Below are 71,628 nucleotides of genomic sequence, written 5' to 3'. Positions count from 1 at the left end.
TAAAGAGGACAGCACGTTCTGTCTCAAAGAGGTTGGCGGTAAACTTTTCTTAAAGAGGGACCATCAGTACTTCTATCAGGTGCAGACACAAATTCATCTGACACAAGCAAGCTACTGTGAATTTGCTGTCTGGGGACCGGGGAAAGGAGGGAATGGGGAAATGCACATTGAGAGGATTCTGCCTGATACTGACTTTTTTGAGTCCATGTGTGAAAAGGTTATCAAATTTGTGAAGAAATGTGTCATCCCAGAGCTTGTAGCAAAGGTGTTCACAGCTCCTATTATAACATCACATGACAAAAAAACATCTGAAGGCAAGGGCTGTTACTGTGGGGCCCCTGTACTGCACAATGAAGACAGACTTGAATGTAAGTCAGGAATCTGTAAAAGACAACTCATTCATAGAAGTTGCTTAAAGTTTGAGACCACACATTTAAAAATATCAAGTTGGAAATGCAGTGACTGTATGCGTGAAATAGCTAAAGAGAAGAGGGATAACAAAAAACAGAACAATCTGAACAAAGTGTAAGTGTTTTATTCAACACAGGTGTGTATAGAAAATATATAGATAGATGTATATAGACAGATAGATATATAGTACAGTTTTGTATATAGATGTATATACACACAGTACAGTTTTGTATATAGATGTATATAGTTACATATATACATACACACAGTACCGTTTTGTATATAGATGTATAGTTACATATATACATACACACTGTAAAGTTTTGTATATAGATGTATATTATTAGTTACATATGTACATACACACACAGTACAGTTTTGTGCATAGATGTATATAGTTACATATATACATACACACACAGTACCGTTTTGTATATAGATGTATATAGTTACATATATGCATACACACACACACACACACACACACACACACACACACACACACAGTAGTTTTGTATATAGATGTATATAGTTAGTTACATATATACACACACAGTACAGTTTTGTATATAGATGTATATAGTTATTTACAGGGTTGCCACTCTTTTGTAATGTTACATTTCAAGGATTTTTCAATCACTTTACAAAAACAAATTATTTATTATGACAATTGGACCAATAATTCTTAGACATTTTTTTGTAAAAAGGTAATAAAACACTAAAATATTAAAAGTATGAATTCTATTTTGTCACTCTCCTAATTTCATTGATGGAAATAACAGTGACTTCACTGTTATTAAAGTTTCTTCTCATGTTCAACGCAAAGGAATAATTGAAGGAGCCAAATTTGTCAGTGCACAGCACACACTGACTAATTTATCTAGAGGTGTAAGACCTTCAGGATGCTCAGCTTCACACATTTGAATCCCAATTGTACTTTGAAGTATGGTGTACTGATTCCTTGCCTCACCGATAACTCTTTCCTCATGTATCCAACTGATGCAAGTCCTCGCGTGGACTCTAATTCCACTGGACCCAACTGTTTTTTGCCTCTAGTGAAAGCTGGGATCTTAAGCTCAGCATTGTACAGACCAACTGAATCTGCCACATCAAACCCTCTATCAGCTAGTATGACATCACCTGGGTTGAGGTGATCCAAAAATCCACTTCTTTCAGTCAAGTGTTTGTCTGATGTTCTCCCACTCCATCATTTTGATATAAAAGAAACTGTTGCTTGTGGTGTAATGCCAATTAGATATTTCATGGTATGGTGATGTTTGTATTTTGAGTATCTATGAGATCGAAAAATATGAATGGGAGTCAATGGAGAGAAAATAATTATCTTCTGGTCCCAGTCTTTATATGCCCTGGATTACACATATGTTGTTTGTGGATTTAAATGATAATTTTTCATGCAAAGAGTTCGACCGTTTATTGTACAATTGTTCAGATAAAGGCTGTAGAGAAAACACAACGAGAAAGAATACATATCACCTGATGTCGCGTATGTGACGTCACGTCATCAGACTCAATCATCCTCACAGCGATTCAGTGCCAATCAATTAGATCAAGATGCCGGTGTGTTTTGTTCCTGAATGTAGGGCCCGACCGATTATCGGCCGCACCGATATATCGGGCCGATATTTAACATTTTGGGGATATCGGTATCGGCCATACTTTCCATAAATTCCCACCGATAAGTTCATATAATTTTCACAACCAATTTTGCAGCCGTTTCGTTCTGAACGCCCCTTCCGCTCTTGCCACTTGGAATCCATGAGCCTTGCCAAGTTGTCCCGCCCGTCACAGCATCTGATTTGTTTGGCACACGGAATACAACCAATCAACACGCAAGGCTGCAAGCGGGGCGGGGTGCCGTCACGCTCCCTGTGACTCGTGAGCGGTTTCTAGACGGCCAAGTGGGGCTAAGGACGGTGCTGCGAATACAACTTAAAGCAGAGAAAACACATTTCCTTCGAGGTAAGCATATACGAAGCAATATCCCCTGCAATATGTCACAAACACACCAACGTTGCAGAAGCACGGCACCACAAGGTGTTTATTAATTTGTGAAACCGATCCATTTAATCTGTGTAATAACGACACAAACCTTAGCTCACGCAAGGACAACCAGAATGACAGCGAATACTCCTCACTGAAAAGGTTGTCCATAGAGCAGTCTCAACATGGTGTATAGTCCTACTACAGTTATTGTTAAAACCCCACATGGAAACGTGAACGTGTCTGTAGTTCTACACGAAAGGTGGACTGAAAGCCATGGTCAATGAAGACCAAATAAAACGTGTTTGTGTTTGTTGCCGAGACGAACCATTTAGAGCCTGCTAGCTACTTGATAGCCTGTTAGCTACTTTATAGCCTGCCGGAGTAAGAGCCAGCATAGAGGGTCGAGTATCTGAAGCCAAAGCCTTATATACATTCCCATCTACGGCTCTGGTGAGAGCCTTGTTTCCTAACAAGTTACCCAGCACGGTAGAACCAACGGTGATTGGTCGCAATGTCCCTCAAATTAAGTTAAATAGAATTAGGTTTTGGCCAGTCGCTGCGTTTCAAACTGGTGTAACATCTTGTTACACCAGTTTAACAGATGTTACCAGTGTAACATCTGGTAGCTAATTTTGGCTTGCGCTAACTAACTTGGTGTTAGGTAAACAACTTCATGAACACTACGCTACGCGACTCAGGCCCTAAAGGCACATTGTACATTCAGTCTATTAGTTTCTTTATTGTGCGTTCCCAGGCCCTTTGACCATTTAATCACGCCTGGTGTGATCTCAAAGTGCTGGCATTTGATGTGCGCTAGGTACAATGATCCAAATACTTCTTTGTAATTCGCCTTTATTTGTGACGTGAAAACATACCTAAATGCTTTCGTTTCACCTCGCCACCCAGAGGCAGACAAGCAGCCCAGCACAGCCACTAGACGTAAAATAAACTCTTGAATCAGGAGGTGGTTATACGTGCTGTAGTTTGCTTTTTTTATTTTTTACTTTAAGTAAACTACTAGTGCCGTATATTTACAGAAATATACAGGCTTATCTATATGATTTTGACTATTTTTATATAGAGACATACTATAAATTATTTACAATTTATATGTACAATTATTATTTGTTTGTTTTTTTACAATGTCTGAAAATAGATTTAGTTTGTATCAAATATTTATTTTCTAAATATGTCTGTATTAGATTGCAACTGCTTATGCTACCCAATTTAACTTGTGTCACATTATTTTCCTCCAATGCAGATGGATGTGCCAACAGGAAAGACACGAGCCAAAAGTGCAGTGTGGGACTACTACAGCCAGTCAGGTGGTGTAGGTAAAGCAGTTTGCAATGCATGCAAAGACTCGGTCAGCACTGGCGCTACAGTGGCTAAACGGCCAATACATCTAATCTATGGTCCCATCTCAGAAGTCACCATAGAGAATTATATGAAGCGGCAAAGAAGGAGCAGCGCGAAATGGAATCTCAGAAAGCACCATCACACCAGCCTACAGTGGCAGACCCGTTTCAGCGACAAAAACAGTGGGCGAATTCACATGAGAAGTCTAAGCAAATAGATAAACTTATTGCAGAAATGATAATTACTGACAACCAGCCATTTTCCGTTGTCTCTGATGTTGGTTTTCAGCGCCTTGTGGCTGCTCTTAATCCAAGATATGCACTTAAAAGCGAGAAGTTTTACCGCACTGAAAAGATACCTGCAATCCATGGTTGTGCAAAAGATAAAAAACCCTTATCCAACCAGAGAATGCTGGGTTCCCATTGGCGTTTACCACAGACTGCTGGTCTGGAACAACAGAGTCCCTAATGAGCCTGACATGCCACTTCATTACCAATGAGTGGGAGAGGAAGCAAGTTGTTTTGAACACGACGGTCATGGAAGGATCCCATACAGGGCAGTACATCAAGGATGAATTCCTTGAAATGATTGAGGAATGGCACATTGACAAAGAGCGCATAGCCCTTGTCCTTCGTGACAGTGGTGCCAATATGATGAAAGGCATGAGGTGCCAGACCTCAGCTGCACTGCTCACCAGTTGCAGCTTGTTGTAAATGATGGCCTGTCCTGTCAGAGAGCAGTGATTGACACAATTGCTACAGTGAAGCATTGTGTCACACATTTTCATCATTCTGTCCTGGCCAAGGACCGTTTGAAAACAATTCAGCAAGAACTTGGCCTTCCAGTCCACCAGTTCATGCAAGCAGTTCCAACCAGGTGGAACTCAACACTGCACATGCTGCAGAGAGCACTGGAGCAGAAAAGAGCATTAACTCTCTACTCTTGGGAGTATGGGGCGTTTGCTGCTCCAAGTGCTCACCAGTGGGACCTGGTAGCTAATCTTGTGGAGACCCTGATTCCCATTGAGGAGGTCACGCTGGAGGTGAGCAGCAGCAGTTCCTCTGCGTCCTCAATCATTCCATGTGTCAGTGTGTTGAAGATGCTGCTGGAGGATGAAGGACCCAGAACAACCGGGATCAAAACTCTTCGGCAAGGTATGAAGGAAAGCCTCATCAAGAGGTTTGCAAAGCTTGAAGAAACCAAGCATGTTGTTCTGGCCTGTCTGCTAGATCCACGTTACAAGAATAATGCCTTTTCCTCTTACCACACAATAGAGAAGGCGAAGCAGTGGCTCAATGATGAAGTAGAGAGTGCCTTGGCGGAGGCACATGATGAAGAAACAGCACAGGAGGTTGATGTGGCGCAAGAGGCCGAAGCAGAAGAATACACTGCAGAACAACAGGCCCGAAAAAAACAGAGGAGAAATGAGGCACCATCTGGCAGCCGGATAGATGCCATCTTCAGCTCTTTGCTAGGACCACATGCGGGAGAGGTATCGGCCTCAGATGCTTGGCTTGATGAGGAGGTGAGGTTGTATCTCATGGAGCCAATCATTGACCGCCGAAAGGGGGATCCACTCCAGTGGTGGAAGCAGAATGAACAACGATTTAAGCTTCTGGCTAAACAAGCCAGGAAGTTTCTGTGCGCACCGCCCTCATCGGTTCCCAGTGAGAGAGTCTTCAGTGAGATCTCTCTGATCTACTCGAAGAACAGGAGAAGGCTCACTGGGCAACATGCCGAGCAGCTGTGCTTCCTGCACTATAATGTTCTTTTACTTAATTGGCAATATTAGGCCTGGGCATTAAACCAGCCTATGGTTCATTGCAAAGTAGTTCTACAGTGATGTTTTACTCATTTCTCATAGCAGGGAGTGATTTTATTTTTTATTGATGATTATTTATTTATTTATTTATTTTTTCCCAGTTTTATTCTATGTTAAGTTATTCTAAGTTAAGTTTGGCTTTATTTTACAAATGCTGCTGGCAGCTCCCTGTACTTAAAATGTTTACTATTAAAAACACTTATTGGAAGTTCGAGTCTGTGTGTGCCATTTTTAATTTATTTGAGAATTTTCTTCTTCTATTTATCGGTTGCACATATCGGTTATCGGCCTCCCATTTTCATAAATATCGGTATCGGTATCGGCCCTGAAAAAACCATATCGGTCGGGCCCTACCTGAATGTACTCATTCCAGCAGGCACGGCTGTTCTTTCTTTCGATTCCCGTCCGATGTGAAGACTCGGAATCGCTGGCTCAAACAGATCAGGTAAAGAGATATGTTTTTAACGATTTCTGGAATTGCGTGGATTTCTGCATGGTATGATGGTGCAGATCTTAATTGCTCAAGGTGACATGTTAGCACAAGAGAAAAATTGTCACGCTTAAATTATCTTAATTGAAAATCACCAAGCCAGTGATCCTGGTGACAATCAAATATACACAGGTCACAATGTTATGACCAATCAGTGCAGAAAACCACACAATTCCAAAGGGTGCACATTGTTTTATAGCCATACGTTTCATCCAACTGTGTAAGAGTAACTTGACCTCAGAGTAGTGATGAAGGTGGTGAGAAAAGGTTGTGAGCAACATGTTATGATAACATGCATTTCTTTCCTTTTTAATCCACTCTTGTAATCTTATATAATCTTTTAAATAAAATAAACTAAATCAAAATCAGACAGATCAGGGAGAGTCAAGAGTCGAAAGGGATCAGCAGCCAGCCTTGCATGAAATTATTCTGGATTGTTTGTTGCTTTGAGGGGTAAATTTGTCCAATAACACACACGTGTCTGTATGATTACTGTAACCGTTTGTGAATCAGTCTTCAAATAGTTAATCAATAAAAGGGATTTACTCTTTCCTTTAAATAAATCATGTTCCCCTTATCTCTTTTCGCATGAACAGCAAAAGCCCCCTACCAGGACTGACGGACACAGGAATTTTCAGGACATGTTTTATTAATTCTACTGCATCAGTTAGCAGTCAGTTAGTGTCAGCTTACACAGCAGTTTTTAAAACTTAACGGTGACCAACTGGGCACAATCCATGAGTCTCGCAGTCAGGTTTATGTTTTCTATTTTCTTCTATCCTCAGCACCTGTGTGTTGGATTTGTATACCATTTCAAATAAATTAAGTTGACCGTAATTATGAGCTTCAGCTGCGTTTCTTGAGTTAAACGTTTGTATTTAAAAAACAATTAGACAGACTTTAAAGGTCCCATGACATGCTATTTTATGTATTCTTTAATATAGGTATTAGTGGGCAACTAACACAGTATTCAAAGACGTTCCCGAAATTCAGCCGTGGTGCAGTTACAGCCACTCCGAGCCAGTCGCACATTGAGCTTCCCCCAAATGCGCTGTTTCGGTGGGCGTGTCAAGGAGGAGGGTGGGGGTGTGGCCCTGAGCAGCTTGCAGCCACTGTACCATTCGTCGCTCTGTTTACAGTGGATGTATCGCAATGGCGAGGCGCACCCAGCCTTTAGCCGTGTTCTGTAAATATTCTGGAACACACGGGAGTCCTGGAGCTCTATATCAAAATATTATCATGTAGCCTACATAGATATCTATATCATATAATATATATTATAACCGCCAAAAGATGTGTGAGCCGATATTATGAATCTCAAACGACCGCGTTGGGTTCTCCGACGTTCCTGGTTCTTCAACGTCCTCATCAATGTGAAGTAGACTGAACCACGACAAGGAGGAGAAAGGGATCGTTGCCGGGCAGCGCTTAGGCACCTCCGCCTCCGGCGGTGGTCCCTCAGCGGGTCTCAAGCTGGAGACATTCGCCGCCAACAATACCTTTCTCCTCCATGTCGTGGTTCATGTTCTTGAGGGAGTCAAAGCCAAAGTTCCTTCCCCCCAATTCATTCTCAACCTTGGCTGAGATAACCCCCAATACGAGTCTCGTTGTAGAAATACCAGAGACGAGAGTCCGACAGAACGGTTATCCAAATAACAAGGAGGTGTAGGCTACAACACTTGCGATACAGTCCTGGAGCTCTATATCTAAATAATATCAGATAATACATAGAAATCTATATCATTTAATACATATTATCATGGCCAAAAGCGGTGTGCACCTCCAGACGATATAATGAATCACAAACGACTTTTTCGGGTTCTCCGACGTCTCTGGTTCTTCCACTTTCACATCAACCTGAAGTCGACTGAACCGCGCGCTGCCTGCTGCCGGCTGCCCGCTGCCGGGCGATGGTACCTCGCGGCAACCGGCGGCATGACGCAGGTCATGTACTTCAGCCAGTCAAAGCCAAAGTTCCTTTCCCCCAATTCCTTCTCAACCATGGCTGAGATAACATAACCCCCAATACGAGTCTCGTTGTAGAAATACCAGAGACGAGAGTCCGACGTGTTATGCGCCATAACGCCAAAAGCAGAACGGTTATCCAAATAATAAGGAAGTGTACAACACTTGCGTTACAGTCCTGGAGCTCTATATCTAAATAATATCATACAATACATAGAAATCTATATCATTTAATGCATATTATCACGGCCAAAAGCTGTGTGCGCCTCCAGACGATATTATGAATCACAAACGACTTTGTCGGGTTCTGCGACGTCTCTGGTTCTTCCACTTTCACATCAACCTGAAGTCGACTGAACCGGGCGCTGCCTGCTGCCGGCTGCCCGCTGCCGGGCGATGGTGCCTCGCGGCAACCGGCGGCATGTCGCAGTTCATGTACTTCAGCCAGTCAAAGCCAAAGTTCCTTTCCCCCAATTCCTTCTCAACCATGGCTCAGATAACCCCCACAACAGTCTCGTTGTGGAAATACAACACACGTCAAAGAACCGACAAGAAACACTTGCGTTACAGTGTGTGTATTCACACAAACACACACACATGTGGCGCTCTCACACGGTCGAGTCTCATTGGCGGGCCAACGTCTCTGGGCGGGCCAGGCAGAGTAAGGGGAGGAGCTGAGATTCCTGATGACGTCAAGAATACAGACATTCCAAATCAGCGCACTTGAGCCTCCGTTTTTTCAAAGGCGAGCAGAACAGCTAGTGCTCGTTTTACACCAAACGCAAGTTTTAGCAATTGGGGGACCATAGGCAGGCTAGGGGAACTCATATTTATGTTAGAAAACCTCATAAAGTGAGATTTTCATGTCATGGGACCTTTAACAGAATGCAAGTTTACTTTATTCCCAATGTGAAAGATGAATCATTTACCTGCATTAGTGTTTATAACTTTGATTTTATTGAAAATCTTCAAGTTCAATATTCATTTCAGATAAATTGTATGGGCTATGATTTTATATTTTATCACCACACACTCAATTGTAAAAATCCTACTTATGTTTCAATGGCTTAAGTTTGATATAAAGCGTAATTGCTTTAGATTGAATTACTGTGTAGGACAAACGACTCGCAAAACAAAATGTCTTGTCCATGTCACACATGGTATGTCTCTTATGAGATGTTTGCTGATGTCCAAAGAAGAGTGAGAATTCCTTATGAAACATTAATAAAGGTCTCTGATTTAACTGCTGTACATGGCAACTAAAATCACTGAATAGGATTCATTACAGAGCCATCTTCAGACATACCACTTAAAATGACCATGTTGAAGCTCACGATGAGGGTCATGTCTTCACTGTCCTGGCACGAGTGTAAAGGGGAAATTAAAACAAAACACATACGCAAGAATCTACAATAGGACTGACACCACTTACTACAAATGATAACACACTGACCATGAAGGGTCCGTTTTTCCTCGGTTATCTTCTTTGTGTTGAAGGTCAGTGAGTGCCCAAATCAAAAGAGAAAAAAACAGTAAACCACTCACAAGTACACCATACCATTGCTAATGGTAATAATTAGTGTTTTTTTCCCATTTAGTTTTGCAGACGAGCAGACAGGGAGCCAGACAAAAATTTGAGCGTGTGTGGCTGCCATTTTCTGAATGGCAAAGAAAACGGCCCATGTCATTTCGAGTGGTCCAAGACAACCCCCAGCCATCCAACCCAACCAACTAAACAGTCCCTTGACCACACATACTGCACGGTGGGAGGACAAGATACTGCAGTGGATCCAAACGGAGGAGCAATGGAGGAGCCAGAGGACGTCGTGCCCCAAGAGTCCTGTCCGGTCAACAGAAAGGATGAAGGAGTCATCTACTCTCCTGCAAGACTCAGTGATGAAGTCATCCGGATGGAGACTGGCCTACCCGATAAGGCCATGTTCAGTAGGGTGGTGGGGCTGGTGCAGCGCTTGGAGGGCTCCATCGTCTATGCGGCTGGCTGGAGGGTTGAAGGAATGACGATGGAGTCCCAGGTGTTCATGGCGCTCATGAAGGTTCGCCAGAACTACACTCACCTGCACCTGACCCAGCTGTTCTCCTGCAGCACCGCAACAGTAGCAAATGTGGTGAAGACTTTCATTCATTTGCTACATAGGCTACTGTTCAAAACTATGAACAGGGAGAGCATGCCTGCATCCTTTCTGCCCTCTGCCAGCAACTGCAGGATTGTTATAGACTGCACAGACATTGAGGTTGCTGCTCCAAAGGAGATGGACAAGGTGTTAGATTTCAGCTTATTTCTAAACTGTTCGGACAGACTCTGCGTTGTGTATTTTCAGTCGTAGTAGTAATTCTTGAAGTCGAAAACAAAGCAGCTTGACAGGTTGGATTAGAGGGTTGAATAGATGGTTTATTCCAGGATGTACAGCGAGATACAGACTTAGGTTGAATAATCTATAGTGGACCCGGTGGTCGATGACTTGTTCCTCGGCTGTCGAAACCCTCTACTCCTCGAACCAAAGGGTTGGGGCGAGTATTATACAAAAAGGGGATACATGAATAACACGTGAACAGACGCACTCTCAGCCTTGATAAGGTATTTGGCCCTGGCTATGTCCCGGAGGACCAGGTCGGTTCAACCTTGTTGAGACATAACAATGGCAGAATGTTAAGGATAACACCTTGTATCAGTATGAGAGGCCCTGGCCTGTTCCTAGACTAGAAATGTGAACAACAGAGAGACACTAAAATACACCAACATTCTACATTCCTCCCTCTTGATCATACTAAACATAGTTTAAAGATCACCCACAAAAAGAGAATTCAGTGTATTTTCTGGTGACCTATTAATAATTAACTAAATCAATGAAAGAAAGCATAAAAGGTAATAGGACAAGTAAATTCAAATCATACACAAGTAAACCAGGTGTAGGCCACTATAATAAAGAAAATAACAAACTCATTAGGTTACTCATGATTAAAACATTTTTAAAGTATCAAGAAAGTCAACTGTCGAGACACCTCCCTCTGCTTGGCACAACAACATCACAGACAATACTGCATGACTCAGTTGGTTTTGAGTAGCAGTTGCAACAGAGTTATTTTCCATTTGATGGCCACCGCAGGTGTGATGGGGGATGAGGATGAAAGTTCGTAGTAGGGCGTCAGGACAAACACAGACACAGTTCAGTTCAAGGACTCCTCCCAAGGACTCAACAAGTGTCCGTGTCTCCTGGATCTCCCAGGTACGATGAAACATGAAACAAAGAAAAAGTGCAGTATCAGTCATGGGGGAGGCATTGTCACAGCCTCCAACATTAATAATAATCAAAATGATTTGATAAACAATGAAAAATGATCATACAAAAATAAATCGCTTGATTCGAAAATGGTTATATCAGTAATCAGTAATCAGTCATCATAGTTCTCAATAAACCTTGTGTGAATGAATGAATGATTGAACCTTTGTTCAAAAATAAAACAAAACAAACAAAATGTTCTAAAGCTGAGCAGTTGCGTCAAGAAGGAACCAACATGAACTTAGATAGGCAGTGACAAAAGTCCTAGCATCTTTCGAAGACTAACCTCTTGTGAAAATAAAGGAATGAAAATAACAAACACTCAAACACTCCCTACTCTTCACCCCATATCAGTCAGTTTGCGTGCCAAATCTAACGAGTGTCATTCCAAGTCGGTGAATCAACTAATTTGCAGTGGCTTGCATGTATCCACTTCGTCTTCTTAGCTACACGAACAGCGGATCGAGTAACTAATAGAATTTGGTATGGCCCCTCATATTTAGCCTCTAATGCTAATCGTTGTGGTTTGTGGATCATAACCCATTGTCCTGGCACTAACGAGTGTCCTCCTTCTGGGGGCTCTGCCCAAGCTTCCTTGACCTGGTTTGATGTCACCTGGAGAGCCTCGGAGAGTTGGATGCAGTAGTTCATCAGTGTGTCCGATGTCAGGTGGACGTCTGCAGTCCGCAAGTCAACAGAGCCTGGGAAACTGAAGCATCGGCCAAACACGACCTCGTAGGGGGACAGTCCCACGTCTTTGTTAAATGTAGCTCTCATGCTGCACAAGGCGATGGGCATCGCGTCTACCCATGGAGTCCCTTCTTGGTGCATCTTCGCCAATCGCTCCTTCAGTGTCCTGTTGGCTCGTTCCACCTGCCCTGACGATTGGGGGTGATACGGACAATGGAAGGACCATGTTATGTTCAGCATACGGCTGACCTCGGCGCAGACCGCTCCGGTGAAATGGGTTCCATTGTCTGAGCAGATCTGATCGGGCAGCCCGTAGTGTGGAATGAAATCTTTGACTAGCACTTTAGCTGTGTTTGCAGCTGTTGCACGTCGGACTGGGTATGCTTCGATCCATCGGGAGAATTTGTCAACGACCACAAGGACTTCTCGATATCCTTTACATGGAGGGAGTGTGATGTAGTCTACTTGTAAGCATCGGAAAGGACCCGGTGGTGCGGGGACTTTCAACATTGGCAGTTTTACTTTCCTGTCGTGGTTGTTCTTGAGGCATGTAGCACATCTCCTCACAATGTCTTTTGCCGCAGCATTGAATTTGGGTGACCACCAGACTTGCCCAAACCTGTGACGCATCTTTTCCACGGCCACATGCCCGAGTGAATGAATCTGCGTCGCCAGATATGGCAGTAGGCTCTGTGGTGCAACAGTTCTGTTCCCGTGTCTCCATAAGTTGTCGTCGTGGAGTTTTGCTGCATTCTCAATCCATGTCCATTTTTCTTCTCGACTCGCGGCGTCTTGCATCTCCATGATGCTTTTCAAGCTTTCCTTGTGTTCCTCCTGTGTTGTAGGTTGCTCCGTTTTCTTCAGTCTCATACAATTGCCATTGTCGTTTTCCGTTTCGTCTTTCTGTCTTGCGGCTGTTCTGGATACCGCATCTGCCAGGGCGTTGCCTCTTGCTTCGTGCGTCTCCAGTTTTGTGTGTGCTTTTACCTTCACTACCGCCAATTCTCTGGGAAGTAGCATAGCATCCAATAGTTCTGCAACCAGCTCGCCATTCTTGATTGGTGTGCCTTTGGCCGTTACGAAACCACGTTGTTTCCACAGAATGCCAAAATCCATTACAACACCCAATGCATATCGGGAGTCACAATAGACTGTGGCAGACTTCCCTTCTGCAATTTTGAGTGCTTGGGTCAATGCTTTGAGTTCGGCTTGCTGTGCTGACGTTCCAGGGTCCATTGATCCGGATTCCAATACGTCGTGCTCTGTTGTAACCGCGTATCCCGCTCCACGGATCCCATTTTCGACCAGGGAGGACCCATCGGTGAACAAGACAAGATCCGGGTTGTGGAGAGGGTCCTCCTTCACGAAGTGCCCCTCTTCCATCAGGGTTACCAAGTCCTCGCACACATGGTCCTCCACTTCATTCGTTGCATCCGTGGGGGCGATCATTGTGGAGATGTTTGAGACTGATGCTTTCTGGAGTGAAATGTTAGGAGATTCCAGCACGGCTTGCCAGTTCCCCCATCGGCTGTCTGAGACGCATGGTACTTTCCTACCGGCCAGCAGGGCGTTGACAGAGTGTGGGCAGCGGATGGAGAGTTGCTGATCCAGCACAAGATTGTTCACCAGCTGGATGGCGAGGTACACAGCTTGTACCGCTCTCAAACATGGACCAAAGCCCAAGGCTGTCGTATCCAATTTTGTAGAATAGTAGCCCACCGCTCTCAATAGTCCTCCGTGTTCCTGTGCCAGCACTGACGTCACAAACCCGTTGTACTCGTTGACGAAGAGTGTGAAGGGTCTGTGGACATTTGGAAGTCCTAGCGCTGGTGCTTCGCACAGATGTTGCTTCAACTCCTCAAAAGCTTTTCGTGCTTCGTCTTCCATCTTGATCTTATCCCTGGAGTCTGGTCGTCCTTTCAGCAAGTCGTTCAAGGGTTGGGCAATCTCAGTGTAGTTTTCCACCCAATTCCTGTTGTAGTTGCATACTCCCAAGAATGCTCGTAGTTCCTTGACTGTTCGGGGTTCTGGCGTTTTCCTTATTGCTGCAGTGCGGTCGTGGGTGATTTCCCGTTTGCCTTGTGAGATTTTCTGTCCAAGGTAAGTTACCTCTGGTTGAGACATTTGTGCCTTGTCGTAGCTCCATTTGTGACCTTTCACATGGAGATAGTCAATCATTGCCCTTAAGTCTTTGTCGTGCTCTTCCTCGGTCTCCGAGGCAATTAGGATGTCGTCCAAGTACGTGATGACTGCTGATGTCATTTTGGGGGCTTCTGGCAGGGTCAGGTGTCGTCGCAAGGCCTGGTGATAGATGGTGGGGGCCGAGGCAAGTCCCTGAGCCAGTCTAGCCCAGGTATACTGACATCCATCGTAGGTGAAAGCCAGCCAATCTTGACACTCAGTGGCCAACGGTACTGACCAGTAAGCGTTTACTGCATCAAGCACTGTGAAGACCTTGTGCGCTGGTGTGATGTCTTGCAGGAATTGATCGCCGGAGGCAACCACAGGGCTCAGATGTGTGATGCATTGGTTCGCCAGTCGATAATCCACTGTCAGTCTCCATGAACCATTTGGTTTCTTCACAGGCCACACCGGCGCGTTAGAGGGTGATTGAGTCTTGTAGATGATTCCCTGGTCATTCAAGTCTTTTATGATTGGTCTCAGTCCATCCACGGCAGCTCTGTTGAGTGGATATTGCTTGACACATGGAGGAATTTTCCCTGTTAACTTCACTGGTTCCATGACCAACAAGCCACAGTCGGTCTTTCCCTTCGCCCAGACGGGGTGGTCCTGGAGGTCCTCCCTCTTGAGGCTCCTTATATTCATTGTCACCTCTCCATCTTTGAAGTCGAGGCTAGCATCCATGCATAGTAGCACATCCATCCCTAGAAGGGCTTCCTGGATCTCTTCTCCTGTCCACAGCTGAATTGTTATCTCGGTCGGTCCAACAGCAAAGTTGATGGGATTTGTTTGTGAAAGCTGGAGGCAGTGTCCTCCGGCGCTGCGGGCCATCTTCTTTGTTTTTGACATGGGGAGGTGGAGGGATTTCAAAAGTCGTAGTGGGATAGTAGTGAATTCGGCACCCGTGTCAATCAAGAAATCAATTTCAAATTGGTGTTCAAGTAAAGCAGTTACGTAGAAGCTGTTTTTGTCTTGTCGGATGGCCGCGGCGATGGCACGAAGAGAGGGGGTTTCTAGTCATTTATTGTTGGTTTCCGTCATTGAATCGTATATGCGGCTGAGTTCTTCACCACTCTGCGACTGTAATTTCTTCCATAGTTCCTTCATTTTGTCTGAGCGGTTTTCGTTCCCTGGTTTCTCGTTGGAGCGGTCACGGTACATCTTTCGAGGGGCTTTACATTCTCTTATCCAGTGTCCAATTTGTCCACAGTTGTGGCATGGTCGAGGTTCTTTCTGTCTTTCTGACTGGGGGAATCGTCCTCTGTCCCTGTTGGACTGGGGGAATCTTTCTCGTTCCCTTGCCATTCCCTTCTTCTCGTCCACCAGGAATCGAATCCTGACTTCTTCATCTCGATCCACCTTTTCTCCGAATTCCTTGATCTCTGCCATTGTGCTGCTTCGGTTGTCCCAGCCGGGAAACCTTGTCTTTACTCCCCTTCGGATCTCCGGCAGTACCTGCTGGAGGTACATGGTCTTCAGAGGCAAGTCCTGTGACTGGTCGATGGTGTCCATATCATATTCAGTTTGGCCTGAGTGCAGCAAATAACATTCGAAGAAGCGCTCGTTGAACTGGTCCAGACTCTCGTCTTCCTTCTGCAAACAACGTGTGATTGTTGTCCAGTTGACCTGTGCCTTGGAGTGCTTTTGGATCCACGCCTTTATGGCCTCCCATCCCTTCTCTGGTCTCATTCCGTCTTCTCCAAGGGCATCTTCCACCTCGTATCGAATCTGGGTGCGCTCAGTGCTGCTCAGGTGTTTGAACAATATGGCAAGCCCATCGTAGGGGTGGAGTTCGTACAGAAGCATCAGTTGTTTCAGTTTCATCCATGGCTGTAGGCCTGCTTTCTTTGGGTGGTCGATCTCCGCACTCCATTTTTCGATGTTTTTCGGGCTGGAGGGTTCATAGAGGATTGTGCGTCCCTCAGCGCTTTCTATCTTCTTCAAGGGCCTGAGGTTAACTATTTCGTCTTTCTCATCAACCTTGTTCAGACAGGCAATGCTCACTGCCCTCTTGTGGGCAGACTTGCGAAGACGCTCTCCCTCTTTGTCTTCTTCTTCACTCTCCTCTTCCTTGGATGTGGTCTTGATGTGTGGTGTGATTGCGCCTCCCATCACGCTGCAGTGCGGTTGTATGTTGTCATCAAATCCTCCAATGCGTGATTCATTCTTAGTCACTGCTCCAGGCCTCACCTGGGAGAATTGTTGTATTGGGGGGTTCGGATGCAGACTTTGTTGTGGGATGGAGGAATGTGGTGTGATTGGGGAGAATTGGGGAAATTGTTGTGAAACACACAGAGTGTGTTGTACAGGGGGAGCATAGTCAGGTGGGGCAGATGGATTTCCCTTCCGTGGCACGTGGGGGGTACTGCAGATGACCGGGTACTCGCCTATAAAGCTGTTGACGGCTGAGAGAACACTGTGTCTTGACTCCTGTAAACCACCAGGTGGCGACGATGGCTGCATCGGGAAGATGTATTCCCCATCTGGGCCACACGATGGCAGTGTGGGGTACATGCGACCATAGACTCCCAAAACTCCCCCTCCGTTGCCTTGGTCACCCCCCCTTGGGGGCCCTGAGTCGAGGGGGCGGGCCGCTATCAGTCCTTCTCTGACTAGCGTCTGGTGTAGGTCTCTCTCCCGAGTCAATTCATCCTTTAACAAACGAATTTCATCGGCCAGCAGTTTGATTTGCTCTCTTGTCTTTCTCTGAGCATCTTCATAGTGAGCAGTTGTCCTTTCCAATTCATCTCTCTTTTTGTTGCTGACATGCTTGATAAAGTAGCGCTTACACTGAGACAATAGTAACAACCCAACTGGTTCACTTCGTCTAGTCTTCTTGACCCAGTCTTTGAAAACCATCCAGATCGATTCCTTTGGCCAGCGTTTAGTTTGGGGGTCCATTGTTATCTCATATGTTATGCGAAGTTTATTTTCGGTTCCTTGCAAATCATGTCTGTCGTTGAAGAATCTAGCCAGAGTTTCACTAATTGAATAAATATCAATCTCTCTAACCTCCACTTCAAAAGAATCTTGTTCTTTTCGTTCGGATGCATTGGGACTTTGATTGCTATCTTTTTCCTCCTCCTCTTCCTTCTTCCTGCCTTTACCTTTCGGCATTTTTCCTATCTTTTCCTATCTGTAAAGTAACTAAAACTAGCGACCAATCGCTGCTTAGAAAGAAACAAATAGACGCCTCCCACGGAGCTCGGTATGCCAACAACAGATGATGGCACACTTTTTCCCTCTTCGATTAAAAAAACAATACAGATGATTCCTCGGCGGGGATCAAAACAACATAGCACAAACAAAAAAAACTCTAGCGATTCATGTAACCTCACCAGTGAATTCAATACAAGTACGGTTTCACTCCTTGTCCAACAAGTCGTAAAACAAAAGCCCTGAGCAAACCAGACGTCTTAAGTTATATTCAGGACACGTATCAACATTGACAAACTAGCAAAGATGAACAAATCACTTGAATGACATGCTATTACAATATTCTAGGACTCAATCCCAGCTCAAAGGCCTTATTCAACAAACAATATTCTAGGACTCAAACCCAGACCAAAGGCCTTATTCAACAAACAATATTCTAGGACTCAAACCCAGACCAAAGGCCTTATTCAACAAACAATATTCTAGGACTCAAACCCAGACCAAAGGCCTTATTCAACAAACAATATTCTAGGACTCAAACCCAGACCAAAGGCCTTATTCAACAAACAATATTCTAGGACTCAATCCCAGACCAAAGGCCTTATTCAACAAACAATCAATAGTTTCATATGGCGTATATTCAGTGATTATTACACAAACTCTTAATCACTAATACAGGTCCTCACTTCGTCAAGCTCTTAATGACACAACTTCATTACTCAGCAAATGTAGTGCAGCCTAATAGTAAAACAAATAATAATAATCACAGTTATGTGTGTGTAGATTATTTTAAGATTACTTTCTTGTTCTTTTCTCTTGGTCGAGAGTGTGGAATGAGATTCAGTCACCGTTGATTCCCACGTGGTGCATGGAGATGCGCTGGTTCAGCCGCGTTGTGGATGCGGGTCCCTCAGCAGGGCAGGCGTTGATCAGACGTTCCCAGGCAGGGCGCACGCTCTTCTCGGTCACAGGGCAATCTTCAGAGGCAATCGTCTTCTCACTCCTCTCTCTTCAAGACGGTGTCACGGCACCAAATGTTAGATTTCAGCTTATTTCTAAACTGTTCGGACAGACTCTGCGTTGTGTATTTTCAGTCGTAGTAGTAATTCTTGAAGTCGAAAACAAAGCAGCTTGACAGGTTGGATTAGAGGGTTGAATAGATGGTTTATTCCAGGATGTACAGCGAGATACAGACTTAGGTTGAATAATCTATAGTGGACCCGGTGGTCGATGACTTGTTCCTCGGCTGTCGAAACCCTCTACTCCTCGAACCAAAGGGTTGGGGCGAGTATTATACAAAAAGGGGATACATGAATAACACGTGAACAGACGCACTCTCAGCCTTGATAAGGTATTTGGCCCTGGCTATGTCCCGGAGGACCAGGTCGGTTCAACCTTGTTGAGACATAACAATGGCAGAATGTTAAGGATAACACCTTGTATCAGTATGAGAGGCCCTGGCCTGTTCCTAGACTAGAAATGTGAACAACAGAGAGACACTAAAATACACCAACATTCTACAAGGCAAAAATGGTCTATTCGGTCTACAGGGGGATGCACTCCTTTAAAGTGCTAATTGGTGTCGCCCCTAATGGGGTGATAACATACTGCAGCTCCTTGTTCCCAGGCTCTGTTTCTGACAAGGCCATTACAATGCAGTCAGGCCTACTTGAGCACCTGGAGGCTGGTGATAAGGTCCTGGCAGACAAGGGGTTCTTGATATCTGACATTGTGCCAGATGGTGTCTCTGTAAATATCCCTCCCTTTCTGAATAATGGAAAATTCACAGAGAGTGAGGTGAGGGCAACCAGGGAAGTGGCACGTAATTGCATCCATGTTGAAAGGGCCAATGCTCGCAGACTGCAGATCATTCAGAACTCAGCCGCCCGGATCATCACCCGCACCAAATCATCTGACCACATCACCCCTGTCCTCATTCAACTTCACTGGCTCCCAGTACACTACCGCATCCAATACAAAACCCTACTCCTCACCTACAAAGCTCTCCACAACCTAGCCCCCAGTTATCTCTGCGACCTCCTCCAAGAATACACTCCCTCCGCTCAACCTCTGCTGGACTACTATGTATCCCCACATCACGACTCACTACAATGGGTGCCCGGTCATTCAGCTGTTCAGCACCCAGGCTCTGGAACTCCCTCCCCCCACACATAAAACAGTCGGACACCATTACAACCTTCAAGTCACAACTCAAAACTCACCTGTTCAAACTCGCACACAACGTCTAACTGATCACTGTTTTGATTGTTTTTTTGTTCTGTTTTGTCTTGTTTTTGTTTTATTTATTTCTTATTTCTTATGTTTATTTATTTATTTATTTTTTCCACAATGTCTTGTTTTTTTTAAAAAAATGTATGATGACTATATGCTCTGTAACGTGACCAAGTGTCCAGAAAGGCGCCTCTAAATTAAATGTATTATTATTATTATTATTATAAAGGATTTTAGAATCCTCCAAATGATCCCCTCCCACCTAAGGAGTTCCGCCAACGTGCTTGTACAGCTGTGCTGCGCGTTGGTCAACCTTCAAAATCCCTTAATTAAGGAAATCAGCACCACCCTTTCTGTTAACTAATAGGCCTATCTCACGAAAATCGGAAATGACGTCACACCGGGTAAACATTCTTCCGGCGTAGTCATTTTTGTATTGCCGTCAATGCTAAAATGGATCGTTTCTTCGCCACTTCCCTGGTGGGTATTCCCAAATTGCGATTCGAAGATGTGCAGAAGATTGTGGAGACACACTCAGCAACACCACAGCCCAGGCTGACAAAGGGGTACAAGTTTTTTGTGGAGGAGTTTGTACACAATTATCAAGGTAAGTTGTCTAAGGTGTTTTGTTGTCAGTAGGCTACTCAATGGCCGCCTTGCTCATTCATGTTTTGTGATGACAAGCAAACCATATACGATCCATATAAATCGTCAGAAATATTATCTGTGTGTGAAATGTGTGTAAAATGATCATATTTGTTACGTGTAGACTATAATATTATGAATATAATTAGCCATGGTGGCTATGAAGTCTCCGTGTGTAGCGTTAGCATTTTAGCATTAGTTTAGCCAAGGATAGGTTCAGCTAGTTATTTGCTGACCAGTTTTCTTCCGATCAGCGACATATTATTAACAATATGTATATGCTAAGTGTCAAATATAGTTGATGGAAAGGTGGTAGTGAGAGGTAGATGCAACCGCTCGATGAGGAGCCCCACATACTACAGGTTTCTGCTGAGTTAGGGCCCGTTGGCCCAAGTCTGTTAGTTTTGATAGTCTGTCTGGACTAACAACTGCAGTTGCAGTTTTCCTCTTCTTCTGAAGTTCAGATCATTTTCATTGTTCTTTCTTACAAACAGTAGCGTGCTTAAGACTTGGCCCACCTAGCTTGCTGCAATGTTGTGGCTGTACAGAGTAGACCTATGTATTTTTCTTCCTCTTCATTAAGGCACAAGCCGTAAATAAAGGAAATGTGTTGAGTGCATTAAAAGGACAAACATCTGGGCTAGTTCATGTTATAACATTGCTAAAACAACAGATGTAATGGTGGCCCAAGAGTTTTGCACGGAACTGTACATGGCTTTTCTGCGGTTGCAGGCTCCTTGCCAGTTTCCAATGGCCTTATATCAAGGTCCTACCTACTAAGTTCAGTAACTCAATTCTTATGGTGTTCACAGATCACCCTGGAGGCTGTTGGACAACTGGGTCTCTCAGAGCTGTAGCTGTGCTGCGGGCAAAGGCTTCTGTAGCCATATAACCGCTCTGCTGTTCCAGACAGCGCATTATGTGCAGCTGGGCCTTGATGTGGTTCCACCTTCCCTGGCCTGTACCAGTCAACCACAGATGTGGCACGACCTCGAACCCACGTGTGCTGTTGTGTCCTCTGTTCAAATCATACACTTCAGTATTTGTCTAGAGTATATGAGCATTTCCTGTATTGTTGTTCGCCTCAGGGAATCCATCGAGAGGCTGTGAGTGACCTGGTGGTGAAGAAACCCAAGTCGGTGGGGAAGACTGGAGTCAAGTCCACACTCTACAGAGCGTATGCTGGTAAGACATTTGTTTTGCAATTTGCACTCTGTTAAACTTGCTCATTATGAAAAGATGCATATTAGAATACATCTGTTATCACTACAATATAAAAAAAAGTCACATTTTTATTTGACGTTTCGCACTTTGATGTCCCACATCCTAGAGGGAATATCCAGCTTGGAGTTGGTACCATCTCAGCTGTGCTGACCTGGAAGATGTCAGCAATGACCTGTTCTTTAAGGCCAGTTGCTACTCTACAACAGTAGATGAAAAACTCATCAATGACTGGAATCTTCCTTGAAGGGCATGGTGTTGGAATCGCCTCTTGTCCAATCCTCTGTGCTTTGCTCCAATAAAGAATATATTGTGTTGAGGGGCAAAACAGACTCCCAAAACACTTGAAACACGGAAACCGAGAATAATATGTCATGGTCTGATCAGACACACAAAACCTGTTGAGGACAGTTTGTGGACCCATGGACATTTCTTGCAGCCTTGCCTCCAGCTCAGCAATATACTCCAGGGCATCATCCAGTGCACCTACAAAAAAAGAAGACAAATCAGTCTTCATTACCATTCATTCGTATTCACCCTTTCTTTTTTATTGTATTGTTATTCTGTATACTTAAGTTTATTTATATTTCTTATTATTACATTTATTTGTACTGTTTTCTGTTTTTCTTTTTTATGTATTAACTATAGGTGGAGTGTACATAGAGTAAAAACCAAAGTCAAATTCCTCGTTTGTTCGCAAACCTGGCCAATAAAGCTGAATCTGAATTAATATGCAACCCCAGTTTAACAGTACGTCTGATGTTGATTGAATGTTTTAACGTTAACCATGCCATGTTTGGCAAAATTATACAATAGCCCAACAAGTGTTGAACACAAATAACAGACATAACAGCTAGTTAGCACACATCTACTTACCGGCAGGGGGGCGTGTCGCGTAGTCATGTTCCCCGGTACCTCTCCGGTCCGTTTGTGTTTTGTCCTCTCCTTCAGCTTTTTGAGCTGACACCCGTTTATACACGGGTGTTTTTTTCGGGGCTGTGGTGTAGCTGTTCCAGTCAATACGACTAGGAACAGCTCCAGTATTCAGCGTAGCACTCCCGTCGTCATAATCAGCCGCTGAGAAATGCCGACTACAGACCAGTGTTCTCCCCTTCTGAATTACGAAATTAACTCCTTCATTCCGTCTGATCGCCACTGCTGTATTGGGTATTATTTGGGAAGTCGTGGAAATGTAAATACGGTTGTTTTTGTTTTGAATTGGCGCATAGAGGTACACAACAGAAGCTTTTGTTTTTTGACCGCGCCATTGTCAAATATCATCGACTACGCGACCGGAAGTCACTTTACCCGGTGAAGGCAAAATCGAACGCCGAACCAGGAAGTTGTGAGATAGGCCTATTGATTAGTAGCATGAAAGGCTCTCAGTGAGCTAGTTTATTTCCTTTGGAGCCAGGTGTGTCACCTGCCGCTATTCTGAATGTAATTAGTGTACATGGACCAGGTGGGGTGTTGCACCTAGTGAATCAGAATGTTACGATAAAGAAGGACGTGTTTACACTAATTACATTCAGAATAGCAGCAGGTTCAAACATGCCTGGCTCCACAGGAAACAAACAAGCCCATCGAGAGCCTTTGGTGCAACTATTCAATTGGTAACATTCCCCTCCCCTTCCCCTGCAAATAAATGTAGTCTGACTGAATTGCTAACTCACACCTTGGTAACTTTATGTTACATTTAGTTGGTATAACGTAATGTAAATGTTAATAACTCTTTCGCATATTCCAAAATATTTTAGTTTACGACACCTAGTTTTTACCTGGATCATTGGCTTCCCTGATTACAGGTACTGACAGGAAACGCGACGTGAACGCTGATCCACTGTCTCCCAATGTATCCCTATTTACATATTATTTACAGATTCAGTCCTCTCTACTGATCAACACTGGGAGGATGTGCTGCTGGTAGAACTCCTCCAGAACGACGAGGTTTTGTCCCCACGCAGGGTCTTTGGGGATTGGGATGACCAATGCCTCCTTCGTGGTCCACACCACAAAGTAGGACAGGTCCCGATCAGTTAGGTGGAGCTGACCTTCGACCTGGTGCCAGTACGCATGGGTTTTCTTGTGGTGACAACAGCCATGCCATCCCGCACTGCGTACCCTGGAGCGCTGACCTGAACCAGGCCACATCCTCCATGCTGATATCTCTGGCCAGAGGACTGTAGGTGTCCTCCACCTGGGGGTACAGCTCCGACACCGGCAGTGTGACTTTGGGGGTGGAAGTCTTCTTCCACTGACACTCAACGTCGGTCACGCTGAGCTCCCGCATTGCAAAAATAGCAAATGTTGCTGCATGGCTGCATTTAAAAAAAAACAATGGGCATTCACAAGAGGACCTCAAAATGCTGCCATCGTCACGCAGGGAGATCTGTTAAAAGAACACGATTGGCTATATTTACTCTTGGTGCATACAATCTTATCTAGCTTAATTTACACTACACTACAGCACTTGCAATTGGCTAGCTAGCAGGCTACTTAGCTAATGGAGTCCTAGCACTTTGAGATTATTTTTATGAAAATTGCTTTACAAATAAAATGTATTATTATTACTCACCGATGCCTTGTAACGCCGCTCCCTGCGACTGGCGTGGACAAGACCGACAATCGGCATAACTAAAACTCTCCACATGCCCCGACTTATAGTCATTTTCACCTCTTTCTATGCTTTTATCCTCGCCTTGAAAAAAAGTGGTAAAGTGGAGCAGAGAGATCGCCATCTCTGTGCCGAGTTCCAAGTGCGGGTGTGGTGACGTATATCATATGCGTCGAGAGCAGCGAAGAGCTGTAGTTCACAAAGCGGCCTCACATAAAACCTAAAATTATCAAACTTCTACAAATTTTTTAGTTTTCTTTGCATGAAAAATTATAATTTAAATCCACAAACAACATATGTGTAATCCAGGGCATTTAAAGACTGGGACCAGAAGATAATTATTTTCTCTCCATTGACTCCCATTCATATTTTTCGATCTCATAGGTCCCATGAACCCTACCGGAAGGAGCGTGACTTCGCCATTCCGGTAGGACTCTATAATACAAGGACATTTACGAAAAACCAGTCTAAATATCATAGGCATTGACAACTGAAGTTCCTCTCGATTTGGCCAAAACAAAAGTGCTGGAGCAAGTCTTGCATTCAGCACTTCAATGGTGCTTCTAAATGTTAATAATTTCTTTCAGCTTACTGTTTTCCTCCCTGAGGTCATTACACTCCCTTTGTAATCTTGCAATGTTTACCTTGCATGGCTTGTTGTCACACTGTTGTTCATCCACAGCAGGTGGCGCTGTCAGGATCCTCGCATGGACTGTTGTTTTTGTCTCCCCCTACCTGTTGGAGTGTGATAGTTCCGGACTTCGTTTATGTTTGGAGCCATGTGTTGGTCATGTGTCCGGGGTGACGCCCATGTCCTTATTTGGGCGACTTCCTGCCTTTTGTTTGTGCCCTCCATTTTCTCTGTCCACCTGTCCCTCATTTTGCTTTGATTAGGGGAGTATTTAAACGCTGCCCTTTCTGCTCACTTTGTCAGATCGTCACGTTAGGTACTGTTTGCTACCCGACTGCCACGTGAGTGCGACTAGCGTGAAGCTCTTTAAAGAGAAACTATTGTTTACTGTTCTTCCCGGTTTTGAACCCTGCCTGTTTTGGACTAAGCCTTCTGCCTATCGGTTTTGGATCTCTTGCCTGTACCTGTCCGCCAGTATCTGTCTGCCTGCCTGCCTGTTTACGAACCCTGCCTGTACCTGGAATCTGATTTGCCCGCTGGACTGTATGGAAATAAACCCTTTTTGATCTGCTATTGATTCCCGTTCTGTGTCGTGACAGGCGCAGGTCCAGCATCTGGTACTGATGACAGGTCAAGGAGGACATCCACTGCATCTTTCTTCTTTTTCTCCTCCACCCTCTTGTTCTTCATTCTGCTATGCTGCTCATACCTTTCCTTGTCTTTCTCCCTTTTCGTCTTCTTGGTGGCTGGAATGTGTGAGAAGATGGATGGAACCCAGTCAGGGGACAAAGGGTCGTCACATTTGGCACCTATAATGACACAAGAGGGTTTATGTCCCACATATGCCAACAAGTTATTAGTTAACATCAAGAACATTGTGATATCATTCCTTCAGACAGTGTTAGTTTTAGTCTTTGTCACTTACTGACAATTGTATTTAGTTAGTCCAATTTTGTTTTTGTAAATGTTTAAAGTAGGTAGTGGAACAGTTTTAATTAAAGTCAAATTTCATTATGTTCTCAGACAGTTTCATGATACTGTAATGGATTTTGCTATGATATTTCTCCTGGCTGTAAGAGAAAAAAATAGAGAAATAAGTAACGTTATCCTGAGCTAGCTGTTTAGACTTTAGACATCTAAGCTACGTGTTTGTTACAGTACATATAACTAACGTTACCATAATAATTTATTCATGAAATAAAATGACGTAAACAAATAATATCATCTGAATTTTCGGAAAATGTACACTGCATGCAAATTGGTAATACCCTCTCCCCTTCCTACATCTGACTGTTATCTTTTCAGACTGAAAATGATCAGCAAGGCCGCTGGAGTTGGGTGCATAGGTCCACTTAAGCGAACCATGTCAGAACGAATACGTAAATATATAATGACTGACAGTACAATAATTAAAATACTGTGTTGACTAACGAGCTTAACCTTACCTTTGATGAAATGTTGGCTACAAAGACGTGTGTACTTGGATGGTTGCCATTGTTTGTTTTCCCCAGGGACGGAGGCACGTCTCAAGGCACATATCCACAACCTCCTCCTCTCTGGGTTTTCTTTCTCAGACAGGATTCTGTAAAAGCAAAACCCAGGCTTGTCTCCTCGTCGATTTGTGCAGCCAATTGCACAACAACTATCGGGATTTTGGCAAAAGATAAGCCAGTCAAGCGTGGGCGTTCCCACAAGGGCGTGACGTCACGTGAAAACTATTGCTGCTATCCATTTTGATGGTACGCTGGTACGAACGACCAGCTTCAGCGAGAACGTGACGTATTACCCTTGCTCCAGCCTTCCAGATGCCAATTGTGTCCGACGAGTTTGAAAAGAATGGACGCCAAAAGGAGAGCAGTTTTGTCAATCACACTGGACACTTTCCTAGAACAGGAAATCATGGCTGTGATTTTCCTGAAACAGTTCCAGAATCTCGTGGAAGAAGATAGAAGTAAACGCAAACGGTATGACCTCATTTCAGTATGTTCGGCCGTGTATAGACGTTTTTGCAGCGTTATAAAACGCTCGAAGGCTAGCAAACTAGCTGCCGGTGTGCTAAAAACAATAGCGACGTTGACTGTTGTGATACCGAAGTGTTGCTCTGTATTTCTATTATCTTCTATCAACTTCAGAATAAATGCATTTTAGAAGCTTAAGATAACGTTTGGCGAACGTGAATGTAACCTGGCATCTACATGACAATACAATGAACACCCATATCTTGACTTTTTCTTTAGTTTATGTGGATTTGCAGTTAATGATGTAATGCAATAGAAACACAAAACTGAACATGATTGTGAATTAATTATTGTTATCTATATTGATAAGTTTTCTCTCTTCCTCACACAGGGCTGTGGTTGAGGCTCTGTATGTGCTGCGGCCCAGAGTGAACATCATCCTGAAGTCTGGCACAGAGTGGCAGATAATGCTAGACATGGATGATCACACATTTGCCCGGCATTTCAGAGTATCCAAAACCCGGTTTGACGTCCTTAAAGGGTACCTACAGGAGGGTGGCCTGCAAAGTGACCGCAGCCATGGGCTTCCCCCCCTGCCTATTCCCAAGAAGGTACTCATGTTCCTGTGGTACATGGGTAACCAGAACAGCTTCCGGGAGATATCAGACAAGTTTAACGTCTCATCTTCATCAGCACACCGCGCCATACTCCAAGTGCTAACCATCATGTCCACCCTTGGCTGGGCTTTTGTCTCTTGGCCTAAAGGCTGTGAGAAGAGGGCGTCTGCCACCAGCTTCCAACGCACATGTGGCCTTGAGAGGGTCATTGGAGCGATTGATGGCTGCCACATTAGAATACAGTGTCCACGGGTCAGAGGAGTGGACTACATGAACAGGAAGTCCTTCTACTCTGTCCTCCCCCTAGGGGATTGTGGATGCTGAAGGCCGATTCATCAATGTCTTCACTGGAATGCCTGGCAAAGTGCATGATGCCCGGCTGCTGCAGTCCTCCTGGTTTTTCCAAGAATGGCAGGAGAGGATGGGGAGTACCGTCTGCTGGGGGATAGTGCATACATCGGTCAGGATTTTCCCTTCATCATCTCCCCCCGGCGTGACAACGGGGCTCTTACTGATGCAGACCTTCGTCGCAACACCGACATCAGCCGGGGAAGAGTCATCATTGAGCAGGCATTTGGGAGAATGAAATGCAAGTGGAGGCGCATTAGAGATTTGCAGAACACATGCACTGTCACTATTGCGAAGATCATCTTGGCTGCATGTTATCTTCACAACTTTGCCCAAGGTGCCTCGATAGGGTGTGATGAACACCCAGATGGATGTCCAAGAGAGGATGATGCCAACCAGTAGGAAGAGGTGTTCCTGCAATTCTTGGCAAAACAAAATACTATTTCTGACTTCTATTATGTTAATTATTCATTACGTTCATTCATCTATTATGTTCACTTTTCCTGTGTTTTGGAATAAAAGTGTTAAACCATAAAAGTTATGCTTCTTCATTTGTAAACCAATTTATATAATGGGGGAAATGGAAAGGCTTGGGTAGAATAGTAATCACATTATAGAACCAGATGAAAACATTTAAGTCAATGTGTGAAAATGCCTCGGGTGAAATTCAAACACACACAGGCATGGATGAGTTTAAAATTATATTTTGTTTTACTATAGGGTATAAAAAGGCAAGTTGGACAAAACAAAGTTATTACAATAATACAACTCTTGTAATAATACAACTCTTGGTAATAAAGTGCAAATTGTTTGTATAAAATAAATGCAAATAAATATTAAAGTAAAAAATAGTGCAAAACAAAGGTTAATTTAACTTGAATGAACTTGGAACTTAAATGCTTAAAGCATTGAACTTAAATGGACAGGATTATCGCCTCACATCTTGTCCACCATCCTTGTAAACTGGGTGAGGAGCTCCCGCCGATCTTCCCTCATCTCCCGCAGGGTGTCCTTCATGAAGTCCTCCTGCCGCTTCAGAGCATCAGCCCTCTCCTCATCAGATGACTTTAGGTAGGCCACCAGCTCATCCTGCTTTGTTGGACGCTTCCGTGGCCTCGGTGTCTCATTGGGCACTGGAGTTGAAGTATTAGGAGACGGGGAGATGGAGCTCGTGGACCACACTGGTGAGGGAGCTCTTGTGGGTGGGGTTGAAGAAGCTGTGCTGGTGGAAGCCACAGCTGGGGGAGCCCTGTCCTCTGACACTGGTGTGGGGGCACTGTTCGACCGACGCAGTGCGTCTGGTCGACGTACCACCACACCATGCCCATCGCCCGCAAGGACAGGTGGGTCAACATCATGATGCCCCCCCAGCAGCTCTTCCATCTCCGTTAAAAACTGGAAGCGGCCAGGTCCCCTTCCAGTGGTAGCATTGTGGTCTTTGACCTTTTTGTAGCCCTGCACCAATGTCAACCACTTCCGCGCCACCTTGTCGGGGTGGAAGTCCTCCCCAAACTGTGTGGAAAGCTTTGCAGCCATCTCTTCCCACAGCAGTTTTTTGGTTTTCTTCCCCAACCTCATCCTCCGGTTGAGGTCATCAATGGTCTTTGCTGGTCCCTCGCCCTCTACCGCAAGATGAACGCCCATCAGGTGGATGAGGAAGAGGGTTTGAGCTCTATCAAACACCTCGTTCAACTGCCTTGGTGGATTTGGATGGATATTGCAGGTATCTGAATCATAAAAAAAGAAAATGAAACATTACAGTACAGTACAGGGATAAATGACTGTTGAAGTACACTTATGTCTACAGTGTCATGCTTCTTAATAATTCACCCGTGCAAGTGCAATCCATCGTGTGTATGGTTGCAGCCACCATGAGGCCCTCGTCTACATAATACTGTCCTGGTCTGTGGTCCAGCTGGTACAGATTACCAATAAATGGCATGGTCCTGTCCTTGTCCAGAAATGCATGCATGCTCTGGTTGAGGAAAACTATTTTGGAAAAAAGAAATAATTCAGTGTATAATGGTTGCCAGCTTTTAGGCAAGGCAAGGCAAGGCAAGGCAACTTTATTTATATAGCACTTTTCATACACAAGGCAGACTCAAAGTGCTTCACATATAAACAGTCATACAATAAAATAAAATAATAGATAAGTAAAAGAAAAACATATGCAAAGAAATGGGTAAAATAGAAAAAGGCATTTTAGTATTAAAATAGAAAATAAAGGCAAAGTTAAAAAAGCTTTTTAGAAAGTGCAATGTATTTAAGATTTTAGCAGAAAGCTATAGCAAACATAGAAGTCTTCAGTCTTGTTTTAAAGGTGCTCAGAGTTGGGGCAAGTCTTAAATCCTCTGGGAGTTTATTCCAGCTATTTGTTGCATAGTAACTAAATCCTGCTTTCCCATGTTTTGTGTTTACTCTGGGGATAATTAACAGATTGGTCTCAGAGGATCTTAGTGGTCTAGAAGGCTGATGTAGTGTAAGCATATCAGTTATATATTTTGGGCCTAAACCATGTAGGGATTTATAGGTTAGCAACATGATTTTAAAATCAATTCTCTGACCTACAGGAAGCCAATGTAACGATTTCAGAATTGGTGTAATATGATAAAAATTGTTGGTCTTTGTTAGAACTCTAGCAGCAGCATTCTGAACAAGCTGAAGCTTCCTCAGAGTATGTTTTGGGAGACCTGTGAGGAGACCATTGCAGTAATCAAGCTTACTAGTGATAAAGGCATGTACAAGTTTTTCTAAGTCTTCGGTGGACATGAGCCCTCTAAGTCTTGCTACATTTTTAAGGTGATAATATGCCGATTTTGTAACTGATTTGATGTGACTGTCAAAATGTAAATCTGAATCCATGATAACCCCTAGATTTCTGGCTTTGATTGAGGTTTTCAGGGACAGAGAGTGAAGGTGTTGGGTTACTTTAAGCCTTTCCGTTTTAGAACCAAATACAATTATCTCTGTTTTGTCCTCATTTAGTTGAAGGAAATTTCGGCACATCCATTCCTTCACTTGCTCAATGCACTGGCACAGCAGATCTATGGGCCGATAGTCATTTGGTGATAGCGATACATAGATTTGCGTGTCATCAGCATAGCAATGATGGTCAATATTGTTATTTTGCATGATTTGCCCTAGTGGGAGCATGTAGATGTTGAATAAAGAGGGTCCTAAGATCGAACCTTGTGGGACTCCACATGTCACGTTGGTTGATTCTGATACAAAGTCGCCAATGGAAACAAAGTAGTTCCTATTTTGTAGGTAGGACCTGAACCAATTTAAGACAGTGCCTGAAAGCCCCACCCAGTTTTCTAACCTTTCCAGAAGTAATGTATGGTCTACAGTGTCGAATGCAGCACTGAGGTCAAGTAGCATTAGTATTGAGGTTTTGCCAGAGTCTGTGTTAAGACGGATGTCGTTTACAACTTTAATAAGGGCGGTCTCAGTGCTGTGCAGGGGTCGAAATCCTGATTGGAAGGTGTCATAGCAACCAGTTGATGCCAGGAAGTGATTTAGTTGCTGGAGGACAACTTTCTCAATGATTTTACTTATGAAGGGTAGATTTGATATTGGTCTGTAGTTGTTAATAATAGAGGCATCTAGGCTCCGCTTTTTTAAAAGGGGTTTAATAACTGCAGTTTTCAAAGCCTTTGGGAACTTGCCTGACTGGAGAGAGTTGTTAACCTCATCATCGTCATCCGCTTATCCGGGGTCGGGTCGCGGGGGGAGCAGCTCAAGCAAGGGGCCCCAGACTTCCCTTTCCCGGGCCACATTGACCAGCTCTGACGGGGGGATCCCGAGGCGTTCCCAGGCCAGTGTTGAGATATAATCTCTCCACCTAGTCCTGGGTCTTCCCCGAGGTCTCCTCCCCACTGGACGTGCCTGAAACACCTCCCAAGGAAGGCGCCCAGTGGGCATCCTTACCAGATGCCCGAACCACCTCAGCTGACTCCTTTCTAAGTAAAGGAGCAGCGGCTCTAATCCGAGTTCCTCACGGATGGCTGAGCTTCTCACCCTATCCCTAAGGGAGACGCCAGCCACCCTTCTGAGAAAACTCATCTCGGCCGCTTGTACCCGCGATCTCGTCCTTTCGGTCATCACCCAGCCCTCATGACCATAGGTGAGGATAGGAACGAAGATCGACCGGTAGATCGAGAGCTTTGCCTTGCGGCTCAGCTCTCTTTTCGTTACAACGGTGCGGTAAAGCGAACGCAATACCGCCCCCGCTGCTCCGATTCTCCGGCCAATCTCACGCTCCATAGTACCCTCACTCGCGAACAAGACCCCGAGGTACTTGAACTCCTTCACCTGGGCTAAGGACTCATTTCCTACCCGGAGTAAGCAATCCACCGGTTTCCTGCTAAGAGTCATGGCCTCAGATTTAGCGGTGCTGATCCTCATCCCAGCCGCTTCACACTCGGCCGCCAGCCGATCCAGTGAGTGCCTTCGCACTGTAATCTTTTTCGCTTCTGTCGCGTCCCTGTTGCCAGTTTTGCCGAAACGACCACTGCCACCATCTAACTGAGTTGTTAACTATCTGCAATATGTCTACTGCTAGGCAGTCGAAAACATTCTTAAAGAGGTTGGTAGGTATAGTATCAAGGCAACAGGTGGATGGCTTTAGTTGTGTCACAGTTTCCACAAGATTTTGAGAGTCTATAACATTAAAGCATGCCATCCTTGCCACGTAATTTTTGCCTGAACAGGGTGGTAGTCCTCCATTTTTGTTTGACGTGGAGATATTGATGGCGCGTCTGATACCTTCAATTTTATCAATATAAAAAGCTGCAAACTCATTGCATTTCTGCGTGGAATGGAGATCAGGTGGAATTTCTGTTGGGGAGTTGGTCAGTCTGTCAACAGTTGCAAATAGGGTTTTTGCATTATTAGTGTTGGTTTTAATGATATTCGAGAAAAATGTTTCTCTAGCATTTTTCAAGTCTAAATTGTAGGCACGGAGGCTCTCTTTATAGATATCATGGTGAATATGAAGTTTTGTTTTACGCCAGATGCGTTCAACCTTCCTGCATCCCTTTTTCTGTGCTGTTACAGAAGCAGCTTTTCTCCAGGGTGCCTTTTGCTTTCCAGAAATCGTTTTAACCTTATAAGGTGCAATGACATCTATGACTTTCAAAATTTTCAAATTAAAGTTTTCTACAAGATCATCAGCAGAACATGGGTTTAGAGGTTGTAGCAATGAGATGGCCTTTTTAAAAAGTACATTAGAATCTTCATTGATATACCGTTTTTTGACAGTGTTTGATTTTGTCTGTATGTCGGGAACAAAAGATATGTTAAAGAAAACACAAAAGTGGTCAGACAAGGAAGGATCAGTCACAGAGAGATCAGAAACATTGAGGCCCTTTGTGATAACCAGGTCTAGAGTGTGCCCCTTACAATGAGTAGCCTCTTTCACATGTTGAGACAGTTCAAATGTGTCCAAAATGGTAAAAAGTTTTTTTGCACACTTGTCATTCAAAACATCAGTATGAAAACTGATAACTAGACAGTCAAATTCTGTGGAGATGCTAGACAATAATTCTGTGAATTCATCGAAAAAATTTGCAGAATATGTGGGTGGCCTGTAAATAATTAATAGGAGAACTCTGGGGGAGCATTTCAATACAGCACTAAGGTATTCGAACGATGGAAAATCACCAAATAACATTTGTTTCCCCTGAAATACATTTTTAAATAGAGCAGCAACCCCTCCACCTCTTTTTCCAGATCTACATGCATCAAAAAAGTTATAGTCGGGAGGAGCTGTCTCTATCAGAACGGTTGCACTGTTATTTTGTTCCAGCCATGTTTCAGTTAAAAACATAAAATCCAGTTTGGAAGTGTTAATAAAATCATTAACTAAAAATGATTTGTTATTAAGAGACCTCACATTAAGTAGAGCCATCCTGATGGTGCTGTTGATAGGCTTTAAGGTTGTTTTTGGTTTGGAGGCAATAGATATGAGATTTGTGAGGTTAGCAGTGTGTCTAAGTTTCCCTTTGTTTACTCTCTTAGTGGTTACAGCATGAATGCGAAAGTTGCCCTGCTTTGACGTAGGCAACCTTGGGTTCAGCAGATTATGAGAAACTTCCTTTATACTGTGTCTACGGCTGAACCCTTTTTTGTCTCAGTAATACTCAGGACTACTATCGGGGCGGGGGTGGGGCGCCGTCCTCCTGGGTGTTAGCAGTGTTAGCAGCCTGCGGCCATGACGTGGAGATGCTATCATTGACACAGATGCAAGTTTGATGCCAGCATGTTCCAGTTTCTTAAATTCGGCTGGAAAATCGCAAAGGGAGACATCGGAGCTGGAGTTGTTATTGTGGCTATGGGAGAGATGAGGCTGGAGGTCATCATCGATGGGGGAATGCAGAGGAGGGGGGTGGCCGTTCCTCGCCAAGCCAGCATCAGCGATGGGGGAGGGCACAGTGTTGATGGCGTCGGGCGGGCTGTTGTCTCTCTACAAGGTCTGTGGGCTGTCTGCTATCTGTGTGTCAGATAGTGGCAGAGTAGTTGTGTGGGGGAGGCTGTAGTCTCGCTTCTTCTCAACCTGTGCTCTGATTCTGGCCTGTGCGTCAGACCATGGCAAGATTGTGGCCTGTGCGTAAAGTGAGAAGAGTAGATTGTCCCTCAACAGTTTTGAGCCTAACCTGTTTTTCTAACCTGTTTTACAGAAACATTAACATTGCAAGCCTTTTATAACAATTACAACCTTCAAGTTAGAGACCTGCGCGGGACTGTTTTCTTCATCCCGCTCCTGCCCGCTCCCGCTGATTTTCTGACCATTACCGCCCGCGCCCGCAACGTGTGTGTTACACTCCCGCCCGCTCCCGCAATGTGCATGTCCACTCCCGCCCGCACCTGCAAAACTCTGAGAATTTATGCCCGCACAATAATAGAGATGCATTGATTTTGTGTCTTCTCTTGTCCCGCAGGAGAAAACACGTAATTATATAGGCTATTAAAAAGAGACTCATGGGCTGCGTGTCTTTTGATGCACTGGTCTAGCGCTCCTATTTCGTTGTTTTCATTTTTCAATTCAATAAGGGCTGTTTCATATTCTATTCTCCTCTTCTGTAGGCCTATTTTATTTATTTTTCTACCTTTATATAATCACGCAGTGATTGAGGATATTGTCTCTTTTCTAAGTTAGACCTGAACCCGCAGTGTTTTGTTTCACCCGCCCGTTCCCGCCCGCAGCAAAGTTCAAACCGCCCGCTCCCGCGAGATTTGGGTTGGGTCCCGCGGGACCCGGCGGGACCCAATCCCAATGCAGACCTCTACTTCAAGTCACAACTCAAAACTCACCTGTTCAAACTCACACACAACGCCTAACTGTGGGGTGTTCCACGAACGGAGGTTAAACAAACACTGAGTTAACGCTGAACTCTAGGTTGATTGACCCTGTGCCGACCAACCCAGAGTTTTCGGTTCCACAGCAGTGGTTATGCATTAGTTCAATCAACTCGCGGTTGGTTAACCCAGGGTTGTGCGCGTCCACGCCAAACCTATAAAGACGTGATGTATGGATCATGGAATTACCGATCAATATGGCGAAACGGGCCGCATATTTCTCAGATCTTGACCTCCAGGTTCTCCTGGAGAGTTACGATGAGGAAAAGGGAGTGATAATGAGGAAATGCAACACAAAAGCATCTGCCATAATGAGAAATAAAGCCTGGCAGAGGATAGCTGACCGCATAAATTCGTAAGTGTCATGGTAAAAGCACTATCCTAAATATTTGAACTATGAATCCATTCATTACCTATCTCAGTTAAGCTTTCTTAACATTCCATAATCTGTTATCTATAAAGATGTAATCCGACGGCCCCCAAACGAACTCGGGAACAAGTAAAAATGAAATACAAAAACGTTGTACAAGCTGGTAAGCTTTTCCCACCATCGTCCTACATATTTGTCATATCATAGGCCTATTTGTCACTCCTGTATTTTAATAGCCCATTTTTTTATTTTTAAAGCCAATCGTAAGAGGGCCGACAGTCGGCAGACTGGATCGGGCCCTCCAATTACCTTCACCCCGGTTGAGGAGCTGGCTCTAACCATTAATGCAGGGCGCCCTGGCATGGAGGGGATACCTGGAGGTACCTCCTCCGAGAGTCCGGGGCCATCTCCGTCCACTGTCAACCCACTGGTTGAATGTAGGTTTTTTTGTTATTTCATTTTTTGTATGCAAACACATGCAAGCCGTGTGTGTGTCATAGCGCAAATGTTCCAAATGTTATTTTGTAGCTGGGTAGAAAACCCCATGTTTGTTGTATGCCTGCTGTATAGGCCTATGTGGCTCTATTCCAAAACGTGACTAATTAATCAACTTCACAGATCAAGACGGAGTATTGCTTTTAATCGAGCCGGCTACGAATCCTCCAGTTTATGTAAGTCCGGTAGGCCTGTTTTTGTTTTTTTACATTTCTGTTGTAAGCGCATCTCAAAATACTCAGCCAATAGGCCTATAATTGCTCTTTGTATGACAGGAGCCCGATGAAAATATTGCCATGGATGGGTCTGAAAGAACTGAGGTATAGGCCTCGCTTTTTCTTGCCAGTTCCAAGTCATTATTGACGATTCAACTAAACTAACAGTGTTCTCAAACTCACTTGTCTCTTAACAGACTGTGGTCGAGGAAGCGGCGGGTACATCAGGGTCGCAATATCAGCATGTAAGACATATCCTAGGCTACTCACTTAATTTATTGGCCAAGTATGTCGCTTGAATGTTAAAACAATATTTTCCTCTATTTCAGTTGACTACTAAAGAATTATATCGACTTCATCTTCAGCGGGAAATCGCTAAGGCTGATTTGCAAATGGAGTACACAAAGCTGCTGATAGAGGTAAAAAAAAGGAGGTTGGGCAGAAATTCAACGCGGACATGATATTGCTATTCAATGTCTAATTATATTATTTTTCCTCCCTCAGCAACTAAAGAATAAAAATGATTGATAAAAACAGTGTTTGGTGTTTTTTTTTTTTTTAATTGAAGTGATTTTGGCAAATGTGTTCCCGCATCCTTTGTCCAGCCCTTGAATCCATTTGGGGAATGTGTTCCTCCTCGAGGAACGGGTCAAAGGGGGGAGGCATCTCTTTGCGCAGGGTGGCGATATTGTGGAGGACGGCGCATGCAACAATTATGTCGCATGCCCGTTCCGGACAAACTCTTAGTCCACGTAGGCATTGAAATCTGGACTTCAATATCCCAAATGTGTTTTCAATCTTAACGCGGGTTCTGCTGTGTGCCCGGTTTAATGTAGTCTGTGGTCCAGGAGCGGGATTAGGGTACGGGGTGATGAGCGTCGGGAGGCATGGATACCCTCGATCTCCTAGGATCCACCCATCGAATTGCCCTGCGATCAAATACAAACTTTGGGCTATCTTGCACAAGCACAATAATATGAGATCTATGATATGTTCAGAATGCAACTCACCCTCTTGAAATTTACGGCTCAAATTGGATTCACGATACATCCTTGCATCATGGGCTGAACCAGGCCATTTTGCCTCTACATTGGTGATCATGTGGGAAGCATCACATATCATCTAGTGATAAAAGAAAAAGATCGACAGCGATTAACAAACCATGGAGATATTGGAAATATCCAATATAGGCAGTGTACACTTACCTGAACATTTATACTGTGATAGCCTTTCCTGTTCACATAATCTGCCTCATTTATAGATGGGGCCAGTATGGGCACTTGTGTGCCATCAATGCACCCAATTACATTTGGAAATCCTGAAATAAAACACCCAGATGAAAAGTCAACGAGGATAATTTCGGTGCCATTTGGGAACACGTAAAGTAGATAATGCTGACCTGCAAGTTGGTGAAACTCCATTTTCATGCGTCTCGTGGGTTTATGGCCTGGAAATACGATGAAGTTCCGCAACAACCGCTTCAGCGCAAGACAAACTTTACGTACTGAGCGGCAGACCGTGGCTTTGCCTATGTGCTCAGCATCTCCTACGCTGTACAAAAAGCTTCCCGTCGCAAAAAAACGGAGAGCTGTGCAAATTGTTTGGAGTGGACTGAGGGCAGATGCACGATTGGTAACATTTGCAATGTATGGTTGGAGAAGGTTATTTAAATAAAGCAAAGAACCACGTGAAAAACGATATCTCTCCAGCAAAAAGTCCTCCGGAAAGGACAATATGTCGAGCCGTGGTCTAATTAATCTCTCTCTGTGAATGGCACGAATTATTTGCGCTCCGATATCAATCGGCCTCTCGTCAAAAGGGCATGCCATTGTGATCACGTAAAAGCTGTGGTGAACGCGGGTTTAAATACCCTGAGCAAAACCGGGTTATCTTTGAACTTAACCTGTGCAAAACCTGCACCGACCAGGTTTGATTCAGAGCATATGTTGCTATAGCAACTAACATACCGTGATCCTTTTGGAACGGAAAACCTCGGGTTACCGCAAACCCTGGGTTAACTTACCCGGTTATGTGATAAAACCGGCAGGTTTGATTCAGAGCATATGTTGCTATAGCAACTAACATACCGTGATCCTTTTGGAACGGAAAACCTAGGGTTACCGAAAACCCTGGGTTAACTTACCCGGTTATGTGATGAAACCGGCTTTGTGGAACACCCCACTGATCACTGTTGTGATTGTTTGTTTGTTTGTTTTGTTTTGTCTTGTTTTTGTTTTATTTATTTTTTATGTTTATTTTTTTTTTTTTTCCACAATGTCTTGTTTTTTTAAACGATATATGATGACTATATGCTCTGTAAGGTGACCTTGGGTGTCTTGAAAGGCGCCTCTAAATTAAATGTATTATTATTATTTTACATTGCAATAATATTTTGCCATTTTCGCCAATTTTAATTTCAACAAGTGCTGTCGTGTTTCTCTCGAGCCATGAGGGTTAGTAGCGGGCTAGTCATCATTGGCAACATAGCCTATTTTAGCAAACCAGCTTGAAAACACAACTTTACATTGAATTGCACGCAAAGCAAGACCGTGCAATGCATAAATTGGTCACCGGATTAAAGCAGCAATGAAATTAAGTATTTAAGAGGATTTAAAAACGGCATTAAAACCACCAACGTGGTACAAATACAAAGAAAATACATCGTTATTTACCATTGACTATGGGCGCAGCCATCTTCTTGACGAGTTGTACAGCTCTGCTCGCTCTACTTTGAAAGCGACGAGATACTACAACCGAAAGGGGGCGTGCCTCAGTGAAATGCCGCAAGAAAGCTGGGAGATTTGCGACTTTAGCACTTCGTACATCCAAATGGATAGCAGCATATGTATAGGGTGTATGCACTAAGCTGTTTGACGTATTTCCTGTTTCAAAAAATGCAGCTCGGCCGGTTCCGGTCTGTGTGTTTATCGCGCTAGTCAGCTGACGTTGATACACTTTAGACATGAATCAAGACCGCAAACATTTAAAAACGGTTCATTTTTATAGGCAGGAGAAACCTACACCGAGCACTGCCGTGTCCCCCACTGTAAAGCCCAAATCCGAAGGGGTATAAGTTTCCATGGCTTTCCGAGCCAAACTGACGTGAGGAGACAATGGATTGTAAACATACGCCGGGATAAATATGTCATCACCACTCACTCTAAGATCTGTAGCAGACACTTTAGCTCTGACAAGATGATTGAGCCGACTACTCTTCAGGGTCGAAGGAGACTTACAAAAGGTGCTGTAGCGCCCATTTGTGAGTGGAACCAGTATACAGTCGGAACCCCAAGGCGCGGCGTGTGGGAGAGAGTGGATCGGTTCGTCGAAACTGCCCCTCCGGAAGATGAAGTTGATCTCCTTTTCAACGATCAAGACTACTGCTCTCTCTGAACCGGCTGCCATGGATATGTCCACATCCGCTGCTGAAAGCGTCTCAAATGAAGTAGGGGAGAGCCGGGTCGATTGAAACACGGGACGATTGAAACACAGCGATTTACTCGAAAACCACGCAAGGCTTTCACGTCAAAATTCGTCACTACGTTCAGCAAGCAAGACTGACCAACCCCGGGAAATTTCATGTAATGACGTCACGCCGTTCAGATGTTATCCCGCGAACCTGTTTTCGAGAGCTGTAAGTAAAATCCTTCCTGCGGTAGTTTTTTTGTAATAAATAGTTGTATTTTTTTGTTTCATGCCATAATAATATCACTATACAACAGATGAATTAGTATTTAAACCTGTGATAAAGTGTGCAATGTCAGTTTTGAAGTTTAGAGGTAAAAAAGGTTTAAGTGTCAGTAGTCGCTGGCGGGACGATTGAAACACCTGTTTCAAACGTCCCGCACATACCATGCGTAATTACGCGAACATTGCACGATCATTACCTGTATAAATCACAGAATTAATCAATGTTTTGCAATGAATAATTATTGCTTTGAATTAATAACATATTTTGAATGAACAAAACGTGTTTATCACATGCATCAACAGATTATTACAGAGTGAAAAATGCCGCGCGTGAGAAGGAGAACCACCTCCCGTGGGCAGGTTCCTGCATGGGTGTATTCCAGGGCCTGCAGCGAGGTCAATTCTGGGAGCTCAGTGAGGCAGGCAGCGTTGGCCAACAACATTAACCATGTGACGTTGTCACGCTACCTCAAGCGGAGGGCAGAAGAGGGCAGTGAAGCGGCTAGGTCCCCTGGCTATAACCCACACAATAGGGTTTTTAACGCAGCGCAGGAGGGAAAGGTCAGGGACTACCTGAAGAGGGCAGCAGCCATTTATTTTGGGCTCACCCCTAATGAGGTCAGTGTTGTGAAAAGGGCTACATAAGTTGTAGGACAGGCACACAAGTATGCTATGCACATGCTTTAATTAATAAATATGATTTAATAAATATGAACAAATAACATAAACATAAACATCAACTTTTTATGACCCCTTCAGGTCAGAAAATTTGCCTTTGAGCTGGCAGTCCACTTCAGCTGCCCATTCCCTGCATCCTGGTCGAGGAAGAGCATGGCGGGGAAGGACTGGTTCACCTCCTTCATGGAGCGCAGTGGCAGCCTCTCCCTTCGGCGTCCAGAGGCCACTAGCCAACAGCGATTGTCCAGCTTCAACCAAACAAATGTAAACTTGTTCCACCAAAATTTAAAGACGGTGCTGGAACGGCACCAGTTCCAGGCCAAGGACATTTGGAACATTGATGAAACCGGTATTTAATATGAACTTTATTAACAAAAAACACAACTATATACACACAACTATATATATATACACAACTATACTCACAACTATTTACAGGGGTCACCACTGTCCAGGTGCCAGACCGTGTCGTCGCCCAGATGGGGCAGAAGCAGGTCGGGTCAGTGACCTCAGCGGAGAGGGGGACCCTGGTCACAGTTGCCTTGGCAGGCAATGCGCAGGGCGACCTTGTTCCGCCATTCTTCATCTTCCCCCGTAAGCGGTTCAAAGACCACTTCCTGAGGGGTGGACCCGTTGGCTGTGCTGGCAGCGGCAACCCAACTGGCTGGATGAAGGAGCCAGACTTCCTCCTGTACCTGGCCCACTTCACCAGGCACACCCGTGTGTCCAAGGAGTCGAAGCTGCTCCTCCTGCTGGACAATCACCCGTCCCACCTGTCAATTGCAGCAATTGATTACTGCAGAGCTAATGGCATAGTGCTGCTGTCATTCCCTCCCCACTGCACCCACAGGTTGCAGCCAATGGACATTAGTGTCTTCGGCCCCCTAAAGGGGTACGTAAACAGTGCGGCGGACAGGTGGATGAGGAGCCACCCAGGGATCAACATCTCCATTTATGATGTGCCCTCCATCGTTGCTGAAGCCTTACCAAAGGCTGCGACAGTGAACAACATTACCTCCGGGTTCTCAAGTCCAGGGATCTGGCCTTTTAACCCCTCTGCGTTTGAGGAAAAGGACTTCGCCGGAGCCTATTCCACAGACCGTCCTCCTCCCCAGGCTTCGGGTGACGAGGTCAGCGCTTCTCCAGGTGCCACTTCAGGTAGGAACACTTCATCAGAAGCAACAGAGGATTAAACAGAGTTCATAATAGATAAGTAAATAGTCCCATAAGTCCAAGTTCATAAAAAAAGTCCATTTTTTTAGTTTTTTTTTTTTTTAAAAGTCCAAAACGTCCAATTTAACGTTTTCAGGACAACTGCTATACTTACGGACACCCCGGTGAGGGCTGCTTTAGAGGCGGAAAAGCAGGGAACTGGGAAGCAGCGTCGTCCCGCCAAGCAGCCTCCCTCCTCTCGGGCTCCCAAGAAGAGGCTGTTCTCGCCCGCTCCTGATGCCGGAGTTGCTGGAGTTGCCACCTCAGCTGCTCCTCCCACCATCACCTGGCCCGCTGATGGAGTCAGCCCCACCTTAGGCCTAGTTTGTCCTGTTCCGGAGGCAGCAGAGTTCACCACCATTGCTGCCTCCACTTCTCCAATTTATTTAGGCCTATCCAGCGAGGACGTCAGCTGCCTCGTGTGCTCCGAGCTCTTCAGCGCCTCGATGCCTGGGGAAGAGTGGGTCCAGTGTGTCTTTTGTTATAAGTGGTCGCATGAGGCTTGCACCGACGGGAGTGCACACTACCTGTGTCACCTGTGTGACAAAGAATAAAAATACTCAGCCTACTATACTGTCCATGTGTCTGCACTAGTTTGCAGTGGAAATACTGTAAATGTAGGCCTACAGCACAATTCAGTTAACATTCTAGACTGATTAACTAACTAACTATTAGGTCTGGGTTAGGCTATGAGTGGGAGCTGGGCTATTAAATATTTCGCTGGGTAGGCCTACTTTTCGTCCATGATTGTAACGCATCCAAAATAACAACGGCTACATTAAATTATGACAATAATAATTGAATTTAGTGGACATGCACACTTAAAAACTGCTGGGTATAAGCTATAGGCCAGCCTTCTACACCCTTGCTCTTGGTCATGACACATGGCATGCCGATTTATCTTTTTCTCCAGCCATTACCATCAATCAGCTAGAGTGCAATCTTAATCAAAGTTCTGCTTGTTATATGATTTCAACATAATGTTCATGTCAATGTGCAGACTATTACACAATATTTATCAGATAAAATAAGTTTAGCCACTTACCTGTCCACAGAGACTCCGGATGCTTCTGTGCGCCAGGCTGTGCGTGTCGAAAAGAAATTAACCCTGTGCGGCGCTTGGATAAATATCCGCTGTAACAGGTCTCGTGATATCCTGTTGACCTGGTCGTTTTTGTTTAAAATAAATAAAAGGATGTTCAACTGGGTATCCTTAAACATGACTTAGGACAGGGAAATAAGTAAATTTAATGCAAATGTAGTCGTCCAAAAGAAGAAAGGTGAGTTTTAATCGAAATGTGCATCTTGATAATTACGCACGGGCCAAAAATATATTTTGACCTATTTATATGATGCGGAATTATGTGAGATTTTAGCAATGACGAGTAAACTAGTATGTTGTCTAGTATGTTGCATAAAAACAAGAGTAAGGGCAATAGATTCTTTTTAAAATATGCTGTTTCAATCGTCCCGCATGTGTGTTTCAAACGTCCCTACTAGGCGGGGCGTTTGAAACAAATGTCAACTTACGTTCAAAGTTAAAAAGCAGCTCGATCGTCCAACATATGTATTAAATTTCACTTGTAACTAAGAGAACACAACTGTGAGTTGTTGATCACATGTTAAAATTATTTGTATACGTAACGTCATCTTTGAAAAAGACGTTTAACTGAAAAGTGTTTCAATCGACCCGGCTCTCCCCTACAGGAGCTGAGAAAGGAGCTACAGGAGTTACGTCTCCAGCGAGAGTTTGGACTGCAGCGGTCTGCTGGCCCCGACGCAGACATCCAAATTTACATTTACATTTAGGGCATTTAGCAGACGCTTTTATCCAAAGCGACTTACAATAGGCTAAGTACATTTGTCATAAGAAGTGCATCAATATATCGCTGTCGGTACAGAAAGGATGTTCATAGAACCTGGCATTTACACAAGGGAAGTCCCTTTTTCAGTCACATTTTTTGTATTAGCCTACGTCATTAGTCTAGTCCCTACGTGACGGGGATATGTGTCAGGCAGGGACATCGTTGGTAAGAAAATAGCTTTACGTTTCAGATTAATAGTATCATTATTTCTTAATAGGTCTATGTTTGTTACGGCTCAAGACGGGGTGAACCCAAACGCACGGCACAAATTACGACAGGACGAGGTTGGTAGCAATTAAACAGTTTATTGCTACACAGAGCAGAGGAGAATGTTCGTGGCGATCCGGAGTTGGTGGGTCGGGTAGATTGCCGGACAGATAGTCACCCTCGACGGTTCGGAGGAACTGGTATTCCGGCAGGAGAAGGGAGTCGAGTGGTGGACGTGACAACGATGACCGAGGAGGGAAACAACAGGATCAGAAATGGCGACTCGAACGAGAATAACGAGAATAACTAGAAAGTCCTAGAGAGGTCGGAGGATAACTTAACCAGGTAAGTTTAGCTGACCATCTGGCGACGAATGGTTGAATGACTGGGGAATATATACAGGTGGGCGGGATTGGTGATGACGGTCAGGTGCGGGTGATCACCGTGGCTGGGTTGGGGAGTTCAGCAGGCCACGCCCCCGTACATGAAACAGAATGTGACAGAGACAGACAAGACTAACAGAGAAAACTAGTGGCAGCTAGGATCCGGTGGGAGAGACCGTGACAATGTGAATGATAAATAGCACACAAGTAGTGGCATGTTGAGAGATGGTGTAATTGGAGTTGGGGATGTCCATGTCTTATCAGAATTTATATACATGAATGTGACCGCACCAATAGTACAGAAACAAACAACATTATTATACAGATTTGTGTAAAGACTTACAGGACGTGTTTCCAGTTCAAGTCTACAAAAGTTTATTTTTAAATAGTTGAAAAAAGTCATATTATTCTATGAGATGAAAATAGGAGCACTGAAGCGACAGCGCCAGAATGTGACCGTCTCCAACTCCACCAATGCTGGTCCTAGAACAAAAATACTATTAATAAACAATTGGATATGTATGAATTGATAACACCCTACTTATCTCAGGGTTTCCCCAGGTTTGATCAACCCAAATTTAAGACTTTTTTTTAGACTTTTTTAAGACCACTTCAATAAAAATTAAGACCTACATCGCACCCATTAAGCAGTCGTAAAACGCGGTCGTGCATATGTTATTCATGTTTTTTTGGAACATATGAAACATTCATGTCAATACATTAATGAATGTGCCAAAGGATAAATGTGCACTCACCAATCAAAGAGCCAAACTGAGGGCCTAACTCAAAGCCTAGAGGCCTGATGTCTCTTAAGACCATGTACCCAGAAATGATAATAAAAGATTAAAAAAACAATAAACAAAGTGATGGTGTGAAAGTGTAGCTGTATTATTGGTTTAAATATCAAACTTTCAACACACAATATAAAATATAAACAAACAAACTCTTTTCAAATTGCTGTAGTTTCTCAGCATTCAAATTTCCTCAACCATTTCAATGAATCCACCACTTGCCTCGTTGACCTCTTTTACTAACTCCTTCGTAATGTATGGAGCCAGCCCGAACCCTAACCCTAACCCGTCCACAGACATGGTGACTAATGTATGATAGTAAGCATTATTGGCCCTTAACACTAATATTCGGAAACAACACTGCCTCAAAAGGATATTGGCCTAAGCAACACCAGTAGAGGCTATACTTTTCCCTGAACTTTTAAACGTTGCAAACGTGCAAAAACATAATTATATATTTATGTGGCATTCAGTCCAATGCTTAAAATATATCTGTGGCATTCAGTAGGCCAATGCTGTGGTAAACAGTGTGTAAAGTATGACCAAGTGTTTCTTTCTGTTCAATAGATAGAACTTTATCAATCCCCTATAGGAGGAATTTGTTAATGTTTGTCCCTATAAAACAATAATGGCAACAAAAAAAAAAATACAAAACATGACGGTAACTCTAAAGTCAAACCGTCCAATCTGAAGGCTCTACTTAACCACTCCCCCTACTCACTTCCAGCAATGCAAAGCGAACAGAACTGAGGTGGGGAGGGCGTAGCTTAAGTAGTTTGTGAACGACCCAGAGGAACGCAACGCAAATTCAATGTGAACATGTATGAGGCTTTAATAAAATCCCGGACGATTTTGAAATTCCGCCCGGATACATTTATTTTTAAAAGTGTCTCAAAAAGAGGGCATGTCTGGGCAAAAGAGGACATCTGGTCACCCTTTGTAAGGGGAACCCATTTGATTCCTACCTGTTCCACTGTTAAATAGTGGCGCAAGTTGGTGGGCGCTATCCTGGTAATTTCTCTGCGTGAGAAATACGAAGTGTGGCGTGTGAGCGTGTGCATGGGTCGAATTGCGTGTGTCTCACGCCGAATGCGTGAGACTTGAGAGCCCTGCTTCCCCATGATGTGGCGTCTCCTCTCGACTGATTTTGTTTGTTGAGATTGCCGGCGCGAAAACCCAAAGTATTGTTCGCGCATACTCCAATAAATGAGTATGGCGACACATTAGTGCCATAATTCACCAATGTGATAAAAGATGCATTCGGGCGTATTATATTATTCCACACGCGTAGATATTAACTGCGAGCGCGCAAATGATCTCCGCGCGCGCAAAACAGCCTCTCGCGCGCGCAAATTACCTCAGCGCGCGCAAAACCTCTCACGAAAGATGTTTTTACGCTCTCGCTCAGATTTAATTTTGGCACTATGGGGGAGGGAACCAAGGCAGGGCGGGCTTTCCTATGATTGGCCGTTTCTGAAGCGCGATATTTGATTGTCAGCCCTCCTCTCATTCAATTCTGAATTGTAGAGTAAATGGCTGAAACGATAGTTACTTATTGTAACTCTAGATTCTATGAGTATCACCATTCCAATGGAGATTATTGATACGCTCCGAAGTTTGGCCGATGATGTGGAGAACAATCTTGTTGAAGACACAGATGCAGTAGATAGAGTGCGTGTTCTGGGAGATAGGATAGACGACTTATCCTCACTGGTACGTTTTGACGCCAGAGTGGTAAACACAAAGATTTCCCAAATGCTACAGGCACTGGGTGCGAAACATAGGGTCGGGAGACCCACCGTCTCCACCCACTCCTGACCTACAAAGCTCTCGACAACCTAGCCCCCAGTTACCTCTGCGACCTCCTCCAAGAATAGGCTACACTCCCTCCCGCTCCCTCCGCTCAACCTCTGCTGGACTACTATGTATCCCCACATCACGACTCATTACGAATGGGTGCCCGGTCATTCAGCTGTTCAGCACCCAGGCTCTGGAACTCCCTCCCCCCACACATAAAACAGTCAGACACCATTACAACCTTCAAGTCACAACTTACCTGTTCAAACTCGCACACAACTTCTAACTGATCACTGTCTTGATTGTTTGTTTGTTTTGTCTTGTTTTTGTTTTATTTATTTATTATAATTATTTTTCCACAATGTCTTGTTTTAAACGATTTATGATAACTTTATGCTCTGTAAGGTGACCTTGGGTGTCTTGAAAGGCGCCCTTTAAATTAAATTATTATTATTATTATTATTACCGTGGAGATGCCCTTGGAGACAATAGAAAGTGACGTAGTTCCCTCCCAGACGCTGATTGGCTGATTCCTTTGCCACTTTGCATATTGACTTTTTGGATTCCTCTTTGGATTCCGTTTTGGATTCCGCTTTGGATTCCGTTTTGGATTCCGTTTTGGATTCCGTTTTGCGGATTGAAATGTCATTTGAATATCGCAACACACGGAGCGTGGCGAAGTGGATTACAATCACGGGGACGCTATAGCTTTTAAATTTGAATAAAGGAACTCAAAGAATTTGACAAAATGTTATCGTATTTTTATTGGTATAACTTTTGCAAATTTAATTGAGGATTGCATTGTCACTTTGCATATTGAAATACACTTTGAATAACGTATTTGCAAATTACATTATGAAATTGAATAATGCATTGTAAATTGCATAACGTAATTACTTATTGAATTGCAAATTGCATTGCCATTTGAATTTTGCTACATATAGGCTTCCATAGTCTTACATGAAGTTGGGGTAGTTATTGAACTGAACAGAGTTACAGTTACAGATGTAGGTGTACGTGATGCCATTGCATTTGTTGTTCTTTTCACCTCAGAGACAGCTACAGCCCATAGATTTACTTTCTTTTTTCATCACTGGTGATGAATCACAAAGCTTGATCTAAGAGAAAAAAGTAAATCATTAAAAATATAACCTCAGCATCATGGGTGTAAAAAACATCTTGGTTCTTATGAAGGTAAGTACCTCAACTGTGCTAGAAAAAAACGACCATCCTGAATGCTTACTGTTATATTCTCTCACTCATAAAATAAAGATGTTTTTTTTTAGGCAGTGGCTATTCGTACGGCGACCGTAAGAATAGCAATTAGGCTATTCGTACGGCAGCTTGTCACTTGACCGGCTAATTCCAGTTTGCTCGGCGCGTAATTTATAGGTAGTGGCTATTCTTACGGCGACTGTAAGAATAGCATTTATAAGGAGTTTTCTATTGATACGGTCAGGGGCGATTCTAGGTAGTGTGGGGGCCCTAGGCAGAGGATTGTTGACGGGGGGGGGGGGGGGGAGCGATTGTTGACGGGGGGAGGGGGGGGTGTGGAGCGATTGTTGACGGGGGGGGGGGGGGGGGGAGCGATTTTTTTTTTTTCTTTTTTTGGCTCTAAGGGGCCCCCCCCCGTGGCCCGGGGCCCCCAAACAATTGCGGGGCCCCAGGCAGTTGCCTGGTATGCCTAATGGGATGCGGCGCCTCTGGTTAAGGTTTTCTTTTGGACTAAATGGTACGGTTTTCTTTTGGACTATATGGCGGAGGATGGTTTGTTTGTGGGTGCTACATTTTCTGCTTATATTGAGTTGCAGAAGGCAGTGGAGGATTATCAAAGAAAACATAATGTGCAGTTCTACAAGAGGAGTTCACGTGGAATACATTCATTCAAGACACATTACCGTAGCAAAAGTAAATTGAACATTCCGAGTTAAAGGGGAGCGTGTCTATGTTCCCCGGGTCCTATTTTAAAAAAAAGGGTCCTATGTTCCCCGCTTTTCCCAAAAAGGGTCCTATGTTCCCCGATATGTATGTGACCGGGGAACATAGGACCCTTTTTAAAAAAAAAGGGTTATATGTTCCCTTTTTGGTTATATGTTCCCTTTTTGTTACTTTTTCCACCATTACTGCCAAATACCGGCCGAGATAACTACCATTGCATGTGTTTACCTTTTGTGGAAGAGGGAGAGACGTTGGAGAACCTGACGCAGTCTATTCATACGCCGGTAAACAAACCCCGAGAAGCCCAATCCCTACGAGAGCTCCCCACGCTACGGCCACCCGGAGGCGCACATAGCTTTTGGCCGTGATATTATTATACAATTATATTACCGGTATATTATATACTATTATATAAAGAGCTCCGGGAGTCGCAAACGGCAACAATCACTTTCTCCTCCATGCTGCAGTTCACCCCGGACTGCACTGCACTGAGTTGGCCCGTTGAACGCTGATTGGCTGTTACGTTACACATGTCACTCAGTGGCCACGCTGTTGAATGCCGATTGGCTGTCATCACGCGAATGTCGCGTCAAAGTTCAAATATTTTTAAAGATCGATAGATTGCGGGGAACATAGGACCCTTTTCCCAGAAAAGGGTCCTATGTTCCCCGCTTTTCCCAAAAAGGGTCCTATGCTCCCCGCCGTATGGCTACAGGGGAACATAGGACCCTTTCTGGGAAAAACGGGGAACATAGGACCCGGGGAACATAGGACCCCAGTTAAAGTATCCTGAAATCAATTATGCTTGTATCCATGGAGGACAGAAGTTTAAAGGCATATTGTACGGGATCCAGTAATATGCACTTTTTAATATGCTGTTGAAATTGTTTTTTACATCCTGACAGCAATAAATAACTTATGGGCAATGAAAAAGAAGCGGAAAAAAAAACGAATTCTGTATCTGCTATAAACACCTGTGTGAAGTTGGCCCCCCGTCTCATTCAAAATATTAAAATAACACTGCTGTTTGTTTGTGCTAGGTTTGTGCTGGTTTGTGCCGTAAAAATTATCGTTTGTGCTGGTAAGGATTTTGATCAAAATTGCATTTTCTGGCATGTGACGTCACCCAGCCCCCCGTTCCACCCAAATCTCATCAAAAAAGTCCCAATTGTTAGTGCTACGTTTGTGCTGGTTTGTGCCGTCAAAAGAAATTGCTTTGCTATTATGGTTTCTTAGTTTTTCCCGCTTGATTTTTCACACATGACGTCACTCAGCCCCCCGTCCTCCTTCAAATCGCGTCAAAATGGTCTCTATCGTTAGTGCTACGTTTGTGCTGGTTTGTGCAGTCAAAAGAAATGTTTGTGCCACTACAGTTTAAAAGGTATTCCAGTTTGATTTTTCTCACGTGATGTAACTCAGCCCCCCTGTGCATCTTCAAATCGCGTCAAAATGGTCTATATGTTTAGTGCTACATTAGTGCTGGTTTGTGCTGTTGAAAGAAATGTTTTTGATACTTTACTTTTTAAGTAATTAATACAACTTAATTTTGCCCTCTTGTTGTGCAACACAGCCCACCGTCAACCTAGCGGCAAAAAGGTCTCTATCGTTTGTGCCAGGTTTGTGCTGTCTTGTATTCTTGTTACTCGATCGTTGCGTTCTCGTCATTTCAGGTTGTGTTCATTGTATTTCTCCGTGCTACGTATGTTCATTGTTTACTCGTGTTTCTGACCTCGGACTGAACCTGTGTGCCCTATTTGGATTATGTTTGCTTACCTGTGTACCGTATCCTGCCAGTAAACGTTTGTTCTTTATTCAACTACTGAGTTCTGAGTCGTGCAATTAAGTTCTGCACATCACCTTCAATTCTTAACAACTATAGTTTTTAAGTTAATGTTAAAGCTTTATTATGCCCACGTTTGACCTCACCAGCCCACAGTCCACTTTGAAATCTCAAAATAGGCTCTATCGTTTGTGCCGTCAAAATAATTGATTGTTCCCCAATCATCACATTTGTATGTCCTGTTTATATGAGGTGTTTGCTTGTTTTTTGTGCGTTATTTTCAAATACATTTGAGTTTGGTTCACTTCAGTCTGGTTTTGATTTAGATGTAATATTCTTTATTAGCCACTTGTCACGGTATCTGCTGTAAGTAGCAGGGTCATGAGATGAAACACAAACAAATAGATGCACAGAATGTGCACTCAGCCAGAGCAGCAGGCAACCATACCACTGTACCACTTGAACGGCAAAGCAGAAGAAACTGCCTATATCTATTTTTACCACTTTTCACTCGCCACAGGAAGTTTTTTTTTTTTTTTTGTATAGGTAAGACCTTGTGAGACAGTGTTTGAACAATTAAAATACAACCTCATGACATCGACGCATCAATTCTTAATAGGACTATTCCAATCAAGGCTTTACCAAATAAAAATTTAAGTCACTTAAAAACTATAGTTGTTAAGAATTGAAGGTGATGTGCAGAACTTAAATGCACGACTCAGAACTCAGTAGGCCTAGTTGAATAAAGAACAAACGTTTACTGGCAGGATACGGTACACAGGTAAGCAAACATAATCCAAATAGGGCACACAGGTTCAGTCCGAGGTCAGAAACACGAGTAAACAATGAACATACGTAGCACGGAGAAATACAATGAACACAACCTGAAATGACGAGAACGCAACGAGTAACAAGAATACAAGACCGCACAAACCTGGCACAAACGATAGAGACCATTTTGCCGCGATTTGAAGGTTGACGTTGGGCTGTGTTGCATAACAAGAGGGCAAAATTAAGTTGTATGAATTACTTAAAAAGTAAAGTATCAAAAACATTTATTTTAACAGCACAAACCAGCACTAACGTAGCACTAAACATAGAGACCATTTTGACGCGATTTGAAGATGCACAGGGAGGCTGAGTTACATCACGTGAGAAAAATCAAACTGGAATATCTTTTAAACTGTAGTGGCACAAACATTTATTTTGACTGCACAAACCAGCACAAACGTAGCACTAACGATAGAGACCATTTTGACACGATTTTTTAGCGTTCTAGGGGTGATGGTTGCATAACAAGTGGACTGTTTACATAACAAGAAGGGAAAATAAAGTTGTATTAATTACTTAAAAAGTAAAGTATCAAAAACATTTCTTTTAACAGCACAAACCAGCACTAACGTAGCACTAAACATAGAGACAATTTTGACGCGATTTGAAGATGGAGGGGGGGCTGAGTGACGTCACGTGAGAAAAATCTAACTGGAATACCTTTTAAACTATAGTTGCACAAATATTTATTTTGACTGCACAAACCAGCACAAACGTAGCACTAACGATAGAGACCATTTTGACGCGATTTGAAGGAGGACGGGGGGCTGAGTGACGTCATGTGTGAAAAATCAAACGGGAAAAACTAAGAAACCATAATAGCAAAACAATTTCTTTTGACGGCACAAACCAGCACAAACGTAGCACTAACGATTGGGACTATTTTGATGAGATTTGGGCGTGAACGGGGGGCTGGGTGACGTCACATGCCAGAAAATGCAATTTTGAATTACTCAAAATCCTTACCAGCACAAACGATAATTTTTACGGCACAAACCAGCACAAACCTAGCACAAACGAACAGCAGTGTTATTTTAATATTTTGAATGAGACGGGGGGCCAACTTCACACAGGTGCTATAAACCTGTTAAAATGCTTACCAATCGGAGACACTGTGCCCAGATCTAAAGAACCAATCACAAGCCTGCGCGTTCTCTCCCCTCTGTGTACGAGCCTGAGCCGGCCTGAGCGCGTTCACGGAGGGCAAAGAAAGCGTTGTTGTCATAGTAGTTCATGACAGTGGACTAGACCTAGTGAGCCTACAACGTTTACACAATGGAAGAGAAACAACTGAAGTTACCACTGCCACCGTTACTTGCCCCGGTTCATCCTTTTAAAAAGGCAAGAAAAAGAAAGACAGAAACTGAAAAGGCAGCAACAAAAAAGAAGTTGGAGACTGCTCGAGGAAAAACGAGAATAAATATTGGATTAGCTTTCAGCGATGGCGACAGCTGAGGGAGTTGAATGGCCTGAAAAGTGACGCAATGGTTGCCGTTGAAGTAAAGGCGGCTGCTTGCTTCAGCTTTGGTGTTACGTTGTTGCGCAAAATTTACTCGAAGCAATTCATGCTCCCTTTAAGGTTGCGCGTGTTGCCAAGCAATTTACCGCCAGAACAGTAGGTGGAGTAATATGTGGAGTAAAGTTTTTCGTTGAAGACGACCTCGAGAATGACGTCTTTGTCTGTGGGAGTCGTTGGTTTGTTTATGTGCCAGATCGTGTTCTCCCCATACACAGTGAATGATGGCAACAGACAGAGGAACAGGGGTGATGAAGTTGTTGATCATTGGGGTTGTATAAATGTGCATATCTCTCTACATTTTAAAACGACATAATGTGTTGGTAGCAAAGTTAACTTCACTTCACGTTAATGCTTTTGTATATGAGCCTGCCGGATTCCATTCTATCAAACCACCCACCCTCCTTCCTCCTACGGCAGCGTTTCTCAAATTGAACCATGAAAAGGAGATTTTCCTGCTATTGGTCGAAGACTACCTAAGTGAAGCCTATATGGTGTATTTGTGTGTGGGCGTCGTCGTCGGCTGTTTATAAACCGCCTCCCAGTCATGTTCTACACATTCAGTGAACTATGGCAGAGCGGACAATCCTATCCCAAGGACAGTTGAGGGCGTTGGAGGTGCTACTCATTGAGGAGCAGCTTCTTATCTTGAGGCACCAGCAGAGGAGAAGACGGAGGCGGAGGTGGTCTGTACGGCCACTAAATCAACCAAGACTAATGACGGGCGAATATCGTATTCTTGTCCAACCTATGAGGGCTATCGATGAAGAGCACCACTTTAAGTACTTTCGTATGTCGGCTGGCCGATTCGATGAGCTGCTTCGTCGTGTGCAGCCGCACATACAACATCAGGGCACCCACAGCGCGCCAATCGATGTCGCCCAGAGACTGGCTGTGGCGATACGAATTTTAGCCTCGGGTGGAACACAACAGGCTGTAGCTGACAGCTATAAACTGGGATCCAGCACAGTGTGCCGCATTCTATCCGAGGTCTGCCAGGCTTTGTGGAAAGCGCTGCAGCCAGACTACCTGCCCGTTCCTTCGACCAACCAGTGGGCATCCATAGCAGCGGATTTTTGGAAACTATGGAACTTCCCGAACTGCGTTGGGAGCCTCGACGGCAAACACGTGAATGTCAAGGCACCACCTCATGCCGGTAGTGATTATTTTAACTATAAAGGTAATCACTCCTTCGTGCTGATGGCAATTTGCGATGCCAGATATCGCTTTACAATGGTGGACATCGGAGCCTATGGACGGGAAAGCGACGGCGGCGTTTTCAAAGAGAGCAGTTTTAGCAAAATGCTGTTCGAGCACAAGTTGAACCTGCCTCCATCAGCTTTCCTTCCGTCAAAACAACAAGACCTTCATATTTACCTTGTCGTAGTTTGAGCAGGTCGCCCGGTGTTTTATGTGCACCCCCAACCACGACAGCGATATAAACCAGGGAGAAACCCCCTTTCCCCCAGCATCGCCACTTCTGCTTTGCATCGCCTTTTTCTCTCGGACATATTTGTCCCGTATGCTTTTCCACTTGTTGACACACACTCCGACCGGCATGCCCATGTTGGATGCTATCTCATCCCACGAATTCGAGCACTTCTGTGTGTCTTTGTAGCCCACCAGCGATGGGTTGTACAAGTGCTCGTATTGACGCACTGCCTCGCTCAAGAGCTCTTGCTGTCGATTCATCTTGATGTCGGTGGCTCTTGATGTTCTTGCTGTATGAAAATCGAAATGGAAAATCGTCCTTGCCTTCTGGCTTTTAAAAATGGCGGTATGAAAACCGGAAATGTGATGCCCCAGACAGGAAGTAGTAACCAGACCAGCAGACCAATCACAGCCTTGCAGGCTGCGCGGCTCGCGTAAAAGCTTACATAAAAAATGACGCAAGTCTAGAAAAATCGCCCGACGCAGGCAAGACGTGAGAAGTCGCGCAAGGGGTGCGCAAGGGCCTCTTGAGCTTGCGCTTATGCTTACGTAACTGAGCATGAATCGGCCAGCAGCGCTCGTGCACGGCTCTGTGTCGAGGGGTGGGGGCAGGGAGTCCTGAAAGGTGGGGGAGGAGTTAAACTGAACTCCGAAGAGAAGCTAATTTCAAATCATCTCTCTCTCATCGTACAGTATAGCTTTAAGTCATCTGCATCTCAAAGGCTTGGGGTGCGTCCCATTTCTACCCCTTACCCCTCCCCCTTACCCCTCCCCCTTGGTTTGAAGGGGTAAGGGTGTCCCAATTCTCATTTTGGTTAAGGGGTAGGGCGAAGACAAAAGGCTACGTAGCCCTTGAAATGAAGCGAAAACGTAGCTTGAAACGAAGCTATCCAAGGACCACACTTCAAAGGGAGGGCTTCGAGGAAAATCCGGCCGAAAATGCATTTTTACTAGTTGTTATCATTCGGACTCATTATGTAAAGTTGACTGTATATTCAGCTCGAAGTCATACACGGACAATGCGATCTCTGAGCTCGATATAAAACATGACATAACGGTAAATAACCGTTGAACTATACATACAAGATTTTGGCGCGCTCTAGTGGCCAAGCGAAATCACCATCATCATCAACAGCATCATTATCAACAGCAGCGATGGCTCAAACAAAGGAAATGCACAAATGTAAGTATTTTCAGCACTTTAATTACGGCAGACAGGTGTAATAAAACTATTTTCGAGCGGTTTTTAATTGTGAAGTTAGTTTTGAATCACTAGTCAAGTTTGTTTTGATTCACTAGTCAAGTTTGTTTTGAATCACTAGAAGCCGATGCTAATGTGTTCCGTTATCGCTATTTGTTGAGATAGATATCCGATAACCCTTGACATGACATGTTAAGGTTTCAAGTAAAATTTGTGTGCAGTGGATTTGCTTACTACTACTATTCCTTGGTTGATTATACCGGCGCACTGCTTTGATATCGGTAAAGCTGCCAGCTAGGCTACGTCGCTCGCCTGTCAAACTGAAGATTTCCTTTCCACTTTTACCTCAGGGACACCACAGGAGACCAGACACCTCATTAATTTCAGGTCGACCAGGGACAATGAGTTTCTCAAGTCAAAAATGATCGCCTGAAAACAGTGGGAGTGAGTCTTACGTTGTTCAATCTTTTCATTCTTGCGTCTGTTTTCTACTTTGGTATTTCTGTGTTGAGCTCAATAGCCCACTGAATGTCTGTGTCGTTATACTGTACGTTGGCTGTGATGTAGGCTTTTTCTGGAAGAAATGGGGATGGAGGGAAAAGTTACAAGGCAACAGGCTTCTAAGAAGTGGGAAAACCTCAAAAAGAAGTACAAGGTATGTGTCTAGTTTGAAATAAACAATTACCAATTGCCTAATGAATGTATCAACCAAACGAGACCATTTTTTTTGTTGTAATTGAGTATTTGTGTGTGTGTGTGTGTGTGTGTGTGTGTGTGTGTGTGTGTGTGTGTGTGTGTGTGTTTGTGTGTGTGTGTGTGTGTGTGTGTGTGTGTGTGTGTGTGTGTGTGTGTGTGTCTGTTTGTTCTTTCAGGATTTGAGGACTCCCAAAACTGGGTCGGGGACGGAAAGTGGGGAGGTGACAGTGGCGACGTGGCAGTATTATGATTTGATGCACAAGGTTCTTGGTGCCCGGCCAACAATCGACCCACCAGTCCTTGTGTCCTCGATTCAAGAAGACCCCATGGTTATCCTCATGGTGAGGGTGATGTGGTTTCATGAATTTCACTAACTGCTATTCAATCATGTTTCATGAGATATTAGCTGAACATTTCTAAAGAAAATGACTTCTAACAACTGACTTACATTGTTTCTTTAGGAGATGGTGGAGCCCTACAACCAAGCACCCCCGACAGCAGCCAGCACCCCAGTACACCCGCCGACCACATCAATCATGCGAAGGAGGTCCAAAACAGTTGCAGAACTCCTGGCTGAGGAGGCACTTCAGGAGCAGAGGCGCCATGAAGAGAGTGAGGCCAAGACAGATCGCTTTCTTGATCTCTTTGAGAGGATGGTCAACAAATTATAATTATTGATTTTTGTTGTTCCTATGTTTTTGGTATGCTATTTATTATTCCTATTTATTATTGTTGTATATATTTCTATTTATTATTTTATGCTATTTATTATTCCTATTTATTATTGTTATATATATTTATATTTATTGCTATTTATTAATTTATGCTATTTATTATTCCTATTTATTATTGTTATATATATTTCTATTTATTAATTTATTATTACTATTTATTATTATTATTGTATATATTTATTGCTATTTATAAATGTATGCCATTTTATAACTTTAAATTATATTTCTAATTTAAAGTTACTTGTTGAACAATTAAATGTTCTTGTTTACAAAAGTTTTTTCTATGTGTGATAAATGCTACAAGAAGCAGATAGTTTTAAAACATTTATCAATCAGTTTTAAAACAACTATCAATCAACAAATAAATAACACAGTATGAACATAATCATCAGGATAAACTTGTAAGGGAACATAAACCAACAGGTAACGGTAGAAAAACTATTTTTAAGTAGTTTTAAGTAAGCATATAAAAACCAACAAGAAAAACTATTTACAAGTGATAAGTAAGCGTAATAAAGACCAACAAGAAAAACTATTTACAAGTGATAAGTAAGCGTAATAAAAACCAACAAGAAAAACTATTTACAAGTGATAAGTAAGCGTAATAAAAACCAACAAGAAAAACTATTTACAAGTGATAAGTAAGCGTAATAAAAAACCAACAGGTAACTGTAGAAAAAACTATTTACAAGTGATAACATTTAAAATTCATATGAGACTTGGGCAGCCAGTGAGTCTCGGATAGCAAATCCTGGTGTTTCATTTATTCCAATTTGTTCTTGAGGGGGATGGGGGTCAAGGTCATCCCTGGCAATGTCTGCATCAGGATCCAGTGTTTCCATTGTTTAAGCAGACATTGTGCAAGAAGGCACAGGAAGCAATGACCTGGGGGGCAAAGGTAGGCTTGACTTCGAGCGCCCGGAAAAGGGTTGACCTCCACCTTGTCTTCATCATCCCGAAGGCCCGCTCTATTACAGAACGCGCCTTGGATTGGCGGTAATTAAAGCGCTGCTGCACCCGCCCAATCACCGGCTCTTTGTAGGGAGTCAACAGACATACGGGCGTCTGGAGGCAGGGGTACCCACCATCACCTAAGAGCATGTAACCCGGCGGTGGATACCTGGCAGTCAAATAAAAGGGACTGTTTTTCATTACCCTTGTGTCATGGACAGACCCTGGGTAGCCCACAAAAATGTCCAAAAATGTCCCCTTTGCATCACATATGGCCTGCATGTTAATTGAATAGAAATTCTTATAATTTAGATAGTCTAATCGATGTCGTTGTGGTGGCTTGATCCGAATATGGGTTCCATCTATCGCCCGACAACATTTACAAAAGCAGGGGTCCCTGATAGATCGGCAAACCCTTGCCCTACTGCTTTCAGCTCCTCATAGGCCTGTGGGAAGGAGATCACCCTGTTCAAATTGTTCCATATACTTTGTGCCACCCGGTGTATTACTCTGTGCACAGTTGCCTTTGGTACACTGAACACACTGGATACCACCCGGTATGACAGTCCATGGGCAAGCCAATAGACGTAGATCAGGATTTCAAATTGATTCCCCCAACCATGATCTTGCCCCCTGTCCAGGAGCCTCTGCAGGCTGTTCATGGCACGTCTGGACAGGCGAAAGTCTTGCCACAGTTCAGCCCCCTCATCGCGCCATATCCGCAGGATGGGCACAGTCGCATCCACCCTGCAGTACATAGGTGGACGATCCGCCTGGAGAAACAAAAAGACTGATTTTCAAACTGGGGTCGAGATGATGCGTCATGAAATGTCAAAGCCTCTCAGCCAGATGAACCACCAAAGTGGTTCGATCAAATCATTTGAGAATTCATAAATCATTTGTCTAAGATTTTCATATCGCGATACAGCACAACGTAATTTCGCCTGTGAATCCTACTCGATACGGAGCTTCGCTGGGGAGGAGCCGACACCTACTTGACACACGCCCCGATGCCTCGACGCAAACCATTACATCACTATTTAAAACCACTTGATGATAACATTTCCTAACTCACCCGGCACTGACAAAAATAAATTAACACATAGGCCTACATGGTTAAAAAACAGATCGTATACAAACACATACGAGAGCTAGCCTACATTTCCAGCTGAGCCGGCTGGTTAACTGATAGGCCTATTTCATACAATGAAAAAATAAAGAAGTTATACGTACCATCATTTGATTCGTCAGCAGACGTATGCGTTGGTGGTACATTCGTCGCCTCCGGTGTCTTTCTTTAGCAGCAGACAGGCGTAGAAACAGAAAAATGGCCAAGGCAACCGACATTATAACCGGTGAGGACGGCATCATGAATGAATAATTAATGCGACTCAATTGCCGCCTTTGAGAGGGGTCTGTGCGCGTGGAACTCAACTGTATTTCCTTCTGAACACCCACTGATCGTAACTAATACGAATTAACGTTTTAACATTATTTAGGATCTTCATGCTCTTCCACCGGCACATTTTACGTGTTTCCATCGGTAATTGTCTACTTTTAATAAAGAAACCAAATGCAATATGTTCTTGTACTGTTGTGCTTTGATATAGTGGTCAGTTAGAATGAAGATCAAATCACATTCCAGTGACCATAATGTGTTTGTGCATGTAAGACATGGATTTTTGTAGCCTATCAACAAATTATTCACGACAAGACACGTCTGTGAGGCAACGCAACGTATGCTTGATCTGAAACATGCCTACTCGTTGCCTCTGTTGACATAGCAGTCAGCTGTCCGCAGTCAGCGACGATGAAGCCACGTAATGGAGGGGCGTCCCATTTCCTAGGGGAACGTTTTACCCCTCTGTATTGAGGGGCAAGGGGAAGGGGTAAGGGGGAGGGGTAAGGGGGAGGGGTAAGGGCTAGAAATGGGATTGGGCCTTGATCAGAGGTGAGTTACATTAAGACAAGGTTGTGGCTATGCTTACGGCGCGCCGTAAAAATAGCTAGTGGCTATGCTTACGGCGCGCCGTAAAAATACTGCATTAGTCTATTTTCACGGCAGGTTATGGCTAGGGTTAATTAATATAATTAATTACTATAATTACCATGGCTATTTTTACGGACACGGGTCACGTGACAAGCTGCCGTCGGTCATGTGACAAGCTGCCGTACGAATAGCCTAATTGCTATTCTTACGGTCGCCGTACGAATAGCCACTGCCTTTTTTTTTAAAGCGGACTCCAAGAATCACAATTATTCCAATGTACCTGTACTTCTGCTGTGCAAACGACAATAAATAACTTGAATATTGAAAAGTTGTAGTCTTTACTGTACTGTAGTCTGTACTCTACGCTTAGCTACTGCTACTGAACAAACACCACTGAACAGGGATGAAAACAGCTTCCTGCCTAGACTCAAACTGTGGTGCCTCGCTCTTCCTCATCGACCTGTAGCACAAGGCTCTCACGCTGACCTGCACTGTCAGCTTGTCTTTATTGGACACTGAATGAAATAACACATACAAATTCATTAAGCATCAATTGTACTGGGTTACTCCATCATCACATCTATAACATGTTACTACATGGAAAGAAACGTTAGGTAGCTAAGTAATATTACTTTTATGTACACAAAACCGTGGCTATAAATTAAACTATTATTACTCAACACAACAGGCAAACATCAAGGCTGATATAAAACACTGGTTAAGAAATCTCATTGGAATTTGCTGTTTCTGCATCGTAATACACGTTAGAAAGTGACAGTTAATGGACAGACTAGACTTTGACAGTTGCTAGCGTCTGTTAGACGTAGTTGTCTTTCCTTCGTAGCTGTGAATATAGGTCACAGCATACAGCCTAAACCCCTTCTCCAATTTGCTTGTCGGAGTTTTCGTTTCCCTACATAATCGATATACATCAGTGATGTTTATTGTCGGCAGCTCTTGTAAACACAGGGTGTAGAACGTCGCCATATTTGACCGGAAGCTGTGAAGCTGTATTACGGCGAATCAGGAAGTGCTTGTGCAAGTAGCCTATTCGCGTTCTTTTCTGTACTTGTGTGCTTGCGTTCTTGTGAAACGTCATCAGTCGTAGCCCAAGTACTGTTCCAATTCAAGGGCTGTGTCCCAATTCATAGGACGCATCCTTCGTAGACCGCGTCCTTCGAAGGATGCGGTCTACGTAGACCGCGAAGGACACTCCGAAGGCCGAAGAAATGGGACGGTCTAGCTTTCGGAGCATTTCCGGTTTACGTAACAAACCGTTACCGCCCTTTACCTTGCGTGACCACCACCCGCTGCTCCTGTCACCGCAATCCTGACAGCTGACCTGACCTGTTAGTAAACAGAAGTTATACCGGACAGCGCGGGAAAAAAAACAACAAAGAAACCAAATAAACCAACAAAGAAACCAACAAAAATGGAGCCACAAATTATAATTTTATTTTTTATCTTTTATTTGAGGAGTTGGGGAATACTCACCGCCGGAGCCGACGGGGGATATATCTTCGGCTCCGAGTAAGTGACGACCACAGATTGGTAAACCTGTGTTACCTTACTTTTAACCAGCAGTATTGTTGACATTATCGTGTTATATGGCTAGCGTAAATGTAAATGTCATTGAACTTTTACAATATAATTACATATTTAAAATAGTCTCAACCTTACATTAATATAAAAAAAAAAATCTGTCATTAATCAGCTAAATAAAGGTTGAGTAACTTAGATTGATATATAACTATTAACTATATTATATATATATATATATATATATATATTGATATATTGATATATAACTATTGCATAGATAGATAACGATATATATGTATATATTTAAGCATTATCTATCTAAACCCTCCACACTTAATATCCAGCTATTGTTCAACAGTTTTACTTCTGTTTCTTTCCCTAAACAGCCCAGACCCGTGTAGGGGAGAGCCGGGTCGATTGAAACACGGGACGATTGAAACACAGCGATTTCCTCGAAAACCACACAAGGCTTTCACGTCAAATTTCGTCCCTACGTTCAGCACGCAAGACTGACCAACCCCACAAATTTTCGTGTAATGACGTACCACCGTTCAAATGTTATCCCCCAAACCTGTTTTCGAGAGCGCAAACTAAAATCCTTCCTGCGGTAGTTTTTTTGTGATAAATAGTTGTGTTTTTTGTTTCATGCCATAATAATATGACTATACAACAGATAAATTGGTACTTAAACCTGTGTTAAAGTGTGCAATGTCAGAGTTTTGAAGTTTAGAGGTAAAAAAGGTTTAAGTGTCAGTAGTCGCTGTAGGGACGATTGAAACACTTGTTTCAAACGCAACATGAGTCATGTTATCCGGTTGACGTGGTAGTTTTTGTTTAAAATAAATAAAAGGATGTTCAACTGTGTATCCCTAAACATGACTTAGGACAGGGAAATAAGTACATTTAATGAAAAAAAAGAAGAAAGGTGAGTTTTAATCTAAATCTGCATCTTGACAATTACGCACAATTACGCACGGGCCAAAAATATATTTTAACCTATTTATATTACGCAGAATTATGTGAAATTTTAGCAATGACGAGTACACTACTATGTTGTCCGGGATATTGCAAAAAAACAAGAGTAAGTTCAATAGTTTATTTTTAAAATATGCTGTTTCATTCGTCCCGCATGTGTGTTTCAAACGTCCCGACTAGGCGGGGCGTTTGAAACAGATGTCAACTTACTTTCAAAGTTAAAAAACAGCTCGATCATCCAACATATGTATTAAATTACACTTGTCACTAAGATAACATTTATGTGAGTTGTTGATCACATGTTGAAATTATTTGTATACGTAACGTCATCTTTGAAAAATACGTTTTACTGAAAAGTGTTTCAATCGACCTGGCTCTCCCCTACTGCAGGATCAATCCAACTGTTCCTGTCCTGGACCGCTATTTTAATGGCCAGGACACCAAAACTGATTTCCGATTGGGCATGGAGGCCCTGGCAGTGCTGCTTGACCTTCTCGGCCAGGAGCGGAGCCATGGATGGGGTGCCACCATTGAGACCCTGGTGTTTCTATTCTGGCTGGCTAGTGGGACATCATACTGGGTGGTCTCCAGAGTGTTCGGGATGCCTCGTTCCACTGTCCACCGCATCGTCCACAGGGTCACTGAGGAGGTGGTGGCCATTCGCCACAGAGTATATTTATATTTATTTTATCACTAATTTCCTCTATCTTTGACTTTTGAGTTGCTGTAACAAGTAAATGTCCTGTGTGGGATAATAAAGTTGATCTTATCCTATCCTGTCTTAAGGTCATCCACCTCCCGAAGACCCCTGAAGACCTGGTGGCAGTGACCCATGGGTTTGTGGGGCTGGCAAGACACCACGCTTTTGGGAAAGCAGCGGGAGCAATCGACGGCTGCCATGTCCGTATCAAGCCACCGAGCGGCCCTGATGGTCACTGCTACAGGGACAGGAAACTGTTTTCCTCCATAATTCTGCAGGCTGTTTGTGACCATCAGGGCCGCTTCCTTGATACGTACGTGGGCTGGCCTGGATCAGTCCATGACTCCAGAGTCCTCCGCAACAGCCCACTGTATAGGTCACCCTACCCTCCTCCAGGGCACTTCATCCTTGCAGACGGCGGGTACCCTTGCCTCCAACACCCACTACCCCTCCTCACTCCCTACAAGAGGCCAGTGCGAGGTGTGGGAGCCCAGCGCTTCAACTGGCATCATTCCAGGGCACGCTCCATTATAGAGCGTGCTTTTGGAATGATGAAGACCAGGTTCAGGGCCATCTTCCTGCAAGCGCTGGAGGTGCACCACACCTTCGTACCTCACGTAAGCAATCACTCGACAGGATTTTTTAGAATACTAAGAGTAAATCAAAAAACATTTATTATTTTCTCAGGAGGTATATATCATTTTTTCATTTCTTTTCTTTACCATTTCAGGTCATAACAGCATGTGCCATCCTCCGCATCCTCCTCCTCTGGGGCCGATGACATCATGGCCCCAGAGGAGGAGGATGAGCCTGAGGACGATGTAGAGGAGGATGAGGGGGGCGATGGTTTGGAGGCAGCCAGTGGTGCTCCCTGGCGGGACCATGTGTGCAGAAGTGTCTGCCCTGGAGGAGGCCCCCCCTGACCACCAATATATACAGGCAAGTAATATAATTGAAAAGCTATTTCTATTTATTTAAAATGTTTTGTAGAATAGTTTTACCCGTTCAAATAATTTGTGGCTTCTTTTGTCAAAATAAGGTTGTGTAGTATTTAGTATGCACTCTTATTCTTGCCCTTTTCCAAAAATATTTCAGTGACATGGCAGCCGTCGATTGAGTCAGCCCTGCAAACCCATTCGGTGCGGTGTACAGTGGAGAGAGGCATATCCAGCACACTCTGGAGACCACCCCTGGATGTCCCACTGACAGGAGACACCAGGGTCTTTAATGTGGCAGCCCATCCGGGTCCAGCAGCACCACCTGGGGCTCCCTGCTCTGCTGAATCATTATGTTTTTGTATATAGTAGTTTTATAATAATTGTTGTAAATAGTCACATGAATGTTTTTGGTTGTAAATAGTTTTATTGTTTTATACATGTTTTATAAGTTTGATACAAATAAATTAGTTAATATAAAAAAGTTAATTAGCGTTTTAATAAATAGTTAATAAAAAGGTTAGTTAATAAATAGTTAAATCAGTTAAATAATAAACAATGTGTTAACAGAACTGAAATTATTTGTCAACCAAACGCTCCAAAATTGAAAAAAATCGATCCATCCTCTCCCTTCTCTCCTGGGCTCTTCTCTCCTCTGCCTCACTATTTAGCCTCATGTCCTCTTTGATCAATTGGAACATTTCGTCCTCTCTGTCCCTCTTTCTGGACCTTGGCCGCTGTCTTTCTTCCTCATCCTTGTCCTCCACCTCCTGATCCACCACTGCTGTACTTGGCCCTGGTGTGTTCTCAGGGATGGAGGCAATTAGGACAGGGGGGTTTGTGGAATGCCTCTGTCCCAATACCTCATCCATGAGGACAAACCAGGGCCAAGTGGCAGCAGTGGGTTTCCCACCTACCCCCTCTCCTGACCCTGGATACTTGCAATCCTAAGGCAGAGGAAATCAATCATGGCAGTTAACAACAGCAGTATCAAAACAAATTTCAGCAAAAGTGTTTATTAACTTGCATGGTTAAAACAAATAATGTATATTTAAAATGACCTGTACATACTTTATGTATATTTTTTTAATTATCCCATTTTTTTCTTTGCCTGCAGGGGAGTCACCTTCCACTGCAGGCCTATTTTCTCCAGAATTGTCCTAAACACAGACATTATTAATCAGAGAAAACAAGAGACACATTTATCAATCATGTTAATAGCCCATGTTAACAATAGGCCATTTATAATATATACATTTGACCATCTTGTAAAGGTTACATTTAAATTAGCCCTCATCCTATATGAAGCCCATAATAATAAGACAACCAGTAGAAGTCAAAACACCCTTTTTCTTTCTGTGTTTTTCTAGTGCTGTCTAGCACTGATGCGAGCTGTGACTTTTTTTTGTCTTTCTTTCTTTAACAACCGACATCGTAGTAAAAGATTTCTGTGGATGTTGTATCTGTCCTGCTTTTTAATGAGGGCTAATTTAACTAACCTTTACAAGATGGTCAAATGTAGATATACAAATGGCCTATAATAATTTTTATAAACTAACTTACGATATAAATAAACGATTGTTTCCTTACCCCCAAGCCACACTCGCTGAATGTTTCACCTCGGTGAAGAGCTCGTTGTTCTCCCCCCTCAGTTTAATAAATTGAGCAGTATGCTGCTGGCTCCCTAAAGCAAAACCAAATGTTAGAATTAGTTTTACTTTACACTAACAAACAAAAGCAGCTTAAATAGCAAAATAACCAAGTTAGCTGTGTAATCAATCCCAACGTCTGTAACGTTACGGTCTGAAAACCAGGGTCCAAAACAACCTGTGTTTGCGTTGGTCCATTTATCTAACGTTACAGAATAGCAAATTATCTATATAATCGCCCCAATTTCGGTAAATATAACCATTCTGACCTCTTAAATTTGAAACTATAGGGCTTAACAGGGGTTCTTAGTTATCGTTTCAGAGTCGCTAACTGTAATGTTACCTTACTTATATTGCCTATTACTTTAAAGGGACTCTCACCTTTGTTGCATTTGAGAATTACAGCACATTCAAATCATCCCGCCATCCTCCAATGCCCCACCCCCTAAGCGAGTACAAAACTAAGCGTTATTTTTAACGCTTTTGAGTACTGTAACGACCTCGCCGGTGACATAATGATGTCGAGTCATTAGTAGTTGAAGGTAGTTTTAATGAACCAAAACCAGGTCACTGAAACCCGTATCATTGTAACCAACGGCAGAAAACCGACACAAAACAAACCCCGGTTACCCCGGCAACCCCCCAACTCGCGTGCAGGCCCCCACCCTCCTGTTCTTCCAAGGCCCTCCCCCAGCTGACCTAATGATTCGCCCCCACGCTGATTGACAAGAAGAACATTACAATACATGCACATAGAACAACTGGCATAGCGGACAACGAAATATAATGTAACACATAACACACAAACTATTTAACTGTCCCAGGGTCGCTACAGTACAAAAGTTCTAGACTCCCATGGGTTATGTTTAGACTCCCATGGGTTATGTTTAGACTCCCAGGGGTCATAATATCTACCAGGGGTCTAGTAAACAAGAAATTTAGCAGGTGGCTCACTGTTATTTTATGGGCTTCGTGTGATACCGTTTTGAGGTCCCATGTTGAAGGACAGTGGTCCCACTGAGTATAAGAAAGGTGTATGAGCATTACAAACAGAGTAGCGGGACAACGTAGCGTCTGAGGCCGAAATGGGTCCCCTAATCGGACTGAATGGTGCGGTTGGGTGCCAACGGTCTGGAGGTCTTCCTGTAGCTCCAGAGTAGCGGGACAACGTCGCGTCTGAGTCCGAAATGGGTCCCCTAATCGGACTGAGTGGTGCGGTTGGGTGCCAACGGTCTGGAGGTCTTCCTGTAGCTCCAGAGTAGCGGGACAACGTCGCGTCTGAGTCCGAAATGGGTCCCGTAATCGGACTGAGTTGTGCGGTTGGGTGCCAACGGTCTGGAGGTCTTCCTGTAGCTCCAGAGTAGCGGGACAACGTCGCGTCTGAGTCCGAAATGGGTCCCGTAATCGGACTGAGTTGTGCGGTTGGGTGCCAACGGTCTGGAGGTCTTCCCGGAGCTCCAGAGTAGCGGGACAACTTCGCGTCTGAGTCCGAAACGGGTCCCCTAATCGGACTAAGTGGTGTGGTTGGTTGCCATCGGTCTGGAGGTCCTGAGAATCATCCAGGGGAGCGGGACCACTTGGCTTCCGAGGCCGAATCGGGTCCCCTTGTCGGACTGAATGGTGCAGTTGGTGGCCAACAGTCTGGAGGTCTTCCTGAGGCTCCAGAGGAGGGTAACTCTGTGAGTCTGAGTCCGAGATGAGTCCCCTAATCGGACTGAATGGTGCAGTTTCAGTACGCCATGGACCACTTTGGTCTGCCATCGTCAGTCGCTACGGTCGCTACTCGCTACTGTCTGCCGTGGAATCAAAACAAACCCTCTAGTTGAGGACGCGCCTTGATGACGCGGGCCCGAATGCGCCACAAGAAGCAGACGGAAAACCTTATATATCCATGCAGCAAACAGACAGGTCTGTCGGCCAATAAGGTCATTCGGTCCGAAGAATTTTATTGGTGGAAGTTTTCACTAAATATTATGAGAGTAAAATAATTGTTTGTTTTTACTCCTGGTGGGTCTGTCTTGCATATTACAGTGTTATTACCTTATTAATACCAATTTAACCTTATCCAAAAAAAGTGTAAAAATGCAACAAAGGTGAGAGTCCCTTTAATGAAATAAGTTTTAAGGAGAACTTATTTGTGTTTTTAACGATACAAATTAGTATTTTAACATTTGTATCGTTAAATACTCGAGTGACTGGAAACCAAATACTTACATTTAAATGAAAAACTCAAATCGACATTCTCCGCCATTGTTTCTGTCGATTTTATTTTTTTGATTGAATGCGCAATGAATCTTGGGAGGGATACGTTGGGCCGTGAAGGATACAGCCGATGCATCCTTCAAATCCGGGAAAAGAAGGCTGCATTCGTAGGCCGCATTTGAAGGACCCTTGGAATTGGGACAGCACTTGGCGCGTCGCTGTGACGCAATCTGCGTCGACGCATCCTTCGAATGCAGCCTTCGAAGGATGTGTCCTAGCAATTGGGACACAGCCAAAGTACGCATCAGGCCAAGTACTGTCAGAGCCCGTCTACGAAAAGCCTGGGCACTCCCTATACGCCCCATTGTACCGATTTTGGTTGTAGTTCCATGAGACATCCACTGGGGGTGATCGCGGGCGAGTCCAGATTGAATGGGAGTCTATGGGGCTAGACGGCTAATTATGCCTCTTTCACCTGCTTGTCGTTAAAATATAGCAAATTCTATTGTAGATCCCGCAAGTTCAATATAGATTATGGTTCAAAAGTCAAATGAGTGAGTACTTATGTCCTTTAGATTTCTTACAGTTTGGGCCGTTGTTGGCCATACACGCTAGCATTCTGCTAATGAATGCTGATTGGTCAGGGACGGACTTGCGACTGCTTACGACCAGAGACCCCTCTTGACGGCATCTGAAGCTGAAGAGCAATCAGAAACGTGTTAACTCAATTTTTGCGTACTGTATTTATATTTTCCTGCAGGCCCTTTTATTTTTTAGATAGTATGTATGGTGAAAGTACATGGGCATAAATGGAATTTCTTCCATTTCTTGTGTTCAATGTTCAATGTGTTATATACATGGTAGGTACGGTATGACCACCTTAAATAATACAGTCAATGTCCCGCTCAATATGACAATCAGTCATTGTCTATTTTTCGAAAATAAAGATAGTTTAAAAAATAAATGCCTCGTAAATGTGCAATGATAAACTGCACTTACAGTGGAAACGGATTGTCCGTCTTTTCGTTTCCCAAGGACAGAAAAAGGTAACGTTCTTGCTTGCTCCTGTATGAATGGTCCTAGGCTACCTGAGGCTTCACCTGGTAAGGAATGTTGCCCTGGAGCCCGGGTAATATCACACATGGCTTATTCAAGTTGTGCGCTAGACATTCTCTAAAGTGTCGAGACTCAAGCACTTAATTTACCTTAACCGATTGTTCCATACAAATGGTTAGTTAACGATTTAACAACTTCAACATCTGCTATTACAGTCGTTATTTTTTTGTAGGACTTGGGCTAATGACCTTGCACAGAGGGAAAACCATCTACACCACTTGTCATTGATTTCTATGCATTCACTGATCTTTACAGATGGGTTTGTTTTAAGCCATTGAATATAATTGCTCTGCCCTGCAACACATTATAAGCTACACATGTTTGTTAAATGAGAAATATGGTCTGGGTCACATTGAAACAGTAACAGTTGTATAACAGTAATTATACAAACATTATACCAACATTGCAACAGGCAAGTTTATTGAAACATCACACTAACAAGAACACAATAAGAACAGTAACTAATAAAAAAAAAAGCGAAATGATTTAACAACACTGAACATACTGAACAGAGGCAGGGGAAAAGGACAGAGGAAGAAGACTTGTCCGTTGTCACAGCATCAAGGTCCAACTGTAGAGATCAAGAAAGGAAGAGGCATGAGGAGTACAACAGAACACTGCTCTCTAGCAGATTGTTTGCTGATGTAAACTAAATTGATGCAGTCTTAAAATTATGATTCAAATCCAGGTTTCTATTTTAGGAGAAAGAAATGGCTCATAATCGTTACTAAAAAAAATAGCTTTATCATCGGCACTAGTGAGGATTAGAAAACATACATATGTAAAACATTCGTGCATTTCTTTTTTTTACATTAGCTCACTAAAACTGTAACTAGGGTATTAAGGAAAAAAAAGCCTTACCTCCAACAGCTGGTGTTATCGTTGCGGGAAAAGGGAAGTGCTTTAGAAACTACCGTAAAGCAGTACCTCTGACAGTATGACAATGTGTGACGTCATCGCATGTTTTTAACGCCTTTTTAGAACAGATACGTGACCTTAAAAAATGCAATATTCAGCGTTTCAGAGTTTATTATCTTAGCCCAACCTTTTGATAGCAACTTTCAAATTACTTGACAAAAAATTACTTCGTGAGAAAAGTGGATTCTGAGGTTAAAACCCCGTTGGCTCCCATTCATTCTGGACTCGCCTACGAGCGCCCCGCGTGGTCAGAGATTATTACTGCAACCAGTCCAGAAAACCGGAACTAACCTGCGAGTGCCCATTCTCCTCATATTAGACATTCTCTGGTAGGCCTACTGTCGTAAAACCCGGAAGTGTTCTTGATGCGTTCTTAAATTGGCCGAAATATCGAGCCTGCATCGATGGTGACTTGTGTGGACTTGGGACAGTTAAATATCCCAGGATGCATTTCGCATTCCTGTTTTAAAATATCAGTGTGTTAGCTCTAAAATAGGCTATATAGGAACATTTTAAAAGCATAACAAAGATCTAGGCCTATTCAACATATTTACATACTATTATTTTAAAATTAAAGAGGGGTTTTGTTTTATATAATTTGTTTATATTGTATAAGTCGCTGATGGAGGAAACCCATCGCAACGGAATTCCAGGTCGGATCCATCTGATCGTGTGTGTGTGTGTGTGTGTGTGTGTGTGTGTGTGTGTGTCTGTGTGTCTGTGTGTGCGTGTGTGTGTTTCTATTCTATTCTCGCTTTTTCGTAATTCTTATAGCCTACTCTCCAATAATATAATAATAGGCTATGGGTCTGTTCGAAATGACTTACTAATTACTACTTACTACCTACTCAATAGGCTACTTGGCTTACTACTCGAATCCTTAAATAATGATTGAGTAATCCATTTGAGTAATCGACGTTCGGAAGACCCTTCTTACTTAACCACCTCAGATGACCTGAATCAAATGACGTGTCAATAACCTACCGGCCGGGCGCCGTTAATAAATATTATAAATAAATATATACACGTCACATTTAACGTCACAGTACATCTTCAACCTAAGGATTTGCGGTGATATGTTAAAAACAATTATTAAAAAAAACATTTATTAATTATGATTAATTATTTTATATTTTTCTTGTCTATTGTCTGATTTTCCCGCGTTTCCTCTTCTTTGTCCTAATGCTAGATTGCCAGTTAATACAGAATATATAGCCTACAGATAAATAGACCGATAGATTTGGTTAGATTAGACAGACAGCCTTTTATATTTCCATTTTTGATTTAGATTTTATATATTTTCCAATCATTTTGATAGATTTTCGTTATTTTATTGTTTTTTTATCATCGCGTTCGTAAAATGTACCTGACCAGCCGTAGGAGAGCCGCAGCAGCACGGAGACGAAGGAGGGAGTCAGCTCGCCGTCGATACATGGTTGCCATGTACGGACATTTATGTTGTAGCACTGAAGTAAGTACCCTATTTGTTAGGTAAACTGTATCAAAGTGCTGTCAACAATTGATAAGAGAGTATGGCAATCCTGGATTACTATCTATTTGAGCGTCTAGAACACTGCTTCATTTTCTCCTCACAGACTAATGAGAACCCTACAGTAGTGATAAGAATAAATAGTCATTGTTAATGTAATGTTAATGTACTCCCTGAAGTACATGAACCAAGACATGGAGGAGAAAGGGATTGTTGCCCGCGATTTTCTTCCGCTTGAGCCCTGCCTCCCGCTGCCAAGGGACTACCGCTTGGCGCTGCCCGCTGCGCCGTAAAAAATCTAAAGTTGGGGCAACTTTTTAAGGCAACGA

The 71,628-nt window shown here is 43.6% G+C and overlaps 3 protein-coding genes, 4 long non-coding RNA genes and 1 pseudogene across 9 annotated transcripts; 5 read left to right on the top strand and 3 right to left on the bottom strand.

Moving 5' to 3' along the window:
* The first annotated feature begins 3,676 nt into the window (after positions 1 to 3,676).
* Positions 3,677 to 5,950, top strand: LOC115559752 (zinc finger BED domain-containing protein 4-like; annotated as a pseudogene).
* Positions 5,951 to 19,973: 14,023 nt separating this feature from the next.
* LOC115560421 (uncharacterized) lies at positions 19,974 to 22,223 on the top strand. Its single transcript, XR_003979749.1, has 3 exons — positions 19,974 to 20,216; positions 21,067 to 21,439; positions 21,585 to 22,223. It is a non-coding gene; the product is annotated as an uncharacterized LOC115560421 (long non-coding RNA).
* Positions 22,224 to 25,253: 3,030 nt separating this feature from the next.
* LOC115560358 (THAP domain-containing protein 1 A-like) lies at positions 25,254 to 26,415 on the bottom strand (the record flags this gene model as incomplete). Its single annotated transcript, XM_030379757.1, has 2 exons — positions 25,254 to 25,529; positions 26,166 to 26,415. Coding segments are annotated over 2 exons (489 nt in total), but the record flags the coding sequence as incomplete, so codon positions are not given.
* A 9,702-nt stretch (positions 26,416 to 36,117) lies between these two features.
* LOC115559545 (uncharacterized) lies at positions 36,118 to 36,618 on the top strand. The gene is made up of 4 exons (XR_003979602.1): positions 36,118 to 36,187; positions 36,280 to 36,327; positions 36,412 to 36,501; positions 36,587 to 36,618. It is a non-coding gene; the product is annotated as an uncharacterized LOC115559545 (long non-coding RNA).
* Positions 36,619 to 36,640: 22 nt separating this feature from the next.
* Positions 36,641 to 38,121, bottom strand: LOC115559751 (putative nuclease HARBI1). The gene is made up of 4 exons (XM_030378805.1): positions 37,482 to 38,121; positions 37,288 to 37,400; positions 37,093 to 37,204; positions 36,641 to 37,011 (listed from the first exon to the last, which is right to left on the bottom strand). The coding sequence occupies exons 1-4, from the start codon at positions 37,909 to 37,911 to the stop codon at positions 36,641 to 36,643; spliced, it is 1,026 nt and encodes a 341-aa protein (XP_030234665.1). The 5' UTR covers positions 37,912 to 38,121.
* A 1,413-nt stretch (positions 38,122 to 39,534) lies between these two features.
* On the top strand, positions 39,535 to 41,680 carry LOC115560390 (uncharacterized). Its single transcript, XM_030379796.1, has 3 exons — positions 39,535 to 39,716; positions 40,532 to 40,799; positions 40,889 to 41,680. The coding sequence occupies exons 2-3, from the start codon at positions 40,604 to 40,606 to the stop codon at positions 41,641 to 41,643; spliced, it is 951 nt and encodes a 316-aa protein (XP_030235656.1). The 5' UTR covers positions 39,535 to 39,716; positions 40,532 to 40,603; the 3' UTR covers positions 41,644 to 41,680.
* Positions 40,953 to 43,129, bottom strand: LOC115560391 (uncharacterized). 2 transcript variants are annotated; one of them, XR_003979745.1, is made up of 4 exons: positions 42,708 to 43,127; positions 41,778 to 42,112; positions 41,466 to 41,617; positions 40,953 to 41,223 (listed from the first exon to the last, which is right to left on the bottom strand). It is a non-coding gene; the product is annotated as an uncharacterized LOC115560391 (long non-coding RNA). The 2 variants fall into 2 exon arrangements; XR_003979744.1 differs by having other exon boundaries at positions 41,082 to 41,223; positions 41,778 to 42,198; positions 42,708 to 43,129.
* An 11,674-nt stretch (positions 43,130 to 54,803) lies between these two features.
* LOC115560506 (uncharacterized) lies at positions 54,804 to 56,849 on the top strand. 2 transcript variants are annotated; one of them, XR_003979766.1, is made up of 5 exons: positions 54,808 to 55,384; positions 55,753 to 55,846; positions 55,970 to 56,057; positions 56,275 to 56,439; positions 56,560 to 56,846. It is a non-coding gene; the product is annotated as an uncharacterized LOC115560506 (long non-coding RNA). The 2 variants fall into 2 exon arrangements; XR_003979765.1 differs by having other exon boundaries at positions 54,804 to 55,384; positions 55,753 to 56,057; positions 56,560 to 56,849.
* The last annotated feature ends 14,779 nt before the right edge of the window (positions 56,850 to 71,628 follow it).

This window comes from Gadus morhua, chromosome 15 (assembly GCF_902167405.1).
Source record: "Gadus morhua chromosome 15, gadMor3.0, whole genome shotgun sequence".
Lineage (NCBI taxonomy): Eukaryota > Metazoa > Chordata > Actinopteri > Gadiformes > Gadidae > Gadus > Gadus morhua.
Note: the sequence above shows the minus strand (reverse complement) of the source record. Positions and strands in the feature narration are given on the sequence as shown.

Coding starts and splice junctions, on each gene's coding strand:
- LOC115560390 (XM_030379796.1), top strand. CDS start 40,604: ATGGCGGGGAAGGACTGGTTCACCTCCTTCATGGAGCGCAGTGGCAGC. Junction 40,800..40,888: donor TTGGAACATTGATGAAACCG/GTATTTAATATG, acceptor AACTATTTACAG/GGGTCACCACTGTCCAGGTG.
- LOC115559751 (XM_030378805.1), bottom strand. CDS start 37,911: ATGGCATGCCCTTTTGACGAGAGGCCGATTGATATCGGAGCGCAAATA. Junction 37,205..37,287: donor ATCACAGTATAAATGTTCAG/GTAAGTGTACAC, acceptor TTTTATCACTAG/ATGATATGTGATGCTTCCCA. Junction 37,012..37,092: donor GAGCCGTAAATTTCAAGAGG/GTGAGTTGCATT, acceptor ATTTGATCGCAG/GGCAATTCGATGGGTGGATC.